Raw genomic sequence first — 72,089 nt, forward strand, 5'->3', positions numbered from 1 at the left:
AAACTCTGCGTCTCTTTTTTTAGGAACTTTTTTCTCCTTTTTTTTCTTTTCTTTTAGAGATGTTTATTCAGGATGGTTTGTGTCGGGTCCAGCCTGAGCGCTTCCTCCTAAACTAGTTTTTTCTGTGTGGCTGAACCGAGACCGACCCAACAAAAAAAAAAAAGTTTTGCAGCTGGAGAGAATATGCGAGGATCGGGATCGAAGGGAATGGACTGTCTGCGGTCCTCCGAGGAGAAGCAGCGTGGATTAAACACGAATTAATGTGGACTTTATCGGACCTGAACGTGGAACCGAAACGGACACAGCGTTTCCTCGTCAGGTAAACAATTTTTTTTTAAAGAAAAAATCTGGTTTTTTTTTTGCTGGTGACAGGACTGACGCGTGTGCGTAAAAAGTGAAGCGCTTTTATTTACACGCTCTTCTCTCTCAGTTCTTTCTGAGTATTTGATGTGTTTTGATGTCTTGTCTCTTGACTACATCTGCTCTCACACGTCAGATCTCACACCTGTGAGAGCCTCTTGAAGTAACTCTAGCCCTTATGATTATCCATGACCGTCAAAGCCTCTGCAAATAGACGCTTGTAGCACCGGCTGACTGCCACTTCTCAACTCTTTTTTTTCTCCCTCTCCCCCCCCCCCCTTGACAACAATCTTTCCTGTGATCCTACAACTCCATTTCTTTTTTATTCTCAGATCAATTATATCTAATTTAAGACCCCGGGTCTACAATTTCAGCCCGCGACTTTCCTTGATTTTAGACCCCCCCCCCCACTACTCTTCTCCCCCTCCTTCTTCTTTCATAACTTTCCCAAAAGTTGTTTCGCTAATTTGACTCTCATCATCTTCAAATATTTCAAAGTGAAGAAGGTGTCTCCTCCTCTTTCTCACTGTAAGTTGAGGGGGGGGGGGACCGGGACGCGTTTTTTTGGGGGAAGCCCCCCCTCAATGCCTCAATACCTGAGCCACCGGTGTATTGACAGAACCCATCTCTTCTTTTCCTCAGGGACTGACTGATCATGGTCGCCGTGGTCAGCTCCCTCATGGTACTGCTGCTCGCTCAGGTGTTGATGGAAGGTGCCAGGGGTCTCATCCCCGAGGAGGGCCGCAGGAAATACAGCGAGTCCGGCAGGCAGACGCCGCAGAGGTCCGAGAGCTTCCTGAGGGACTTCGAGCTGCGGCTCCTCAACATGTTCGGACTGAGGACGAGGCCCACGCCGGGGAGGGACGCCGTGGTGCCCCAGTACATGGTGGACCTGTATCGCATGCACTCGGCCAACGGGGACCACAGCAGCAAGCGGCCCAAGAGCATGGGGAGACACGCAGAGAGAGCCGCCAGCAAGGCCAACACGATTAGAAGCTTTCACCATGAAGGTGCGTATTAGTGACATACCTTTACCTGCCGGGCTCTCAGACAGTCCCGAAACCTATCTTTAAAACGTGAGTCATTGAACTTCAGAAGCCTCTTTTTTTATGGGGGCCTTAGTCATTTTTTTAGTGTGACATGTGGACAATTCAGCTTGAAATGCGAATTTAAAAGAGATTTTTTTTTACAAAAGTATCCCTCAGTGAGCTTTTAACCAAGCATTACAGCTGTCACCGGCCTCAAACACATCAAGTGGTATCCCTTGGTGTAATTTCTTTCCTTAATAATTGATGGTGTTTGCGTGGGGCTCTGAAAACAGTTTTTCCAGACACGCACCACAGGAGCGGGATAAAGGGCGGTGTGCCTGTGCGCGCAGGTGATAGTCATCCACTGTGTTGCTTCAGCAGCACCACGACGATGAGAGAGAGAGAGACACTACACCATGACAAAGATGTCGTGTCAGACGGGATTCTGACTCATTTTTATGACATTAAAATGCTCAGAGGCGCGCGTCTTTTTCTAAATAACCGGTCTGTCCGCGCCGTGCGTCATTACGCACGCTTGAATAATACCGTAATTGCTCACTTAGTTTATAACGCTGGGTACAGACATGGTTGGATTTAGAAGGTCCAGTTCAACTATTTCACTTCATGTGCTGCTCAGATGAATTACACTCATTCAGCTTGGACAAAGTTCACCAAAAGTACAAAGAAAAAAAAAGCAATAAAATACATATCTACTACATCTTAATTATAAATTGGCAATTGTAGTCGTTTTATTTAATATGAGGGTTTTTGCTATAGAGCTCTTAAACAGAGTCCTAAGTGTTTGATGGGGAAGTTTCCATTAAGGGTGAGTCAGAGAGGTGGTTGAGTGGTTGTTTGGGTTCTCTCCAGAGTCCCAGTGCAATGACACCCAGTGGCTACTCTGACACACTACAAACAACCACAGCGCCGTCTGCCAAGCCGACTCACTGCTGGAAACCTCTGCAAGCAGGGCCAGAGCACACCTTGACACCAGCGGCCATTCAGGAGGGTGTTTACATACGCTCCCATAGGTCTTTAAAACACGAAAAGGTGTATCTGACATCCATTAAAGAGGGTTGAAACGACCATCTTTGTAAATACAGATGGAGGATGAGCACATCAAAGCGGACAATATGCTTTCTTGTATTGCACCTGGAGCTACTTTTAAAGCTACAAACTATCATAATAGTTTAAAAAATATATTAAGCAAGAAGAAGTCACGTACACCCATAATTACTCTCTCAATGTAACCCTTTTTTGTGCATGCATTGCTAAACAAAATTTGACTCATAATACAGTCACAATGTGTTTAGCAGCTTTTTGACAAGTCCCTGCTTGTTCTCCTTTCTAAAAGGGGGACGGAGGTTAAGAGAGTAAGAATGCTCCCATAAGACACGGGGAAAGCGTGACAAAGAGGGAAAGAAAAAGAAAAGAGGATTTAAGGATGGAGGGAACCGGGAGAAGAAGGGGATTTGGAAAGGGAGGAATGAGTAGGATTGGGGACACGGACCAGAGAGAGAAAGACACGGGGCTTTCCCACATCACATAAGGAGTGATGTGGCTAATTGAAGTCTTTGTACTTCTGGAGGAAGGTTTAGGATGAGATGGTGGAATTTCCTAAATGTCTCCTTTGAAAATGCACAGGGGTTCACAGAGATTGTGTTTATTTAACCACAACCAACCCTAACTTTGAATGTGATAAAAATGAGTTCAAAGTGCATCAAAGAAAATAAGATATTTCACCTGAACTGTGGATGCTAAACAAAATTCCAATCCTAGTTACACCTTAATTATGCTAACTTTACAGAAGCAAATAACCAAAAAAGCATATGATTAATACTTTATAACGTCCATAAATTGAAGGGTAAATCATTTTTAAAGTAGATAAACTTGATTCTCAGAACATAAGGAAGTTAACCAAAAATCTCGCGAGGCTACTGAGAATCCCTTCGAGTATAAATCGGTTGTTTCCTGCTCTTCCTATAAACCACGTGGCAACTCGGTTGTGATGGATTGTAGGGAAGAAACATTGTGAGAAACCATCTATAGCCCTTGTTCTTTGTCCATGTGGGCACCAACAGTTAAATTATAGACAACCGTTTGCATTCTTGAAACAAGTTTATCTTTGGAGGGAATTTTTATATTACAACTTTCTTTAATGTTATTCCAATGTTCTTTTTCCTCGCAGAGGCCAAGGAGGCCCTGGCCAGCTTGAAGGGCAAAACAACCCAGCAGTTCTACTTCAACCTCTCTTCCATTCCCGAAGAGGAGCTTGTCACTTCTGCAGAGCTCCGCATCTACAGGGATCAGGTCATGGGAACCGCACCTCCCGTCGACAACCATAAAAACAACAGCACTATGAGCGGTGCTACCACCGGCGGTATTCACCGCATCAACATTTTTGAGCTTTTCGGGGACCCGGCGCATCGCGGCGGGGAACCCCTGGCCCGCCTGCTCGACACGCGGCTTGTTAAGGACTCTCTGAGCAGATGGGAGAGCTTCGACGTCAGCCCTGCTGTATCTCAGTGGACCTCGGGGAAAGGCCACAATCACGGCTTCATGGTGGAGGTGCATCACCCGGAGGAGGCCAACGGCGAGCGCGCCCACAAACGCAGCCGGCACGTCCGGGTCAGCAGGTCCCTGCACCGGGACCAGGACTCGTGGCCTCAGGCTCGGCCTCTCCTGGTGACTTACGGACACGACGGCCGCGGCGACTCGGTGCTCCACACGCGGGAAAAACGGCAGGCCGCCCTCCGCAAACAGCGCAGGAAGCACCACCACAAAGCCAGTTGTAAGAGACACGAATTATACGTGGACTTCAGTGACGTGGGCTGGAACGAGTGGATAGTCGCGCCCCCCGGCTACCATGCCTTTTACTGCCAGGGGGAATGTCCGTTCCCCCTGGCGGACCACCTCAACTCTACCAATCACGCCATCGTGCAGACGCTCGTCAACTCGGTGAACTCAAACATCCCGCGAGCCTGCTGTGTGCCCACTGACCTCAGCCCCATCTCCCTACTTTACCTGGATGAATACGAGAAGGTCATCCTCAAAAACTATCAGGACATGGTGGTGGAAGGCTGCGGCTGCCGCTGAGAGACTGAGGCGGGTGTACAAAGACAGAAACGGACACTAAAAAGACATTTTTATGGACACCCGGTTTCCCAATGAAGATGTTTATTTATATAAAAAAGGAGAAACAAAAAGAGCTATTGTGGAAAAAATATATATATGAATATATTTATGTCTACGTTAAAGTTGGGAAAATAAATATTTTAATCAGAGGAATATTCCTTTACTGGTTTTGAAAATGTATTTCTGATGTACATTTTGAAATGGGTGCAATACCACATGAAGTATAATGCTCAGATTTTTATTTTGTATTTATTTCTATTATAACCACTTTATTTGTAAATAAATAATGAGTATTTATCGTGAAAATATGTGGTCACTCCGATTTCCAGAGAGCGTCTGTAGACTGTAGACAAATTCTAACGGTCAAAAACAAGAAGGATTGGTCTCTTTCGTGCAGATGGCGAAACAAGTGTTGAGGTCCTTTGGTTATTGTAATTGGAGACCGGTAACAATGGAAGGGTTGAGAGAAAAGTGACAGGGCAGGGGTCATGGTGCCACTGATGGTAATGAACTGCGGTAGTCGGGTCATGGGACGGGAGTGACAAGTTACAAGGCAACAAATTTCATAGACTCCCTGGGGAGGGTTAGAAAAACACCGGGCTATGTTTTCATGCATTACACATTAGAGCAAAGATCCATGGGAAGACTTGTCAACAAGCCAGTTCCTGTGTTTTCTCTGTCCCTCACCAATATTGTGAAAGAAAAAAAAAACCCTCATCAGTAGATTGCTTAAGCCAAGCTTCCATGGAAGGTTTGACAGGACAGATGGCTTATTTATATTGAGCGCTGACACCGAAATAGAGACGTTAAATTAGCTTAAACAACGTAGTAAAAGTCACCGTTACACGTCTAATTCATATATTAGTAGGTCTCATTCAGAACCGACCACCCCTAACATATCTTGTAGTTCACTACTTTCTATGAAAGTACACAGAAAAAAAAAGCATTATGGCAAGCTGCTTATTAAAAACACACAAACACACACCTGCACCTGGTCACATACTGCACATGCTCAGACAGATTCTTACTCACGTACCCACTTTGGCGTCCTTCCTTTGTCTCCTCCAGGTAATACAGCTCTGATTTGTCATGACACTAAAGGGGAAAAGAAACAGGAATGTTTCTCAACACAATACAACAGCAGCATATATAAGGAATACTACGTAAACAAAGCCACACACAGACACTCTGCAAAAGTAAAAGAGTAGTGATTTATTCACAAAGACATCGGAGAAGGCTGGCAGAAACAAAACATATCATATACTGCAGTTCGAAGCAGGAACACCTGTGTAAATAAAGGCGTACTGCAATTTCTTTTTTTTTTTTTTTTTAGATGAAAACAATGTAATTTCTAGTCCAGACAAAGATATGACTCAAAACTTCACCCCAAAGACCCCGACATTTATCGTGGAGCCACAATAACAGATCAGATAATGAGAGGGGGGAAATGAAAAGAGAGAGCGTTTTGCAGAGTTTGACAGACTGCATTTTCTGCTGTGTTTGCATTAGAAATGGTTTGGATGGATCACAAGGCAGCTCAAAAAAGCTCTAAATAGAATGGGTTTTTTTTAAATGTCAGCGCACATTGGGACCGTGGAATGTTGGTTTTCAATCTCAGACACATGCATGCGCTCACATGGAAAACCAAGTACGGTTGTTTTTTCAATCATCTATTCAAGGGTGTCCTGGTGGGCTTTTTTTTTTCTGCCCCCCAATGAAAATGTGCATTGAAAAAAAAGATACTTTAGCCACATATTAAAATTGAAAAGAATACTTGAGAAATGCTTCAATCAAAGCATTTCATTCCACAGGCAGTAAAGCATAAAGTGACGCACACCTAATGCTTGCAAAGTTTAGTATCAATGTTCCGCATGTGTTACTTTATTCTACCTTACATCCGCCCCCCCCTCGGTCTCATGTGGCGTTCATTTCTCCCCTGTGGACCTCACCACACCACAAGCCTGCACATAGCTCTGCCAGTAGCAGCCATTATTTTTATAGACTTCGCACACACATTTCTTCTCTGGAATGTTAACTAAAAGCGTATTATATGAAAATAAAATCCATTAATACAAAAGACTGGGAATAAAAAACATGTCAAAAACTGTTACGAGCGGGGTTTTTTTTTCTTCTTTATATTTGAAGTCCATAAACCTCTCATTGACTCAGACGGAAATATTGCTCCCAGGGTTCCTGACACATGGGAAGCACTCGCTCCTAAAACTTCCCGCCTGCACCCCAGTTTGGAGTGATAGTTGGTCATTCATTCTAGTACTTCTCCAAAGCCACATTACACTGCTCCTCGGGGACCACTTCTTAACTTCTCACAGAGAACGGGGGTAAAGGTCAAAGTAATGGGGCCAAGTCACCTCCATCACTACCCAAAGTGCCTTCAAGTGAGTAAAGAAAATGGTTAAAAAAAAAAAAAAAGGGGGGTAGGGTAATATCAGTGGGACTCGAATGTCCACGATGTGCTATGAAACAAAAAAAAGAGTAACAGTCCGACCACCGTTGCTGGTTTAATAGTCCGTCTAAGAAATGTTTTATTGGCAGGACTCTCCTCACCTGCTACACAGACTTCTGCAAAGTCCCTCTCCTGAAAAAAAAAAAGTTTTCCCCTTCTGCTACATTGAACATCTGTGAAATCAGTTAAAGGTGTCCTTCACTGACTTTGTTTATCCACAAACACACAACAGAGCAGCCGCGCAACTGATGAGCATAACACTGGAAGCCAGGGCCAGTGAGCATGGCGAGTTTTGTGAGGACGAAAACAAAAAAAAAACATAAAAATTATCTGCAGCTCCAAACAACCCCGATCGTGAGGGTTGTAAACTCCAGATTTTCAGCTGGGCTTAAAAAACTAAAAACCACACGGCATATCTGGTACTTTCGATGGACCTCGGGGTCACGTGAGGGAGCTCTGAACCGAAAATAAGTAAAGACAAATAGTGTGAAAACTCAAAGCTCAACTTGTACGGTCTGCCGTGTCGTGCTCACTTATTGTGGAGGTGGTGCTTTTCCAGGACATGACGTCCAGCACAGCCAGGACCGTGGCATCTGTGCTGCAGCTCTGAACACATCAAACGGAGAAGCAAACAGATTCAGAAGCAGAGCGAATGTGGAAATGACTTTTCCAGAACGCTGATGGATGATAGAAGTCTTACATGTAAACAACCAGGAGCTTCCATTTATACATGCGTAGCAACAGATGCCTGTGTTTTTGAAACACGCAACAATGTATCAAAAGCTACAACCACTTAAGTGACAACGGTGTATTCATAATGTGATCGCTCAGGCTCCTTTAAATTAATTAATCTTATCTTAAAATCCCTCATAATCACCTTGCCAAACCCGTATTAAAGTTACGAGTGCCTATTGTAACATAAAACAAAACACTATTAAACAATGGACAGTAGGGGGTAGCAGAAGGCGAGAAGACATTTTTAAATGTGGGGAAGAGATTTATTTTATTTCAAAAACTCTTATAAACTAGACACTCATTTTCCTACATGCACAAACTCCTCGAAAACCATGAACTTTGAAGGAACTTTCAGTGACAGACATAGGACACCCTTGACAGATTTCCCAGACGACCATTGCTAGATAACTGATGCTTACATTAGGGTTTTTGAAGAAAGAAGGCGGCGAGAAAAAAAAAAAAAAATGGTTCTGGAACTTTGCTCGAGGGCGTCTCCTATATCATGAGCTTGAAAGGAGGCGTGTGGTTTCGGGAGTGGCTTTGGTCTTTGTAGCAGGAAGTAGCGAGATCAATCAAGTGCAAGATGACATCCCCCTGCGCGCCGGGTGGACATCTGTCAGTATAATGTCCTAATTACGATGCATAATTGAAAAAACTCAACTAAATTGTTTAAACGTAGATAAGTACTAAGTCAATGCATACTTCTGCCAAGAAAAAAAAAACACATTGTCTAATCAACAAGAGCTACAAATGATGTCTCTGGAGTCATATGGAAGTTGATTTATTTTAGTGTTTCAATTGTAAGGCTTGTTTAAAAAGTTTATTAGTTTTTTGTGAGTACAAAGAATTACAGCATTTAGAAGCCATACAAGTTAATGTTAAAACTTTCAAACTCTTCCTTAATCCTGAGGGCCCTAAAGAACCACCAAAATTGAATTATTTCTCACATTATTTAACATTAATGTAACAATATGTTAGTACTGTCTACTTTTTATTTGCTGCATAACCTGCTACGAGTCAACCAATCTTGGTAAATGGTAAACCTTAAACCAGACTCTTATACCATATATACTGTATATATTTTTTATATATTTATACAAATTATTTTTCTTTGGGAACAATAGGTGTTTATAAAAGACAGACGGCAGTATTTGATTTATAAAAAAGGTCCACATCACTGTACAAATTGGAAACAATTGTTAAATCCAGATATATTTTATATTATAAGTAAGTAAAACGCAAAAAGATACCTAAAAAAGCATATATAAATAAGTTTCACATGCGCAGCAGAAACCTTGTACACAAGTTTCTTTTTGGCATGTGAAGTTGTTTTTTTGTTTTTTTAATGTGTCCCTTTTTTGGGCTCCGGAACTACCTTTACTTTAAAAATGGCTTCTGTTACAGGAAACTACGACATATTGAGCCTACAGAAGCTTTAACTAAGTTATTGGACTAATTCCAGGATATTAGACCATATTGCCAGGTATCATGACATTGTGAGCGATGAATACAAGGTGCGAGCTGAGACCAAATGTATTTATAGGACCAGCTCTTGAGCTTATGATAACGTCCTTTAAAAATATTGCCATGACTTTTAAAGTGTCGGGGTGGCACCTTACGGACCCTCAAAGCATGGAAAAAAACCCCTCTCCCAAGCATTGGTTGATCCTCCCTTTGAAAGGAGACCTGTTTTAGAGTTTGGGTTCCTACTTGGTGGTCTATGAGAACAAGCTGGTGCTGAACCTTTTGTACTTAGAGCAGATTATCAAGAGGCTGATTCCAGATGCAATGCGCAACGGAGAACAGCCCCGATTCCTTGGGTGGTTTTTTCGGACAAATCCATTCACCATGCTTTTCTGATTAGCATAATAGGCTTTGTATAAACCGATGCCCCGACATTGACATATTCAACGTATCCTTTATGCATCTGTCACCCATCTTGGTTCTGGTCGTTCAAAGTTTGCAATTGTTGTGTAGTTCACACTGTGTACACCTGAATGTGTTCTCACCAGACCTTTCTCTACGTGAAAAGAAGTCATTTTACCCTTTTTTTTAACCACCTGTTATTTAGCAGCAGGAATATGACTTATTGCCTAAATATTGTGTTGAAAGAAGGTTTCTTCAACCTGACCAGAGAGGGTAAACAAACACGACCGTTTATGTCAAGAGCAGATCCGTGACCTTTCGGCTGTAGCCAGCACAGCTACGACACTAATTCCCACTCCTTCGCCGCTGCAGATCCCACAGCCTGACAGTGGCAAACACTGCCTCACCGAACCTTCCTGTGACTCACTTCCTGTCCCGACCCTGCACCTGCAACCCCCGACTGATGTCATGGCAGGTTTTCCTATTAAGAGTCGCAGTGCTCTCAGTCTTGCGTGATGTATGGGTGTGTGTGTGTGTGTGTGTGTGTGTGTGTGTGTCTTTCAGCGTGCCAGCCGGAGACATCCGTCAGTGGAATTGTGGTGAATACAGTCCTTTACAGAGTGATGACCTCTCCTGGTGGCTCAAAGGAGTAAGGAGCTACATCAAAAGGAACTTGGAAGCCAGACTGTGAAGCTCTATTGTGAATCTGCTGAATGGCAGGTTAAATATGATCTTATGTCTCCCCCTCACGCTAATCCGTGGCCTCTACCGTTTCTCTTCATGGTTATAAGAAAAACAACTCTTTACGATGTCATTTACATTTTATGCAAATGACAAAAAGGACTTCTCGGTATCTGTAAAAATGATTACAGTGAGCCATTCAACCACCAGTGACCACAATGAAATGATAGATTGAAAAGAACATATTGCTAGGACAGTCCCATGAGTCTATGGAAATACAGAACCGAATGCGACGTTTTCCCATGTGATGACTTTTAAATGTAACCCCTTTAACTTTTTAGTATAAAAGACTAGTACGGTTTTTTTTTGAGCCACCATAATTATTTCATTAGACGGAGTAACTTTTGCCAGTGGACCATTCATTCATAAAATGTTTAGTGGCGATGCACACATGGGAGCTGTTTTGAAAGACGACAGAATTTATAGCTAACTTAATAAAGTTTCCAATCACTACATTTTGAACCTGGGAAATGCTACAATAGTAAGTAAGTAAGTAAGTCATTTTTATTTGTATAGCGCTTTTCCAGACCAGGGTCACAAAGCGCTTATACAATCAAAACAATATTCAATAAAGTATATACTTTAAAGGGCAGGACAAAACTCAAAACACAACAGGAGTTCCAGAAAATTAAGGAAAAGCCTGAACAAATAAAAACGTCTTAAGATGTTTCTTAAAGGAGTCAGTAGATCATCAAACGCAAAGAGAGAGGAAGATTGTTCCAAAGCTTAGGAGCAACAGCTTGGAAGGATTTCTCTCCTCTGGTCATTCTCTAGAAATACTCCCCAAAATAATGCTATGGCTTTTATCATTGTGGTTTTGTTGCGATGTTTTCTTCTTAATATATTCACTTCATCCATGTATGTGCAATTAATTAAGTATACACAGTGTTTTAAATGTATTAATACATTCTAAAAATTTGATCTGCAAAATTTGATAAACCTCACTGGGCTCCTACCATGATTTCTATATAATAAACATGTTGATATAATGCTAGCAAAATATCTTTATGTTTATCTTCATATTTATGAAACGTATATCCACACAAAATAAACTGTTATTCGACAAACATGTTGGTAAACTAAACAGCATAAACCGTATTTTTAAACGGTTATATATAGTTCCGTTTACCAACATTTATTAGATGACATTGGAATGAATCTCTGTTCTGTCACTGTACAAACAGCGGGTGTTCTGTTGACTGGGGCATAAAATAGTGCTGTTGGGTTTTGGGTTTCCAGAGTGGGATCAGGGCTGCAGTATATTGAGTCCATGTGGGGAGTGCGTTTTTAATCTGAGCCTTAGCCACAGTCCTTCCTGTTTCTAATTTGGCGCTGCAGCGGTTTTGTCCTGAGGCCAACAGCCTCTCTTCCACAGAGTGTCTATTTCCTCTGAAGTGAATAGTAGCAGGTGTGCTGGCCCTGCTTCTCCCCTGCTTATGAATGGCCCACATCTTGCTCTTTCTTGCATCTTTTGTTTTCTTTTTTTTTTTTTCCATTGCTTTCAGTTGTATTTTTCAGTCAGTCTCACGTTCTTTCCATCTTTCTCACTGTTTCCTCTTTTCTTTGTTGTTTTGTCTTCTCCGGAATCCTTTGTGTCTTCCGCCCCCCCCACCCCCCAATCCTTCCTTTAGTCTTGCACTTTATCTTCGTCAGGATGGAGGTCTGAATTAAGATTAGTCATAGAGAAGATTCTTTGTACGTGCCAAGGTATAAAACACGACAATGAGAGCAATGGCTTTGAAAGATAACATAAATCAAACCACTAAAATTTAAAATTACATTTGTTAATTTACCTTATCATTTAAAAGAAAACACATTAATAACAATACTTAAAAAAAGGAATTTTCATACAACAACACATAAGATATTTGGCCAAAGAGACAAGTTCACATTATACTTCAAGAAGGCACTACAATCTCAAATAACCTCAACTGACCTTCACTTTTCCTTTACTCTTTGTTAAAACTCTTTCTAATACGTTGAGTTTTAAGGGAAGTAGCCTAGCTGTAAGTTTGAAGTTAAAATCCCATCCTTAGACGAGTTAACTTGCAAGCCAACTAGTCCTACATTGTGGCATCTGTACCACTGCCAAGTATATTTCCCATCCCTGCGTTTCCGGCGTCTGCACACGCGTGTTGACACAGGATGTTCAAACTTGTCGAAGATTAAACAAATCCAATTTAGAGTTCAATCACCTCCTTTTTTTTTTTGAACATCAAGTACATGTAGCTGGGGTCCAGAAAGCCGCATTTCCTTGAAGAGCTGAGCGAGGGGGGTGGGGGGGGTGGTGGTTGTGATCAAAACTTCAATGCATGCTGTATGTACTTTTGGGATCTTTGAGTACTACGCTCTTGCATGTGGCTGGATTTTTCCTCTCTTGTGAACACCCTCCACATTGGTTCTGTTCCCACTTTTATGGTGTCAACAAAGACATGTCTCTCTGCTCACGTCATGCTCTGAAATAAACATATAGTGGGAAAAAGACAGTGTACGCAAATCTTTCATCTCATCTGCCCAAACTTATCTTATAGAAAAAGGGACCTTCTAGTTCGACATCGGTCAGTCAATAGGATTCTTGGCTCAATTAGATTCATGGGTACATGATCAAGAGTTTAAATTATACCGCTGACCTTTTCTTCATTAGTACAAAAGGGACTTTCTCTCAACGACTATCTGTCCCAACAAGATTTTAATTGCCGTTCACAACAAATAAAGCTAGTGTCTCTCTGCTCACCTGTGTCCTCGTTTCTATTCGGGAGGAGGCGTTGACCTTCCCTGGCACCTGTTTGGCAAGCATCCGACGGCCCATCTGCTCCTTGCTAATGCCGCTCTCCCGCTTCAAACTTCTAAACAACTATTCAGAACGGCTAGCTGTCCGCCTAATTGTATCACATTCTCCAGGCTTTGTCCCGCTATTCTCTTGCCAGCTAAAGGTTGCAAAAATCTCATCCGCCACATCAGAGGGGCCCTATTAACCCGTGACCCCTCGTTGGTGTGTGTGGACAAGGTCGCTCCTCACACCCAACGTTGGGCCCATTAACACGTCGCCCCGCAGTAGAAAAACTATTTTGACGGGCTGTAATTGGCGCTAAGTGACGGTGGACAAAAGCCCCCTCTGTGCTGCATGCTGGACTGAGCGGTACTGACCACTCACCGGGCTTCACGCTTGACTTTTCTTTTCTGAACCCGACGTGAGAGGAGAGGAACTGGGGAAGCCCCTTCCTGCACCACCACCTCCTGTTTCTTCATCTTCTCTGCTATTTGCCACAGCGCTCCTTTGAAAACGTGAGATAATGAGGGCCGGTCGGACAGAAGTGACCAGAGCGGGATTCGAGCGGTCCAGATCTGTGGAGGCTGATTAATTCAATGGTTGGCCGTTCCTTTCAGAGCGAGCCTAATTAGTTTATGTTAGCTGGAGAAGGTCATGGGGTGAGTTTGACTGAGGCATTTTTTTTTCAAATGTCAGTGTGGTGTGATGATCAGTGGAAACAGGTGCAACACTACACAAAGTATGTCTTGAATGTAAGGTTATTTAAAATTAATTTTACTTTTGCGAGTCTTGAAAATAGGCCAAGGAACAAAAAAAACAACTTAATTGTTTGTTGAACCCTTATTAAGATTCTTTCTACTGAAATCATTTTAAAGAGTAAAGTACGCCTCAAAATATCTGGAATAATTTCTCACATTGTTGCGATTTTAATATTATAAATTTTGTCCTGAATAGTTTGACTGTGTTGTTGAGCCCGTCCACACAAAAATGGGGTTTGAATCTGGACAAGTTCTGTGTTGTATTCCACATGAAACTGCCGTTTTTTGTTACCGAAACCGCAATTATTTTGAAATCGAGTGCCGGAATGAATCGATTTAAAAGCACGTATATTGCATCTTTGTCAGTATAATCAAAGCACAACTTTTTCAAAGCGAAGATGTCATATCCCCATCTCTGTAACCTCAGTCTTTCACTCTAAACGTTGGCAGTCTATTAGTATTGCTCACACAGTACTGATCTTATTGGAAATATTAACAAAAGTATTCTCTGTCATTAAAATAAAAAGTAGTCAAATGGTAACCTATGCTTTCTTGGGAGTTTGGAGGCCATTATTAGCATTTGCCAGGTATTTTATTTCTGATTTAGCAAATTAATGTGGACATAGATTTTCATTTTTGTTGTTAAAGAATTTTTTTTTGTTGTTTTTTTTACTGCAGGAAAAACATTGCGATAGTAAAAATGTGGTTTTGTGTTGACAAGGCCTTAGCATCATATTTCACCAGATAACATTTTTGAAAATGTGATGACACAATACAATGAGTCAGTTACAAATTATATTTATGTTGGAAACAAACTCAATCCAGTAAGGTAAAATAAATATACTAAAAGGAAAATGTTGATTTACGGATTAAGTTTTATTGTTATTTTCCGATTTTTAACAGCACTGAATTTTTTTTTCTTACTTCAATTTTTTCTCTTTCAAATCACGTGTTAATAGTTATTTTTCACACGTGCAACATACAAATATTTTCACACAGTGTTCATTTTTTCATTGTATTTAAACTCCTGGCCACTAGATGGCATCATTAATTACATACTAAGCAGTTAAAAGACTATGAAATACTGAACACTAAATCTTGGCCATGACTGAGGACAAGAGGATACAGTCGACCCCAGGAGCTTTTAAAGCTGATGTTTGGACATATTTTGGTTTCAAAACAAATGAAAGCAGTTTTGACTCCGTCAAGAGTCATGTGGTCTGTAAATTCTACAACACCAGAATAAAGTACTTTGGCAATACTACAAATATATCCTTGTTTCTACAGACGGTGTATCCCCGGAAAGTAGTAGCATTAGCATTGTAGCATGGAGTAGGTAGTTGTTATTTTAAAAAGTCTGAAAATCAATAAATTACACAACCTCACCAATATAATGACAGACACACATTAAGAACTTGGACATTTCTCTAGACAAGTTATACAACTAACTAAAAGTTTAAAAGAGGCATAAATAAGACGCTAGCCTGCTGTCAAACCTTTTTTTAATCAAAACAAAACGTCACTACTGCCTTTCTTGTGTTCCTAGCAGCTCACCAAGACAGCCCTGCCACTCACACGGAGCAGTATATTTAAGTCGGGTCTAACTCCCTTCCTCGTACGCCATACCATGCGCTCATCCCCGTATTTAACAGCCTTACGTCAGACAGGAGCAGCGGAGGAGGCGTGGAGCAGACTTTAATACTAAATCTCTCCCCCTGTCATTACAGGCTTGTGTGACCACCTATCAGAGGCCCCTGACTGATGTGGGAAACCATCAGCTCTGTCCTCCCTACCCCTGTAGGCCAGGCCGCCTGTTCAGTCCAAACCAAACTCAAAACTACAGGACAGGAACAGCTAGGGTTGACATCAATGAGCCACTCGGCTCTTTATGCCTACTCTGTGGTCTGCGAGAGAAAAGCATGGATATTAATCTCTCTTTCTCTCCCTCTCTCTCTCGCTTCCATGTTTTCTTCCTCCTTCCCCTCGTCACCAGACAAGTTGTATTTCTGGGTTCCCCCTCCCATTAAGTTGAAATCAAACAGAGACCTTTTAATAGCCGTTCGCGATTGCAGTTGCAGCTGCAGGAAGCATCCCCTCAAACACTGACATTCTGGATGGGAGGCAGGAATAAATTTATGATCCAGCCCAAGTCTGTAGTAAGATGAATGGCCCTGACCGCTCAGACGGTTGTTAATCTGCCCATTCATAATTGCCCGGTACACCCTTCACACTTCAGTAAAGCCAGTTCCTTGTTGAAAATCCAGACACCTGCATCATTTAAAATGTACCAAATAGAAACATTTGGTGAAAAACAGTATTGAAGAAAACAGAGGAAGGTCTGTTGTGTGTTCCAAAATCAATTCGTAGAGAATAAAACCTAAGGATGTCTTTATGTTTAATGTTAAAATAAGAAAATCCACCACTTGAAAAGAATGCATTTTTGTCTGAATTTTTTCGTCCGAAAATAAATGAAAAAAATAGAATGTACCTCAACGAGATGTCCAAGAGAAGATGCCATCAAAACAAGGAATATCAGTTCCTGGATTTAGAAGGTTTTAAGGGCGTCGTCATTTATTGGATGAATTCTCCTCTGTTTTGGTTGCTCTCAGTTTCTTCAAAACTAGGGAAAATCCCTTGATTATGGTTTGTTTATAATGTATGGTTGCTATTTATCGAGTTATGGGAACTCACAAATACTACCCATCAATGGTGGGCTCTCATGCCTTCATCTGAGCCTTCACCAATCCTGAATCATGGAAGTAGTGTGTGGAATTATCTCCTTTGCAGTGGTATGTCCCGTCTCAGTGTTAACTTTCATGGCTATGAATTTGTTGTCGTGGGAGAAGTGGTGAATACCGTGGAAGTCTCTTCAATGTAGAATGCAAATATTAATTATTTAAATGCAAGTGAAAGTATTTTGAAAAGTATCGCACATTCCTACACTCCAAATGATTGTATTGAAACCTGAGTGCACAGATATAGCAATCGTTTTAGTCCTTTTTGCCTTTCAATATAAAAAACTCCTGCATATAAAGAACGATAAAAGAAAAAACTATCAAGTTCCCTAATTCTGTTTTCTAAGAGTGGACACCTGCAGCCCCCAACAGTCCATCTTGGTTCTTAAAAGCCACTGGTTAGGTCAAAAAAGGGGGGACGGAAGGCCAGACCCAGGTTTGGCCCTGAAGGCCTTAACTATCACTCCAGTCCATGGGTTGCCTTTGGCCTTGCTAACTGTTCCATGAAATGGGCCCCAGGAACAGTGCAAACCTCCCAGAAACAGGCCGCTTACTGTTAGCCAACAGTGCTCCCTTTGTGTGAAAATTGTCAAAGCTGGCCCTTTTCTGCACCAGTCCTGCCTTTCTTTTGAGCCTCAGCTGTGAACAAACAAAGTTGGCTTAAAGGTTTGGATGATGGTTAGCTAGGTGGCTGGCCAGTAGCCTCGGTGCTTGTGTCAATGAAAGCAATGGTGTTTGTGTGTTCTGCAGGTGGAGCATCAATGGCGACTGAGAGGAGAACCAGTCAATGCCCGCACTAATGAGGCTGGAATAAGAGGCTATAAACCAATGTTTGTGTGCTTAATGCAGAAAGGACTCCAGCATTTAATAGACCATAAATGATTCAACTTGATGCTTTACTTGATGAGGGAATGTGTAGCCTCCCATGCCAATTCCAATTTATGCATATGAACATTTTGCCGACAAACCGTCTTTTGACTGGTCGCTTGTTAATTCTGGATTGGTTGGGCAGGCATTCTTGGATGAGTATTTACTGTATGTAACACACAGTATAAACTAAAAGATTATTCTCAATAACATTTATAAAATTTAACAATTGTTAAAATGTCTATAATATAGACCTCAAGACCGTTTTTTTTTTTGTCACTTTGTGTCTTTTCTTGTGTGTTCTCTTGAGAGGTTTATACAACCTCAGTTACAGCAGTTACTACATGAGCTTTCTGGTTCCAGTCCATGGTGTCAGGTGGTCCCATCTCCTGCATTTTGCATTTTTCCTTGCTGCCTTTGAGCTTTTTGTAGATTTATTGGTGAGTGAAACTCCACTTGCTTCCAGTTTCCTCTTCTGTTATCTTCTTTATTTCTGTACGCTTGTGTTGACAGCCATTTTATTTTTTGGTTTATGTTAATATACTGTAGATTATTTGCTTGTGTTTCATGCCACTGGGTGACCTGTCTGGATTTTTCTATCCTGATTTCCGAAACTGGTCTGTTACAGGTTTATACGTAGGTTTTCATTCATGCGTTTAGTGACGCTTGTATACAAATAAAACATTATTGTTGTTATTATTCGTAGTGAACATCGGTTACCATGGAAACCCTAGCCTGGGGATCCAGAGCCTCATAATCACTGTTCTCCAAATCCATGTGTGCCCACCAATACCATCTACTGGATCAGTAGTTTTACAAAAAGTGAATTTGCCAAAACTACCCATTCTGTTCATTCCATTCTTGGGCCATCATTGGCTTGAACTTCCCACTTCCCAATTGGTAACACACCTTGGCAGCTGCATTATATTGAATAGTGAACAGAGAGTCCCAATAAATACTTTCTTACATGTATTGGGGTCGATAAAACCAGTTAATGAGCATATTTCCTTTTGGATTTAACCAAAAATCAGTAGCACAGGGTTTTACCACACTTTTACTTAGTATAATTGTTCCCAAGGTTGCTGTTTTTATTTCAAGACTTTTCTGTGCCAATATAACTCTTTTCAAGAGCCAAGTCAAATATTTGCAGCGTGGCTTACACTTCTAAACTCAGCTGTATTCTGGGCAGGTTTGTCCTGCCAGCAATACAGAACTGACATGTCCATAAACAAATTCACTGCTCATCTGCAACCACTCTGCTCAAAACCATACTCAAGTCTCTAAATATCAGAGAGTTCATTGTAAACAAACTGCCTTGCGGGGTATTTAATTATATTCACACTGCTCTGCACCTGCTACAGTTTGATGGCAAACCTGTGTTTACAACTTGTCTGGAACAGATGACACGAACTGCACTCTGAATCATTTACAGTTAGCAAAATTCCCCACTGAGAGGCCCCACTAAATACTTCTTCCACAGAACCTTGCTGGGAAATATTTGCAATGGTTTCCATCCAGATCTGGGTCACTTGGTTCCAAATTCACTGCACAGGTGAGCTGGACCAGGTTTGTTTGACGTTGGCCATTGGCTGTCCTTTTTCCTTTCCACAGCACTTGGAACGCATTCCGACAAACATCGGGCAACAACAAGAGATTCTTTTGTCGCTAATTGACCACATTGAAATGACACCTCGAAACATGGTGGCTGCCAATGGTTGCCCAGGTCTCCCAGGACTGTCCCCAGGGGAAGAAGACCTGCTGCAGTGCCGTCCAATAGATGCAGATGTGAAGTCAGAGACCTCGAGAGAATACATAGTTCTGTCAGCCAGCTGCGCTGCTGCTGCTGAAAGCGGATGAAAACAACCTCTTTTCACATCGTGTATTTTGGCTTCCAGGGCTGTAATCATGGATGATTAGCCTAAGAACTCAATTCCGAGTCAGAACGATTTCTTATTCCTGTCACGGTGACAGAAAATATATTTGCCTTCCACCTTTCTGGGCCGTCCAACAGTAAAGAGGTAGCGTGACTGGCGTACACAAATCAAACAGGAAAGTTGTGATTAAAATATTAAATTGTGATCCGAAGCGTACGGAAGAGCAATCATCGTATTTGTCTTAAGCACTTTTCAAGTGTCGTGATCACATCCCGTTTGAAGCCTGGGCTGTTGTTGTTGGCAACAGCTTGTCCCGAAATACAACAGAAAATGTGGCATGAGTCATTTGCAGCCACTGATGTGGCTTTCCAGGCCCACTGTGGACTTGCCACCCATGACTCCGGCCTGCTGTGATGGTTCCGAAGCATAAAATATCGTCAGTAAAATGACGTCTTCTCTGGCTTGTAACTTAGCAACGTTTTTTTAGGAATCCAAAATACTCCTATGGAAATAGAGATCAAAAGAAAAACGAGAAGCTGAGTTGTTTACAAACAAGATGCTGCAAAATCAATATGTCAATCCAAGTATCGATATTATGTTTTACATTTATATTTATTATGATATTTGTACTGGTATTGAAAAGTCATAATTTGTGCAGCAGAACTCTTTGGCTGTGGTTGTTTTTGACTAATAACTCTGCCTGCGCTACCACTTGACCAACAAGGAGGGAGATGAAAGTTGCATTTGGTGCCTTCATTAGTACTTTCTGAAGCTTCCGGAAAGAAACGACGACCACAACAACAAGGACATTTCCTTGATTCATTTAAACTAAGCAGGCTGTTTAAACAGGGCTAGAGACACTTATGTTTTCCTTACAATGCAATTATACTCTTCTTACAGTGGAGGGAGCCAGTAACAAATACGTTCAGTCTTCTACTACAACGGCAGCATTATTTTTATTGACACAATTTGATCATTACAATGTAACATAATGAAAACTGAAAGGTCTTAAGCACAACATTATTTAAATAAAAAAAATAGTTTTTGTGGAATAACGTTTGGCACAAATGTACTATGGTAATCTTGAGCCATGTTTTTCTCAGCATTAAGCCTTGTGTTATCTCAGGGTCAAGGTGACCCAGATACCTGAAACACAATTGGTTTCGGGCCATTGGGTCACCTTGACCCTGAGTTAACACAAGTGTTAAAAAAATAGGGAAGAAATACAAGGGTCAAGGTGACCCAGATACCTCAAACACAATTGGTTTCGGGCCTTCGGGTCACCTTGACCCTGAGATAACACAAGTGTTAAAAAAATAGGGAAGAAATACAAGGGGGAAATAGGGAAACCAAATAACGTATTAGTTTTCTTCTAGAAAAGGTACAGCATCATTCTAAATAGATAATAAAGTAAATCTATAAATTCATTAATCAATACTATATACAGAACCATGTATATGATGTATAGTATATATACATATATTGAGCAAGATGTCTGTGTTAGAGTTTTTTGTAATTTACATTTACATTTATTTTTAACTAAAATATTGAGCCTGAACATCTAAATACATTTAAACAATTGAGAATAATAATCTAACAAGCTAAAGGCCTGCTTTACCTCCAGTTGTTTAATGACTCATGCAACATGAAACATCACAAGGACCGGTATCCCTCTGGGCCAGATATCAGCCCACAACAGGTGCAGCCTTCCCTTTTTTTTTGCCTCCTCCTTTTTGAAGCTTGTTTTTCTTATACATGTGGAAAACATCTGCATAGGTGGTCCTTCTACTGACTCCGGCCACCCCTCCTCTCTTTCCACCCTCATTTGTAACTTCCACTCCTTATTTCATCCTCATCATTTACCTTTTTCTAGAACATAAAAGCGCTGACAAACAAATAGGATGAGGGGTCAGCCTCGTACAGAAACACGTCTATGCATCTTCATCCGGGGCTGTGAGGTTGACCAGAACATATTTTTATCACGAAAAGCCAACACAGACTTGCCCAGCTGCTGGTCTAATTTGCTCCAAGCATGTACAAATAGGACGTCCCACACATACCATGAGAGTGGAGTAGAGGTTTTGCTCAAGGCGGCACTTTTGTCTCACCAGAGGGACTTCTTTAAAAGAACAAACAAAAAAACAGATAGGAGAAGAAAGTCAGACGCTTAAGAGGTTGCACTCATGCTGCTTGCTACCCAACTTTATTTGTCTTGGTTTATGGTTCCTGTTTCTAAAAACCACCCCGGGACAATAAGTAACACCCTAGCTAACACAGGCACCTACCTTTAAATGAGCAAAATAGATACCTAAACAAAGACCTTTTATGACCCCTTCATTCCTTCAACAGATTTCCTCACATTTATTTATTTGCAAACAAACTCTACCCATTTGAGAGGCTTTTAGTGTGAGAATTCCATTGGTTTCCTGATGAGAAAAACACTATAGCCTCAGAGTTATGGCATGTTTCCACTGCGCACTTCCAAGCCAACTCTATCCAGTCCTACTTGGCTGTAGTACTGTGTCATTGTGTCATTCCCTGAATTAGGGTGACGTCTTTAGCGGGACACTAGCTCACCACAATGGCTCTAGATAGCCATGCCATTGTTTAGGATCCCATTTTAATTGAAGGGAAAGAGGCTCGGTGAGTAATTTACCATCCAAGTGTCTTCACTTTTTTTTTTTAAATGATTCCATCTCCAACATTAACCCGCAGCTATGGTTAGATCATCAGGTAGTCTTTTCAGGAATGTTTCCTCACAATTATGGGCTGCAATATAATATTGTTTACTTGTGAATTAGCTTGAGTACATTCTAGATGCTATAACAGCTGGTTGTGTGTTGGTAAGACGAAAGTAAGATGAATTATATGAGAGAGACATGACGGCCAGACTCATTAGTAGTTTGATAAATGTCAGTCGATTTTCCAAATACTTTCCAGTAAAACTTGATGATCTCACTTATATCACATTGATTTTATGACTTAAGAATGCAGTTATAAACTAGAATAGCACTTAAATGGTACACAAATTAGCCAATTTTCACATCTATTAATGAAAAACACAAAAGCAGCATACATATTTTTACTTCATGTCTTTCTTTATCATTTTGGTGCTTATTTACTGTGTTTTCAATGCTCGGCATTGGTTTTAAGCTTTAACACAAGTTCCAGTTTCACGCAACCAAAACTTAGGAGGCTGGGAAAAGTTAGTTACTTTAATTTTGGCAGTGGAAAGGAAAACCCCAAACAGGTCACCACTCATACTTTTGGTTCACAAGATTGCTTTGCCATTAATCGAGCGTGACCTTTTCCCACTTCCTTCTTCGACTACTACTGAATTTTCCACATCCAGAAAATACATTTGGCCCTCGCCGATCACACCCCCGGGCATCCCTTGGGGGTATTTGCCAAGGTTAAAAGTGGATCTGAAGTTACCCGATCATAGAGGGACGCCTCATTGTTCCTGGAGACGATTTTCGTCAATTTGTTTTGCCACATTAACCGACTCATTATGACTTAATGGAACCTTTAACTGACATGAATTAGGTTTCCCTTCATACTGGTAGAATAACTTACTTCAAACAGTAAACTAGGTGTTAATGAACTAGTTCCTGACAGGTTTTTCTTTCCGCCAACCGAGACCCAGCCCACAATGGATTCATTCACAAGATCTCAGCCATGGAAAGTGTTGGAAAACTAATCCCGCCAAAGTTTATGCAACTCTTTCTCGCTCTCAGTGTGTCTTACTACTGACCTCAGGACTTAAAGCTCCAGGCCAAGACAAACTAGCATCAACTGATATAGGGAAAGGCTTTCCACATTTGCATGTTTGAAAATGGCACCCATTCACGGCCAGTTTGGGTCGACCAGTGCGGGAAGGAAAGCAACACAACACCCCGTTTCCGTTTACCCTGTACCTGTAAGATCTGCCGTGGGGACCGCGGTGGGTAGAGCAGGACGTGGTGGGATGACACCCCGGTGCTTCCGTGCGAAGGGTTCACCCCAAAAATACTCCCGATGTGGAACCTGAAAGAAAAGGTGTTATTTAATCTTGGACCAAATGTGGGCAGTGTTCCCACCCTGTCTGCACTGACAGACCTAATAAAAGTCATAGTAGGGCATGTGGCTGTATTCAGCTCTGCTGATGGTCACAGAGCTGCATTATTCTTACGCACATTAGCAGATACCGACAGGGAAATTGAGTGACAATAACTCATCAGAAGGTGGTTACCTCATACATGTACATTATTGTATCTGTGGAGTACTTCTCAAATTTAAAGTGTAGATATTTTCGCTGTATTTCCTTTATTGGTTAATACATTTCCCAAAAACTAGCTGCACCCCACCATGTAAAAATTCAGCTGTGTTTTTATTACGAAAAACCAAAACATTTTCTCAGACGTATCTCCCACTGGTGCAGCGTTATGGTCAGTTGTGTTTTGGATGCACTGATGCCAGCGGACTTATTTTGTTTTTGCTGTATAAACTGCCACACGATAAAGGTCAGTCTGTTAAATAAAGACTTTATTAAACCATGGGGGGGGAAAGGGTTGGGAGCCCAAGCATTCAGATCTAAGCAAGAGTCTAGATAAGAAGGAATTTGATTTGTATTAACTTGTGTTTGATGTTTTAAAAAAAAGTAGATAGTACTAGACTGTATACTTAAAGCAGCATTTGTTTCTGCTCCCTTCCCCAGACTTTCGGAAAAGGGAAACAGTGTAGACAGTCTTGAAAACTGAAAAGTCGCCACATCAGTTGCAATTGTAACAGCTCATTTAGGGTTGATCGAATATTATACTTGGTAAATCGGCGAGGGCAGTTTGATAGTTGCTTAGTGAAGAGAAAATTGCATAAGACTAATCATTACAAAAATATAAAATCAATGTTAAAATGTTATAATAATAATAATAATAATAATAATAGTGCTTTTTAGGTAATCCATATTTCAAATCTATTTTTATTAAAGTGAATTCCATTATTCTGATTCTTTTTTAAACGTTTCTATTAACATACTTTCACTAGAGACGAAGAGAGAATTACAGGATATAATAGTAATTATTGTCCAACAACAATTTTTAGTCAATGAGAACTGAACACATACATTTTTACTTGTTTAAGTGAGAAATCTTTGAATTATCTTAAAACGATTTAACGTGAGGATTCATTATTTAATATTATACATATCCTATTATTGGTTTATTTCAGTCTTTATCCTGCCTGTTTTTTGTTATATGTCATTGTATTTTTTCTGTACATTCCCAGAAGCACAACATTGCATTCTTGATTTTATTATTTTAAGACATGTTTATCTGTAACCGGTGCTGCAAGAATTGTGTTCACCTCTCTATGGAAATAAATAAAAGTATCTATTTATCCATCTATCATTTACTTTGTAAGTTTAAACTAAATATATACTAGCGGTGCAGCTCTAGTTCCCTGCCTAGATCACGCAATAACACAACTGTGGCAAGGAAAAACTGTTTCTTGGAAGCAGAAACCTTCTTTATCATCTTACAAATATTCTGATTCAATAACCACGGCATGATACCTACTGGGGGGGGTTCTAGCTAAAGCTTAAGAGTTTGTTTGCCTTGCTTGGGTTTTTTTGTGATTCCTCCTGAGGTCAAAGGGTGCAGAAACCGGTTTCTATTAAGATGCTTTAAAAGGGGGGTAACGGAGAGGTAAATAAGTGCGAGTTGTAACATTTAGCAGGCAGTAAACCTGGCTAGGGTTTTGGTCCTGTGGGGTTTTCTGCTGTCAAGAGCTTCTCTCCTAGCACCATTTCTCAGGCCTCCTGACCCCTTCACTTCTGGTCCCACAGGATACGAGCGGCGGTTGCGTTGGGTTGCCGAGGTCGTGTATGCAAAGGGGATGCGGGGTCCGACGTGAGGGGGTGATGCGGAGCGCCAAGGTGAGCCGGTGGTTGGTAACCTTATGAAAACAACACCTTTTGAACACTGTTTGCTTCCCTGTCCGTCCTAACTCATGAATTAGGGTCTCCACTGACACATGAAAGGGCTCCGGCCGAGGTAAGTTAGTTTCTTGTTGCATTCATTGCTCCTTCGCACTGATCCCGCCGCCCCTGGTTGGATCCCTGGAGGAGCGACCCCCACCGCACCTCATCCCCAAAAAGCACGAGCCTTGGCGCAATGAATGGGTCATTGTGATGCGTCTCCATCATGGCAGTGAATGTTTTCACTTCCATTTGATCCATCTGCAAGGCTGCTAATTGAGTAAGCGTGTTCTCAGGTCACCGGGAGGTTTCTCTTTCCATAAATACAGAAAAGCCTACGAAAGGCTTCTACAGATGTTGTTTCCTTATTGCTTCCAAGTCGTTGCAGACCAGCTTCAGGCAATAGATGTAATTTATTAAGTCGAAAAACCCACAAATATGTCGCTTTCTCTGCCGTTCATACAAATGGCAATTAATCAAACACGCCTGGGAAGTTTAATAGTCGCTCCTTTTGACTCACAGGTGTCACGATGACAACCTGGAGGTTCGCATTTCTTTGCCCGTTTTACTTCAGGTCCGCCAGCTGCAAATTATGTTATTTTCCATGCGTCTGTCCACAAGTGACAGTTTATGAGGCTCTGGGTTTATTTGTTTGTTTTTGTCATGGAATTCACATTTCCTGTCTCACAAAAGGACTCGGGGACAATGTTGTGTGCCAGCGCTACACACTTTTTCTGGAACAGAAAAGCCTACATAGACTCATAAGTTTGTTTCCTTTAATGTGCAGGGTGTGGTCAAAATGGTCAAGCGGTCAGGGGGAAACTGTCCTTCAGCTGCAGCACCCAAGTGCTGGCGAGTCTAAACCGAGGAGTTCTTGAAAACGTACCAGTTCTGCGGTCGTGCTCTCGCAGCTTTGACGTGTGTCCTCCCTGGATGGAATCAATTAAAAGACAATTACTCAACTTTACCAATAAATCACGACACCACAAGATGCAAACCCCTCCAAATACTTTCAGACTCTTTCACCGTGGCTCACTCATTCCTACATGCTGCAAAGGGCAATGTGTGATATGACACTGAATGAGAGTGGCTGTGGTCAAATAAAGGGCTACTTCATGTTTGAAGCCAAAGTATAATGCAATAAAAAATAAATGGTCCTGTCCGTGTCTATATAAATCCCTGAATAGGATGGTAGTGGTCATAAGTGATCTGATTCATACACATTAAAAGGGGCTTTGTCGTGACAGCCTGCTGTTGTGTTATGGCGCCACCATGTGGCTATTTTGTCCCTTCTCAAGCGGTCACAATTTGCAACTATTCCTATAAACAATTTTAATTTGAGTTATTATTCACCTCGTATGACCTCTCCTAGAAGACACATTTTTATTTAGAGTCCACTTCTTCTGTACTTCTGTAGTGTGTAGTAATGTTTATTGTTGTTGATATATTTATCATCCTCTTATTACGCATGTTGTATATTTTATCCTGTGCTTTTTGTTTTTTTATAATTATTATTGTTTAATTCATACTGTATGTCTTAATTTAATGTTATGTATCTTTAATCATTTATTTGTGAACTGCTAAAACAACTTCCATTTTCCAGATTTGGGAAGAATAAAGGCATTTTGTGTTTTTAGTCTTCTATTTTACTATCGCTTATTTTGTGTTATCTTATTTAATTATTTTATTAATCTGTACTGACACAAAAAAAATCCTATGTTGTGTTTACAACACCAGCAATAAAAGCTTCTGATTCTCTTAAACTATAAATAACTAATAAAAAACATTTTCATAACCATCATTTTTAGGTAAATTCAGTCTAAAGAGTAGAGGGAGTTGAAGTTATTATCGTCACGTCTGACCTGGTCACACAGCAGCTGCAAACAAAATAAGAGAAATAAGCATCTCGACGTTAAAAACCTGCACATTTTGAAAACATAATTAATCAGCCCAAATGTGAGCCATACTTCTTAATCATCTCGGAGCTACAGTGCCATATGCTGGAAATGAGATCATGTGGAGAGAAGGTATTTTGGTGATTTATCTTAATTAACTCTTGAGCCTACAAGTGAACTGATTAATACAATATGTGCTTGACATGCATCAGGTTGTATTCTCTTTTATAACGTCTTGTTTTACTTTAAATTACGCCTTCTGTTATATATATTATTAGATACCTGTTGAATGTTACTTACTTTCAATATTACATGTTTTTCTTTTACTATAATCTGCAATGAAACATATGTTACATGAATCCACTCTTGTTTATTAGATGCATTCAAACTTGGAAAAATACCCGTTGGATATTAAATACCTTTTTTTAACTATAATCTGCCATGAAACATATGTTAAATTTATCCAACCTTGTTTATTAGATTTACTTATAAATGGGAAAAAAAAAAGTTGAATATTACAGACTTTCAATATTACATGTTTCTTTGTTGAACTATATTACAATTATCCACTCAAGCTGGTTTATTAGATGTATTTACACTTTATATAATCCTTCTGGTCTCGAAAAGCGCTATATAAATGAATATTACTTACTTACTTACTTACTTACTTTTAAAACTGCCAATGTTTTTAAGTGCCTTCCCAATTTCAACCTCAATGTATTTACATGGGTTTATTGAACACAAGTGAAAAAATAGGATTGATAAACTGGATTGACAGAATGCCTCAAATATATGAATGTTTTTGTAGACATTAGTGAGACAATATTATTGACAAAATTGCTCAAATATATGAATGTTTTTGTAGACATTAGTGAGACAATATTATTGACAAAATTGCTCAAATATATGAATGTTTTTGTAGACATTAGTGAGACAATATTATTGACAAAATGGCTCAAATATATCAAAGTTTTTGTAGACATTAGTGAGACAATATGATTGACAAAATGGCTCAAATATATGAATGCTTTCGCAGACTTAAGTGAGACAATAGGGTTGACAAAATGGTTTAAATATATTAATGCTTTTTTAGATATAAATGATACAATATGATTGATAAAATGGCTCAAATATATGAATGTTTTTAAACATATAAATGATACAATATGATTGATAAAATGGCTCAAATATATGAATGTTTGTATACATATAAAAATTACAATATGATTGATGAAAGGGCTCAAATATACTAATGTTTTGTACACATAAATGATACAATATGATTGATAAAATGTCTAAAATATATGAATGTTTTGTTTACATATAAATGATACAATATAATTGACAAAATAGCTCAAATATATGAATATTTTTGTACACATAAATTATACAATATAATTGACAAAATGGCTCAAATATATGAATATTTTTGTACACATAAATTATACAATATGATTGATAAAATGGCTCAAATATATGAATGCTTTTTTAGATATAAATGATACAATATGATTGATAAAATGTCTAAAATATATGAATGTTTTTGTACACACAAATAATACAATATTATTGATAAAATGGCTCAATATATGTATCTTTTTTTTAAATATAAATGATACAATATAATTGACAAAATGGCTCAAATATATGAATATTTTTGTACACATAAATTATACAATATGATTGATAAAATGGCTCAAATATATGAATGCTTTTTTAGATATAAATGATACAATATGATTGATAAAATGTCTAAAATATATGAATGTTTTTGTACACACAAATAATACAATATTATTGATAAAATTGCTTGAACAAACTTGTAACTCTGACATAGGACTGGCTCACACTGAACAAAAGATAATAAATTCATATCAAGATTATAATTGTTTTTCATGAATGAATCACTGCCAGCTCAGTGTTTTTAAAGGTAACAGTCATGTTTTCTCCCTGTACTCACTCATGACGAATATCTCAGCAGTGACTCAACACCTCAGGGTTAGCTAACGTTTCTAGCTAAACACTGATGCTAACCAAACTTATTCAGTCAGCAGCGTCTTAGACATTTAAACAAACATGTCATAAAAACCTCTTATAAACCCTGTATTCGATATGTTTGAATGGTGTGAATGATTCTTATTATATTGTTGTACAAACCGAAGACGCTGTTAGCAAACGGTCAAGCAGTAAATCTGGTCACTTCCGCTGACGTCACGGTCGCACCTCTACCTGTGCGGGTGTTGAGTCTCAGGATTTTCCCACTAGTTCACGGATCACTTTGAACACGAATCTACGCACAGGTGAGAAACTCCCTCAATTGAAGATTTTTAACTCTTTGTGTATGTGACAAAGTTTCCATTTTTTTATATCATGATCGCGTCTCTTGTTTCAACGCAGTTTAAAAGTTTGATGACAATAGTTTTCTGACTATAAAAATAACAACGATCGCTAAAGTCAACTGTATATTATTATGTTATAATACAGATTATTGTTAATAGGATGTGAGGATTATTTATACACAATTTAGTCTTTTGAGAAACCTGGTTGTATCACCTTGAGGTGTGACTAAAACAAATCGTATATTATGCATTATTGTGGTGTTTTATAAGTACAAAAAGTATCAATGTATACTCATAATAATCTGATTAATTTGTACTTATACTACAACTATTATTGGCTGCTTTAGTTGGATAAAGTCAGTTTTTGTTTATTATTGTTTAATTGTCTGAAGATACCACATTAAATATAGAAGATTGATTAAAACAGATGGAAGTATTTTCATTCAAATAACTGTTTGGGGGGAAGATTGGTGTCTTTCCTGGGTATTTTGTCTGCACCGAATTCGTGCCCATGCTCGTCATTGCATTCCACAGCCTCCCACGCCCCTCCTCCCCTCACCACCTACCATCTCAGATAATCCATCCACACCATGCTTTGTTCATTTTCACATTTCATTCTATCATCTGGACAGTTTTAAAATATCTACTTAAAACCAGAAGGAGGAGGAAAGTACAGATGTGTTTGACTTCATAACTTGATTGTTCGTTTCATATTTACGTTTGTTTATATTTATTGTATCATTTGACAACGTTATTGTAGTCAATATGTTCACAAGTGGTGAATGTATCCCAGCCTTATTAAATGAAGTCACATCATTTCGCCTCTAAATAGTTTCTCCATCCAAATATACACAAAGTGTTTATGCGTTGCTCGCCAAGTTATGTTCAAACAGGATGTTGAGAAACACTTAATCCACCGATTCACATGTATCCCTCTCTAATTCCCTCTTCTCTAATTTCTCAATAAGGTCTTGTTATTTCTGTTTTCAATAACCCACCCATGTCCTCTATTTAATTAGAAAGAAGGGCCATGATCACGGCAGCCGAGTATGGAGAGACGTCTTGGGAATTACAAGTCCATGTGGATCAGAAATATGGAGATGAATCGATGAGATTTAAACTGAGAGTCAAAGGAGACTTGCACATTGGAGGCCTCATGCTGAAGCTGGTGGAGAAGATCAGTGAGTATATGTTTTTAAATGCAAGTTTGGATCGAGAAAAAGCTGTTCCTTGACTTTTTATTTTATTGTTTGCTTCTGTCTCACACACGCCGCCGCCTCACTCTGGCCACACCCTATTTGCCCTGCATTTTTGTTCACTGCAGCGCAATTGTTAACCACAGCTTTTGTTGCCTGAGGGGCCGAAGTTCAGCGTTTGTCGGATCCAACACACGTGTCAGGACGAAGAAGCTGAAAAAAAAAAACATGCTTGGAGTTTGTTGTTGTTGATTATAGTTGAGTTAAACTTCAACGGCTCTCAAGATCTTGATTTAATGTTTACCAACAACCAAAAAAAACAAAGTTGTTTTTCTTGTATTAGCTAGCTGGACAGACAGATAGATTTACGTTTTTTTTTATCAGAATTAGAAAAGATTTATTCACAGTATTGTAAAACAACAAAGAAAGGTGTGGAATAGATGTTTTAAGTATGTATGTTAACTGTGTATTGTTTTTGATTGTTAAAGCACTTTGTGACCCTGATCTAGAAAGAAACTTTACAAAAAAGTAATTAAGTAAGTAAGTAATTTGTATTTTTATAGCGCTTTTCCAGACCAGGGTCACAAAGCGCTTAAACAATCAAAACAATATTCAATAAAATATATACTTTAAAGTTCAAGATCATACTGAGAACACAGGAGTTCCAGAAAATCCCATTACTTACTTACTTACTTATAGATCAGAAAACCAAATTAAATAAATTAGATGAATAATGAACTAAAATTAATAGTAAATTGTACATTAAAATGTGATAATATAATTATACAAATATTAAATAATGTAAACATACTTATTTGGCATATTTTATAGTTAATTAAGTTTACTGTTCTTTTCTTAATATAAGAATTACCATTAGAAGTAGTAGATGCTGTTTTCAAATAATCATAAATAGTGAAGTAAATGTGTATTATTTAAATTGAAACTTGCCATTTGTATTACTTTTTGATAAAATGTTTACATATGCGTTTTTTTTAATAATTATTTTTAATGAGATTATTATGTTCTGAGTTCTGAAACTGTTAGTAAGTAAGTAAGTAATGGTTATTTCTAAAGCGCCTTTCTTGACCAGGTATTTCAACATAATCTCCGACTTTAAATATCCATTAGAAAAATATTACTTCTGTTTTATAAATTACTTTATTCTAGAAAGAAACATGTCGACACTTCCATGTGTCACTGTGACCCATTTATTAGTACCTTTGCTTGACATTGGATATTGCTTGACGTTACATTTTTGTATCATTACTCTTATAAATGTTTAATTTATTTATTGATTGATCCACAGAGGCACCTCAGGACTGGTCGGATCATGCTCTGTGGTGGGAGCAGAGGAAATGCTGGCTACTCAAGACTCACTGGACCTTGGACAAATATGGGATTCAGGTATTGTAGCACATGCTATATGCTAAAAAGAATGGGCCTTTAGATTCATCATTCATTAGGTCAGAGGACAAAAATGCAAAATAAGGAATTTTGGTCAATAAAGGCCCAGTTGGTGGGTTTATAAAATAATGCTTCTGGCTCCCTCTACTGTCAGACTGTTTACTGCGGTACACTCTCAGTAAAATGACTATATTACTGGTTGTAGTGGATTTTAAGTAAGATGGTGCATTGACTTTGTTATCAGAAAGAAAAATATAATGAAATTAAAATGACTCTTTGAACCAATTGTGCGGTTTTGCCACACAGGCGGACGCAGACCTGCGCTACACACCTCAACACAAAAACCTGTTGGTTCAACTTCCCAACATGAAAACCATTCAGATTAAAGTCAGCTTCTCCTGCGTCATCTTCAAAGCGGTGGCAGAACTCTGTCAAAGTCTCAGTGGGTGTCTTTTTATATCACGTAGTCAACCTGAAATCATCTACAACCAGCTTCTTCGTTTGCTTCCTAATAGACATCCGTCGAGCTGAAGAGCTGTCGTTGCTAAAGCCTCCAGATGATCCGAAGAAAAAGAAGAAGAAAGACAAGAACTCTGGGATGGAGGATCTCTGGGACATTGATTTACTCAGTGGACCAGGAGGATCAGGTAATCTGGTTGGCTACTTTTTGTGTGACAATGAAATAATGTTATTGTTATAAAATGTTATTTAGTTTTTAAAATCATTTAGAAAACCTTATAGAAATAACAACATTACTACTTGTATGACTAAACCGTTATTATTTACGACTTCTTCTGAAGGCCCAATGTTCAGCAAGACCATGACGGCGACCTATGACCCAGAGAACGGGATGCCAGTATCGGCCACCAGCGTGTGGTTCGGGGAAAACCCCCTCGCGGAATCTCAGCCCAGCCTGCCCCCCGCTGAGCTGGCCAAGATCTACCAGCCGCTCTCTCTGGTGGACAAAGCGATACTCCACGCAGGGTGAAGAATCCAAATCCATAATCATGTCTTTGTGATGAATTTAGACCAAATCTAATCTGGTCGGATTCGACCCACAGGTGGTTGAATTCCTCTCGATCGCTGATGGAGCAAGACATCCAAGAGGACGACAAGTTGCTGCTGAGGTTCAAGTACAACGTCTTCTTTGACCTCAATCCCAAAGTAAGGTGCTAGTCGGAGTCATTTTTTAGTATTAAAAGTTAAATATTTTTCAAGTGATGATTTGGAAATGTGTTTCAGTATGATGCCGTGAGGATAACGCAGCTGTACGAGCAGGCGCGCTGGTCCATCCTGCTGGAGGAGATCGACTGCACCGAGGAAGAAATGCTGATGTTCGCTTCACTGCAGGTTATTGCTTCCATCAGTAACACGGATACCTGCACAGGAATTTACTGTAACTCAATAGCCACTCACTCTGCTGAAGATCTAAGCTCTGTCTAATGTTCTGGTGAACCGTTGGAAGAATGTGTTCTGGAGTTTCTTTTAGATCTAGGAAGGTTTGACGCATACTGTTTTTTAAAGGTAAACTAATGTCAAAATGTTAAACGTCTTCCTCTCCAAGATGCAGTAAGTCCCTCATCATGACCATGTTTTGAACTTATTACTTTATAAAGTAATAAATATATCGTCTAAAATCTCGGCGAACAAGAAGTTACTAGAGTGAAGCCCATTATTACGTAATAATGCCTATACTCCTCCAGCCAGCTCTAATCACGCGCCCCCATGTTTATACAACGAGTCCCTTGGAGGTGGAGACCTCTGGCATTAATGGCGCGCAGTGACAAACATCAACGTTTGACCAATCACAGCAGAGTGGGCGTGGTTATTGTAAAAAACAGAAAAACAGTTACGTGAAAACAAGAGTTTTTAGTGGGCGGGACTTAAGCGAGAGTTTTGTACAAACAGACACATACAGATGAGTACAATAGAGGTCAAAGATCAATTTAAGACACGATTAAACCAACACATAAGTTGACTTTAAGAACTAAAAGGTGTACAAAAGTGAAACAAAAAGTGTTGTATGTGCTCATTGGAGATTGATTTAGGGTTGCTAGACCTTGTGGCTGGCTAATTACTGGTCAAAATCCTTGTTTTCTAAGGTCAGGGTTTTTCGTTTAAAAAGATAATTGAATCTGTGGCTTTCTTTATTCAGTCGAACAATTTTTTATTTTTTTTAATATTCTATCCTTACATTTATTTGATTACAATTAATCAGATGGTGTTTGGAAATTTCATTCAATCTCAATGGGACAGCAGGTGTGATCTCACATATAATATCCCATTACACTATGAATCATGGGATAGATTGGAGGAGCCTCAGGCTCAGACCTTATAAAAGACATACAAACACGCCTTATTTGTTCTCGTGGCAACAGAAATGTAGAAATACGGACTGATTCACGCCGAAATGAGTACTCTTCATCATGGTGTTGATTCAAACCTTCTTCTGACTCAACCTTTTAGTCATTACACTCCTGTTTAATCACAGTCTGGAAGGATCGTGACGTTTCCCCTCGTGTTTATTCCAGTATCACATCTGTAAACTGACCATGTCCAACGAGCCGCTGCATCACGCCAACGAGCCCGAAATAGATGAAGTAGAGGCCGCCCTGTCAAACCTGGAGGTGACACTTGAAGGAGGAATCGCAGACAGGATTCTGGTAAACACGCCGAAAAGTGCAAATATTTACTGTAATTTCAGTGTTTTTCCCTGAGGTTCGCTAGGGTTTAACACCTGTTTTTTCGGAGCAAAAAGCAGATAGCGCCGCTGATTGCATGTCTCAACGTGATGATGTCACCAGAGGACATGTGATAATTGACAGTGAGTTTATTTTGGCCTCCAGGAAGACATTACCGACATTCCGGAACTTGCGGATACCCTCCGGCTCCTCAGGTAAATCCTCCTTCATCAGCTTTATTGAAACTATTTAGTTGATTACCACAAACTGCTATTGTGTATTTCTTCATTCATCATTTAAAAAAAGTGACAAATACTTAAAAAAAATGTATTTTCTGTTTGCTACATGTGTTATCAGAGCATATTTGTAGATGAAACTGAGATTAAATTAAGTGTTTCGATGTTATAAAGACACATAAAATTGACTATAATGAGATTTGTGTTGTGAAGGATCAAAATATTTGATGTATTAAATATATCATGTTCACTCCGGTGAAGTTTCTCAGTCGTAATTCATCAGATGAATGAAAAAACGTAAAAGATAAATGGGTGTTTTTTCAGCTGTATGAACCGGAACAAGTGATACAAGAAACATCATTAACCACCTATTACTAAATTTACAAAACAGCGACGTTAATTCCAAAGTAAAACAGAGACAACTTGTCTTATATTGATCATTAAAAAGTCATTTAAATAATCTGTGAAGTGAAGGTGGTGAAACTTAACCACCTGAACATCTGGTTTAAACGTGTGATGAAATACAGTATTTTATTTTATCGTAACTCGTAATCCTCTTCCTCCTCAGACCCAAAAGACTGACGCTGAGGCCGTACAAGGAATACTGGTTCGTGTTCAAGGACACCACCATCTCCTACTATAAGAACAAGGAGGCATCGACTGGAGAGCCGATCGAGCAGTTCCACCTCAGAGGTCAGAGAAAGTGGGAACATGTGCAGACATTAATGGCCACATTAGCGGTTGTTGTAATTACATCTGTGATTCCCAGGAAAAGACGGGAACACAATGTTCTTAATCAACTGAATTAGATTGAAATGAATGCTGCTAATAAGGGGATTTTTGATTCGTTTTTTTTTTTAGAAAAGGTAATGAACTTTACTCACATTACCACTTACATCAGGGGCGTCAAACCTAACCACACATGGGGAACAACATCTTTCTGCAGTCTTGTTTGCAGAGTATACAAAAGGTGTTTTCACCAAACTAGCTGTAAACAGGAAGTATATCAAACTGATATTACCTTTCCATACTTAGGACGCTTCAGTTTTACTCTTATTGTAAGTGTGTATAATTGTTAATATTAACAATCTGTGTTGCTGAACTTAAATATTTTGAATATTAATCTACTTTGATTTTCACCATTTATCTTGTCGGGCCACATAAATTGCCCAGGAGGGCCAGATTTGGCCCCTGCACCACATTTGATCCATAATGACTTAATTTCATATATATGTAATAAATAAATATTATAACGTGGATTTATTTTTTAGGATCATTCCTATAAAAACCAATTTCAATTAATTAAATTTAATTATATTATGAATTATAAAAGTCATGTTTTTGAAACTTTTCTGAACATTGAATATTTTTTATATGAAGGTCTAAAGTAGGAAGTACTGGCCGATGCTTTCGTGGCAGTGTCTGCCAAACATCTATCTAGAAGTGCTACTGTAAGAAGGTATAGCTATACATATCAAAGTCAAGGCTAACTAAATTTCAGATGCATTTTTAATGCCATAAAGCAATGTTTAATTCAATTTTGGTAGGTGCGGGGCAGTAATCCAACAATTGCATTTTGTCTATATTTTACAACCCGAAATGTTTTTGCTGGATTTCTTTTTTTGGCCAAAATATGACATCAAAAGATTTGGTAAATATGGATAGTTGTGTCTTAATCTTCATTTTCAGTCTGTTGTCCTGTCAAACAATGTTCTGAAGACTTTTTACTTTTACTTTTACTTTACTACTTTACTACATTTTTCTTCCGATTTACTCTTGGGGAGAAAATAAACTCAAAAAACACAAACGAAAATAATGGGGGAAAAAAAGAAAAAACTAAGCCCGAAAAAGCAGTCTCTCCCTCTCAAGTTGGCTTCACTATCGCTTACTTTGAACTTGAAAGGTGATTTGACCTCTGACTTTTTTTTGTAGACCTGTGACCTTTTGACCTGTGAAAAAAAGAGTTTCAAAAGCTCTTACAGGTTGAGTGTTTAAGTTGGGTGGTGTGGTGTTTTTCAGACTTACCCAGGTGCTGAAAAAAGGAGGAATTTAATGCCAAAAAAAAGAGAAGAAACCAACACACAATCAGATAAAGAAACAACTCTTTGAACTAGAAATGGTCTGGGTCGTCTTCACCAAAAATGACGAACATACAAGAGTAAAATGTTTTCTCTACAGTTACGCAATACGCCTAAATCAACAGACACATCATTAAATTCTTGGCAGACATTACTACCTCATACTCTTTTGTTTAATTTCAATCTATTTTTTTCATAATTCCATTCATTTGAACAGGATGTGAGGTCGTTCCCGACGTCAATGTCACGGACAAGAAGTTTGGCATCAAGCTGTTGCTCCCTGTTGCCGACGGGATGAATGAAGTGTACATCCGATGTGACAACGTAGGGTCAACGTCCTCATTTACATCTTTTATCTCCATGTTTTCTCACCGCGAGCGCGAGTGAGTAAGTGTTGGACACGTTATGAAAAAATGTCTCACCGTTCCGCTGCAGGAAACACAATATGCAAAGTGGAAAGCGGCGTGTATTCTGGCCTCCAAAGGCAAGACTATGGCGTACAGCTCCTACAAGTCAGAAGTGAAGAGCATCCAGTCCTTTTTACAAATGAAGAGTCTGGCGCCTCCCCCTGGTCAGGCTGCCCCCGACCTTGACGCGATGGAGATGAATGCTGAGTGTTTTGTCTCCCCGCGCTATGCCAAAAAGCAGAAAACAAGACAGGTCAGGACAAACATGGAATTGACTGAAAGCTATTAGTGTTGCGTCACATTCACTTGTTGACTTTGGTTTGATGTTTGCAGCTGACAGCACGAATCCTGGAGGCCCATCAGAACATAGCAGCTTTGTCCTTGATGGACGCCAAGATGCGCTTCATCCAGGCCTGGCAGTCGCTCCCAGAGTTTGGTATCAACTACTACATAGTCAGGTACAGTAAGAGAGAGTAATGTTTTTAAACTAGAAAATGAGTAGTATGAATGAAAGTATTGAATTAGTATTCAAAGTAAAAATGTGTGGAAACAGTTTAAATGATGGCATAAACAAAAAATGCTGATGTAAAGACGTTGAAATAAACTGAAAAAGGTTGCGAAGGAAAAAAAACAATACAAAGGTGAAGAAATAATAGGAAAGAGACAAAAAGAAACAAAAGTAGTAGAAGTAGAAGAAGTAGTAGAATTTGTAGTAGCAGTAGAATTTGTAGTAGTAGAAGAAGTAGATCTACAATTAGTTGTAAAAGTAGAAGTACAATTAGTTATAAAAGTAGAAGTACAATTAGTTGTAAAAGTAGAACTACAATTAGTTGTACAAATTGAACTACAATTAGTTGTAAAAGTAGAACTACAATTAGTTGTAAAAGTAGAACTACAATTAGTTATACAAGTAGAACTACAGTTAGTTGTAAAAAGTAGAACTACAATTAGTTTTAAAAGTAGAACTACAATTAATTATACAAGTAGAACTACAGTTAGTTGTAAAAAGTAGAACTACAATTAGTTGTAAAAGTGAACTACAATTAGTTGTAAAAGTGAACTACAATTAGTTGTACAAGGAGAACTACAATTTGTTGTAGAATTAGTTGTAGAATTAGTAGCAGAATTGCTAATACATATAATATAAGTTGTAGAAGCATTAATAGAATTAGTAGAAACAATTAATAGTATTACTAGTAAGTATAAGTAGAATTGTCGAAGTAGTACTAAAATAATAAGTAGTAGAATTAGTAGTAATAGTAGTTGAATTAGTAGTTGAAGTAGAAGTAGTAAAATCAGTGGTAGAATTAGTAGTGAGAGTAGAAGAAGTAGTAGTGGGAGTAGAAGAAGAATGAAAATTAGTTGTAAAAGTAGAACTACAATTAGTTGTAGAATTAGTAGTAGAATTACTAATACAAGTATAAATAGTAGAAGCAGTAGTAGAATTACTAGTAAAACTATAAGTAGAATTAATAGTAGCATTACTAGTAAATATAAGTAGTAAAAGCAGTAGTAGAATTATTTGTAGAATTAAAAGGAGTATTAGTAGGAGTAGAAGTAATAGTGGGAGTAGAAAAAGTAGCCAAGGAATTAGTAGTAAAATAAGAAGTAGAAGTTGTAGTAGAATTAGTAGTAGAATTAATTAGTTGAAGAGTTTCCCATTCAAGTAAATGGGGGAATAAAGGGTAGAAAAAGAGGAATAGAAGAAAGAGTTGAAGAGATAAAAGAGCGCTAGAAAATAGCCTGCATTTCTTGAATGAGCCGAATTGATAACATGTTTGAATGGTTGAAATCACATTCAGCATTCACACTTTTTCTTTTTTAATCTAATTATATTTTCACGTGAATCCAGGTTCAAGGGATGCAAGAAAGATGAAATCCTCGGGATCTCTTACAACCGCCTCATCCGACTTGACATGTCCTCCGGGCTGCCGGTGACCACGTGGAGGTTCGCCAACATGAAGCAGTGGAACGTCAACTGGGAGATCCGACAGGTACGATATGTCATGTCAACCATCCGTTAGTCTGGTCTCTCATCTCTCCTCTGTGTTCTCAGGTGACCATAGACTTCGATCATAACGTGAGAATAGCCTTCTGCTGCGTGAGCTGCGACTGTAAGGTGGTCCACGAGTTCATCGGGGGTTACATCTTCCTCTCCACCAGATCCAAAGACCAGAACGAGACACTAGATGCTGAACTGTTCCATAAACTCACTGGTGGTCAAGAATAAGTGGGAAAAAGCGGAATATTCCGTCTGTTGTTTCTTCCATATTTGATTCTGAGAGAAGCAGCAAGAACACATGTCACAACTTTAGGTTTCCATATTAATGTATCTGTAAGACTTTTCAGTGTTTTTGCTCTCAAATCATTTGTCTTGTGAATATGTTTTCGAGATTTATTTTTCACTGATGCCATGTTTGGTGCGTACCCTTGAATAAAATAAACATTTTTTTTTTTAAGTTTGCCAAGTTCTTTAAACACCTAAACCTTCTTTGAATACATACATTTATCATTTAAATTTTAAAACAGCAGCACTAGTTGCAGACTTAATTATAAGCTTTATACCAATATGATCATTTCTGACTGTTCTGTTGAGAAAAATAAACAGAGAAACCTTTTTGTTAAGTTGAAAAAGGAAGGAAATACACTTTTATTCGTCCCACATTAGGGAAACTTAAGTACTCACAGAACCTCTATTGAAGTTGTAGATTGAACAAAAAACTTCATTATAATAAACAATAATATAAACGAATAAAATAATGATAATCGAATGACAGTCATAAAACAATAATATGTAAAAAATAATGATAAACATATCAACCCCTTTGTTAGTTTAAAAATAAAAGGAACTATTAAAACATAATGTAATGTAAGTGATCGATTTAATAAAGTTAATTAAAAAAAATGTAACTTCTCAAAAAGCTGCAGAATTTTCATTATTTGTTATTATATTTGTTATCATCATTGTTGTTTTAGATATTTAAAAAACTTTCAATTACATTTTACCTATAAAAAAACGTTCTTTAATTCCATTTGTTTTTATTGTTGTATTTTTTACTTTTAATTGATTTTATTTTAAACGTATGTATTTATATATGTATTTCCAATTAACTATTGCACCGATTATTTAACTTGTTTTTCATTGGATGTATTTTATTTTTAATTGCAATTAAAATTTAAATAATTTGATTTTATCCCGTCTTTTGTCTGGACATCCTCGTAAAAAACAGTATATAATGTGTTAAACGGTGCAGTGATCGACAATTCTGAACTCGACGCGTCGCCCTTGCACCTCGCCGCCATTGGACGCCTAACAGAGTCACGCGTGTGTTTTAAACCAATCACAGGTTCTGATTGTCACGCACTTCCGCATTCGCTCGGCGCTCCTCTTGCTGTCCTGCGAAGGCAAAACTGAAAGCTAACACACATGTGCATGTCATTGATACTCCCATGTGCTGTGTATTTGTTTTCAAGAGAGAATTAATATCAAAGTATTTCCTTCAACGGTCTCGTCTGCCCTGAAATGGCGGACAACGGAGACGAGGAGTCTCTCTACCGCATGAAAGAAGGCGACTGCGTTGTGTTGAAACGAGGCGACATTTTTAAAGCTTTACAAATTCAAACTAGAAAGTAAGTGGATTAAAAGTGACCTTGAACCCGTACATTTTTGGTATTTTATGTGTTTATAACAAACTTTTATTTGTATTGTATTTTTTGTTTGTTGTTTAACCCAGAAAGGTGAATTTTGAAAGGCAATGGTTCTACTTGGACAACGCAGTTGGACAACTATATAGCACAGTATTTGAAATAGAATCTGGAGGATCTTTACAACCGAAGCGTCCCGCTCAAACACAGAGTTCTGCAGGTATTCATGAAACAAAAGTCTTTTATTTTGTGTGTGTTAGATTCATGACCAAGTATTTTGTTGACTTTAGATGCTGCTGAAGCCGGCACAGACAACCGCAACATCCAGGATGATGGGAAGTCCCAGAAGCTGACCAGAGACGACATTGAGACACTGAAAGAACAGGGACTGAAGGGTCAGGTGAGTTACACCTTTACAAAGGATACATGTAGAAGCTAAAACCTTCCACGTTTAATTTCAGATTCAAAAGTTTTTACTATGACATTTAATATCGAATATTGAAAGCCAATAAAAGTATTGATGTAAAATGAATAGTTTTTTATAATAAATACTAAACTAAAACGGATAAGATAATATTCAAATGAACAATATAATACATAACTCTTGTCTACTGACTCCTTTAAGAAACATCTTAAGATGTTTCTATTTGTTCAGGCTTTTCCTTGATTTTCTGGAACTCCTGTTGTGTTATCAGTTTTATCTTGATCTTTAAAGTATATACTTTATTGAATATTGTTTTGATTGTTTAAGCGCTTTGTGACCCTGGTCTAGAAAAGCGCTATACAAATAAGAATGACTTACTTACTTACTTACATATATCATAGAAATCTGTGCACAACTGTTTGTTCTTCTCCCAAGCAAAATGTACTTTTCTCTTCCTATAATCTACTGTAATCCCTGATAACTACTATATAGCTATTCCTCAAGACAAAAATGGTATTTTCTAAACTATTGCTTTAATTTCCAGAAATTTGGTTTGGGGAATAAAAATATGATCTCTTTTTTTTTTTAAATTTGTTCCAACACACAGTTATACTTGTTTGTGTAATGGTTCGCTTTGGAAAGCTTGGGATTACTTAAACATGCAGGGCTACCAAGTGTCACACTTTTGGGGTGACAGTCAAGCAATTTGAACAATTCTCACAGCAAACTTGACATTAACATAAGCTACATTTTGCTGATAAAATAACGGATTTGCGGTTTGAAAAATAGCCAAAATTTGGCGGCTCCATGGGGTTCCGCTCACTTGCAATTTTCTTGCAGTGTCTTTCAATTCATTCGTTCGTCTTCTATAACGCTTAATCCCTTATGGGTGTCGAGGGGCCTATCAAAGCGCTATATAAATAAATATTACTTACTTACTTACTTACTTACTTGTCCCAGGGCACACAAAGACACACAACCATTCACACACACACTCATACCAACAGACTATTTTCTCAAATTCAACCTCTGTATGTTTTTGGTCTGTGGGAGGAAACCAGAGTACCCAGAGTAAACCCACGTAACATGGGGAGAAAACAAAGCTTTTTGTAGTTCTCACTCAGACGATATGCTCTCACTGTTAATATATACTCACATTCAGACATTCGTAAATATGTATTACTCAAGAGTGTTTGTTTAACTCTGGTTGTGATATGACGGACAATATATTATTATGTTATAACAACAACTTACTACAATAAAAGGGCTTTTTAAACGTATTACAGATTCAAGGTTACAGGTTTTCCCCTCGCTGTGAAACATGGCAATTTTTTATGAGTAATGAAACATTTTTGTTTCTTTTTTCAATATATTTTGTTATTCAACCATTGTGTTATCTCAGGGTCAAGGTGTATTCCAGTGAAAGGCAAACTTCCTGTAATGCATTACTGTTCCCTCCCTTATATTTTGTATTCATCAGTTGCAAATAAGATATAAAAGTGAAAAACAATACAAAAAAATGTAATGCTGAACATTCAAAATGAGACCATAATGTAAATATTTATTTAAATAAAAAGATACAAGCAAATGGTAATGGATGTTTGACTTGTGAGACAAATATGTTTATCCTTATGTTGTAAACTAACCTTGGTAAAATAAAATACACAGAAAAATCTATGAACCAAAAGGATATATAGTATTTTTATGAAATCTTTGTTTGATGGCCAATTTTTCTAACAATCCTGATTATATTAGCGTCATATTCAGTGCTCTCCATCCTAATCTACTCCTAAAACGCTAAATTTAACGCTGATTAAGTTAAGAGTGTGTCAAGGATGATGGGTCTTATTCTCTCTCTGTGATAATGAGATGCATACGAGAGCGTTAATCAATTCCACTCACATCAAAGTGTGTTTTTGCCTTGAAGGAAATAATCCAGCAGCTCATAGATAACAGCTCAACTTTCCGCGATAAGACCGGATATGCTCAGGACAAATACATCAAAAAGAAAAAGAAGAAGTGAGTAGAAGAGAGTGATGTAGTTAAATCTGACTGACAGGGCGGACAATTTTTAATTATTTGTTTTATGAAGGTACGAAAACACCGTGACCATTTTGAAACCCTCCTGCCGCATCCTGGCACTGATGTACCACGGCCGGGAGCCCGGGAAGATCTGGTGAGTCAGCACAAGGTGGCGTTGTGTAGGGTGGTTTCTCCGGCTGCAGTAATGTGTGACTCTTAAAAAGCTTGTTTTTGTGTGTGTGATTTCAGCCACCTGCGGTATGACACACTCGCCCAGATGTTAACTTTGGCCAACGTACACGCTGGCAGCAAAGTGTTGGTGTTTGACACTTGTGCCGGACTGGTGCTGGGAGCTGTCATGGAACGAATGGGAGGTGTGTTTCCCCCTGCTGTGCAAACATCGTGCGCCGATGCTGTTTTTGCCTCAATTTCAACTGTGTAATTACTCTCACTAGGATTTGGCTCCGTGATCCAAATGTACCCGGGATCCGGGCCAGTCCGGGCCGGCATTGAGAACTTCGGTTTCCCTAAACATTTTCTCGACACGCTGCACGATTTTCCCATCTGCCACGTCAACGCTCTCCTGGCGGGAACGTTGGACACCAAAGAACCAAGCAGTGGTAGGAACTGGATCTTTAAACACACTGACAGTTCAAACAATTGATGAATAGTTTACTGACTGAATTTTGTATTATTCCATTTTAATTGTTGCTGCTCTGCCTATGAATGACATATTTGAGACGTGGTTATCATAAAACTCGTATTGCTCTAATAATTAACGAACAATATCTGGTTAAAGATCAAACAAGGGGCCATAATAAGGCATTTAAACTTTCTCTGTTAACACACGAGACATTCCAGAAAAATAGGTCCACTGGTCCACTGGGTCCACTGGATTGTTTTACTCACTTCTGCAAAATTAGAAGGGGGGGAAAACAAACTCTGGGATCACAATACCAACATGTATAGTATTGTCTGCTTGTTTTTGTTTCACTTTAAATTACAATCAAGTTTAATTTTGCGTTGACAAAACACATTTCAAGCTTCTGTGGGTCACAGAAAATCCCTTGGAAGGACCCCAGTTCTCAGGTTCGACATATGCTTTTAAGTAATGACCACAGCTGTAAGGGCCTTTGAGGAAACGATAAAATCATAATATTTAAGAACCAGTGAAAACTTTAAAATAATTTTTGCCTCATATCAAAAAAGTTGTTCATCAACATGGAGCGGCTTGATTCAAGTCCTATTAATCCGACTCCAACATCGTAAAATATACTTAGTTAAACATATGTTCGACCTGCATTTAAATGTAGTCTAAAACCATCATGATATGAATAATAAACAAGTGTTTTTTCGCCTCTTTGAAAATGTTTATAGTTATTTAATGCATGTTTTACTCCTCCAGCTTCATCCGAGTCCAAGGCTGCTGAGGAGAAGACACCGGCAGAGACGGAGCTGCAGGGCAGTCCAGAAGACATGAGTGTGGACCAAAATGCTGACGATGAAAGAAGGAAATTGGAGCAACTTAAAGAAGCCAAAGTATGCAGACAGTCTTGTATTGAAGCTGAGTCAATACTACGAACACAATGGGCTTTGTTTTTGTTTTTTTACGTAATCCTGCTGAACACAAAAAACATAATTATTCTTGAATATTCATACACATCCAGAACCCAGAAAAGGCCTTGTTAATTATTTGTAAACAAAGCCTCAGGCTGGTATGTCAAGTTAAAAAGAAAACCAGAAACCTTTACCTGGTTGCTTTCTGACTTCATAATCTAAGATAAATGTAGATTAAAACCTTCAGTATTTAAAGCAAAAAATAATCACATAATACAAAAGTTTTGTGATATTATGCGCATAAACAGCTACAGTAAATTGTTACTAATAGTTCACAGTACGACAGAGACATTAAAAACAAACTTGGTCAATAACTCCAAAGATTTACTAAAAATGTTCCTGTCTTGTTCTTTGTTTTTCTGACCAAAAATGCATTTTTGAAAACAAGAACTTAACTGCACCTGAACTAAAGAAACTCTGTGTTCCATCAAATATACCTGTATGTGTCTTATGGAATCCTTTGAAGAAGAGGGGAAAAAAAGGGTCATTGAATTGAAAAAGTATCTTCTACATCGAATACATTCTTGTAATTTAAATCTAGGACGGATGTAATGTCAACGGTCTTTGTCAAAATGGCAATATGTGAGGTTTGACAGATTTGTGTATGGCTCCCCCCAGTGGAAGAACAGTCTAACTGTAATGTCAAGGAGAACCCCCAGTGTGCAGTTGCCACATACCACATGTGGATTTGTTTACAGGAAAAATATGCAAACTAAAGCGCAACTGGCTACTAACTAAATGATCCATCCAGTGCTCTTAAAAACAATGTGTTTCTAGTTCAGCAACTGTCATACTGTTGTAATTGTGAAAAAACTACCCTAAACTATTCTATATTATCCTATATTATATGTTTTCCCTCATGGGGTTTTCCTTCCTAAAGACTCTTAATTTAGCAGTTTTGCCCTCAACATCATCTGTCAGTCATTTTCATATGAGTTGCTAAAAAAAATTTCCCCACATGTTCTAGGTTCAGGAAAGGAAGCAGAGGCAGGAGGAGAAGCGAAGGAAGTTGGCGGCGGTCGCTGCTCTGCTGGAGGGCAGAAATGCAGACGGGTCAGTTTGAAATTCCTCATCTCTGTGGGTCAGTTCTATATATAACCAACAGGGCATCGATGAACCATAGCTCGGTCATAGCTCGCCGATTACACAACATCCAAACAAAGTGATAACCTTGCAGTTTCCCATCATACGAAAAGCCATGAACGGCTGTTTATGATTGAGGAAAAGCTGCTCACGATCGGACCCAGATCATTGATCCGGTCGGCTTATTGATCTTGTTTGTTCTGATCGCGCAGAACCTCAATCATCCTTTTTTACCGTCCCTCAGCCAGATTTATCAAATTGGAAATAATTGTCTACGAGGGTGGTTAACGTCGGAACCCTCTGGCCCTGAAACTGAATTACGATGCCGCAGCTGCACTTTTCCAATAAATGAATGCGCCGTCGACTTTATATTTCAAAGAGACAAGTTTGCCTCATCATCCCTTTTTTCTTTTGTCCTCCGCAGGTTGGTCATAGCCAGCCGCTTCCACCCGGCCTCGGTGCTGTTGGGTCTGCTGAAGTTCCTCGCCCCCTCCAGGCCGTTTGTAGTTTACTCTCAGTACAAAGAGGCAAGTTTCAATTGAGTTATCCATAAAAACATAATAATAATGTTGATGTAGATGCGGACATAAAAGATATGAGAGCGGGTTTTATGATGATGGTTTCTCTTGCCTTTCTCTTTTTCCTGCAGCCTCTTATCGAGTGTTTCACGAAACTCAAGGAACAAAACGGCACCGTCAGCCTTCGGCTCACGGACACCTGGCTCAGGCACTATCAGGTAAATGTTTATATTGAACCTCCTGTAACTTCTGTGCATGCAGGGTGGAAGAGAAATGATTGAACTATTTTCAATCCCCTTTACCTCACTTAAAAATCACTAACATAAGCTTAAATCTTATCTTAAAAAGTCCTATCATGAGATGTCATCGTAGTCAGACATTATGGTATTGAAATCGAATAGATATTTAATGAAGTCAAATTTAAATTATAATTGTAATATTACATGATGCATTAATTGATTAAAAAATGTATTTTTTGTGATATTGCATTTATTGGAAATAAATTATTTCAAGGACTTTGGCAGCTTTTCTACAAATGTTTAAAAGTTGAAGTCTTCTTCCCAAAGATGCAGTAAGTCTCATCATGACCATGTTTTGAGCTTATTACTTAAAGTTCTCCCCAATCTCGACGAACGAGAGGTTACAAGAGCGGAGTCCATAATGACGTAATAATGGCTTCACTCCTCCTCCAGCCAGCTGTAATCATGCCCTGCTTTGTTTATATTACGAGTCCCTTGAAGGTTGGTGTGATTATTGTAAGATAATTTTTTAATGTAAATACAGTATGTTTAGTATTTAAAGAGTTTACGCCAAGGTGAGCCCTGAACTCACGTTTCATTTAATTAGTTGTGAATTCAGTTTCACAACTAGTTTCTTTCAATTCCTGAATTTAGAAGTTGCTGGTTAAATCCCGTGTCTGGATGAGTTTCTGCCAACATGTCTTAGAACAAGACACTTAAGACTCCTATTTCTCTTTAGGTGCATCATATGGGAAAAGACAGAATATGAAATGATATAAAAATGCTATTAATTTTCTTGTCTATAATGTTAACGATTTAAACACAACTGGTTGTTCAATGGAGTCAAATTTTGTTGTTGAAAATGTCAGTTTTGTGGTACAAACATGAGCTGAAAATGAAACCTGTATAGTTCTAAATTGCTGATTTAACAGAAAATGTATGTACATTTTCTTATATGTTCCTTCCTAAATTAAACAAAACCACTCAAAGCCTATTTTCTTGACCTTAAAACAGAAGTCTCACTCTGCAGTAATTGTTCCTCTGGTAATGTCTTTGAAAACAGGAGCCAAGAGAACAGAGACAATGGGATCTTAAATTAAGGGCGGCAACAGTGCTTGACGTAATGTATGTAAAATAAAGACGAACACGCTGAGTGAGGTGATTTTGAAACTATCAAAACGTGCTGAGCTGTGGAAAAGGCAAATTGCACTTTGAAAGGAGGCGACGGTTTATTCAAGCATGGAGGCAGGAGGAGGAGAGATGTAGCTGCAGCGACTGTTCACTCCTTGTTTTACTTTCGATCAACGATTTAAACTAGTCCTGCACATGTAGAAACAAAGCTGCTGTTTCTGATCTGGATTCATCCTCAAGAGTGTAAAAGTTTACACACACACAAACGGGCCCAGAGCCACTCGAGTCGAACAAGTGTTGTTTCTGCCTCCCCGGTCGTCCAGAATTAATGTGTCCTGACTCCACTTGTGTGTTCTGTCTGGAGGTGTTGCCTAACCGGACTCATCCTCTGCTGCTAATGAATGCGGGCGGCGGCTACCTCCTCTCCGGGACTACAGTTGCCACGGACAGCCCCAAACCACGACCACCACCACCAGCAGTACCATCAGCAGCAACATCAACAGCCTCCTCCCAGCAGGCCCTGGAACCGGCGCCAAAGAGACTGAAACTATCCGAAGCAGACTTGTAAAGCCAGATTGCATTTCGGGGGCAAATCACCCGTCGCCCTCTGTTGAAGCCTCCAGCCTCGTGAGGGTAGACTACGTCTGCATTTGTGTTCATCGGAAGATTCTTTTTTTTAATTCAGCTTCACGTCGTCGATGCAGGCGTGTTTCTTAAGAGCTCGATTCACGAGCGTCTGTCGTGCCTTAAAATGTTTCTTTTTAATGGTGTTTTTCTTTTACTACGATTGCATTAGAATATTTTTTAAATAAACAAAACTGAAGCTGTTTGGTCCCAGAATATTTATTTTTATTTAAGCGCAAGACAGTGATCAGAACTATATATATATCTATAAACATCAAAACCATTCCCATGCATGGAACAATGAAATGTCACAAATACATAGAAGATCAGAGAAGGTTTGTTTGTTTTTTTTGTTTTTTTGGCAAGGCTTATGTTTTAACAACTATCCAATGACTGTAGACACAGAAAGACGGCAAAGTAAACACTAGACGGCTTTCATTCTTTGTTGTCGTGCAACAGGGCGGCCATTTCCTGCAACTCCAGCTTCATCTCTGCCAGATTCTTTACATCTTGTCCCTGGAAAGATAAAAGACACAAGTCATTATTTGACAAACAATCCTGTCATGAGATGGAAAAAGCTTAGTTTTGAGGGGAAAACTCTTCAATTTAATCGATCAAACTAATGTATTTCCCTTCGTCTATGGAGGCTAAATGTCCCGTCAGTTTTATTTTTCCAACCTTCTCAAGCTCTAGGGTTGCTCCAGTCGTAAACAATCTCAGCCTGACAGAAGAACATTGACATGACGATGTAGATGTGAGATTTCTATAATGAGCTGAGGTTACGTCCGAACCCATTCGTTGATGATCCGCTGCCAAAAACGAACACGTCTGCTCTAAATCTAGAATAAATAATTAGTTTCTTCTTCTTAATGCCATATTTGACCTTTAAAAAAGTCATTACAATTTCACCTTTACGTGAAGTTACATAATCGTTTATCAGCCTACAGTTACTCTTCAGGGCTCCATACAACATAAATGTCATTCACGCTTCAGTTCATCCGTCCTACAAATCTAATAAGAACAATGCTCTCTGGTCGCTGCCCTCATGCTCTTTCACTCCCTAGTTTGCCTGGCTTGACCTCATGTTCAAAAAAGGTTGGTTTTTTTATGAGTTTTAATAGAAATATCAACGTTTAAATCTTGCACTCCCACCTTGTTATGATCTGCTGAATCCCTTTTAAACCACACAGGGCTGTAGTTAATCCAAGGAGTGCGCTTTTTGGCAAAATATCTGGCAAGTACAAGAACAAATTATATAGTATAGCTCTTGATATTTGGCTCCATGGATTCAGATTTAATGATATATATTTGTTACAATATTTGTCCTCAGAGGAGCTTTAGGGTCAAATGCTCGTGGGTACATTTAAAGGGTCCACGGGGGGATAAATATAGCGACCGTGTCTTTAAAAAAAAAATCAATGTCATCATGGAGTCGGTATTTAAAAAAGTCAATATAGGTCATGTCACTCCGAGCTACATCTATTGCTAAATGCACTACAGTTAAAGCTATTTTTCAAAGAATGTGTATTTCGTTGGACACCATTGGCCAACATCATCATCATTGTAATTCATCGTACTTACAAAAAGTATAATTTATTAACATCTACTCATCCGTATCATCTCTCCTCTCTCTTCCTTTCTACGGTTAACAACTTCCTTTATTTAGTAAGTGATACTGAGCTGCAGCCATGAATGTGATTACTTTCATTTTAAATCATCCCTCCCGACTTCAAGTTCTTCACTTCCTCATCTTATTACTTTCTATTCTTTTTTCTTTTTTTTTCATATCCTGTCCTGCGTGTGCAACGATCTTTAAGCTGTTCATGATGTCGACCATTAGCATCATGGTTAAACATTACGTGATTAGCTGAACGTCTCAGTAGGTGGCGCCCTTCATCGTAATAGGTGTATAAAGCCACAGATCAGAAACCAACAGTTGCCATCTAGTAGTAAAGACATTGTTTCACGAAACCTCATCCTGCACTTCCACAGCTGGCTCACATTAGATACACTTGAGCTCCACACATACAGAAGTAATACCTCAAGACATCGTCTGCGTTCTGGTCGTCTTCAGCGCCTCCCGTCTCCTCCCCGTCTTCTTCCAAGGAACTCACTCCACGCCTGTATATGCGATACTTCTTCTTGTGGTGGTATCGGTGAGTTGGTTTCCAGTAGCGTTTGTCTACCTCCTGATCGTCCTGTCCTTTCTCGAAATCCCAGTACTCTTGACTTCTCTCTTCATCGGGGTCTTCTCTCGGTTCCTCAACGAGCTCTTCGTCACGCTTGTGTCTCGTCTGGTGAATCCTCCCCGGCCGCCATTTCCTCTTGTCGACGTCCCACGATTCCTGGCTGCGGTCTTCATTCGCGTCTTGGGATATTTCTTCGTCCTTCTTGTTCCTCATCCTGTAAACGCCCCTTGGTCTCCATTTCCTCTTGTCGACGTCCCATGATTCCTGGCTGCGATCATCGCTAGGGTCTTCGGATATTTCTTCGTCCTTCTTGTTCCTCATCCTGTAAACGCCCCTTGGTCGCCATTTCCTCTTGTCGACGTCCCAGGACTCTTGGCTTCGTTCGTCCTCTGGCTCTTCCCTCGCTTCCTCAGAGGTTTCCCCATCTCGTTTATGTACCCTGGTAGTGTATTTTGGTCTCCAGCTGCGTCCCCTCTTCGCCCACAAGATCCCCTCGCTCTCCGATCGTTTACCATCCCAACTCTCCTGACTGCGGTCTTCATTTGCGTCTTGAGATATTTCTTCGTCCTTCTTGTGTCTCAGCTTGTAGAAGCCGCTTGGTTTCCAACCCCTCTTGTCCAAGTCCCACCATTCCAGGCTGCGGTCGTCGTTCGGATCTTCGGTGAATTCCTCGTCTTTCTTGTGTCTCGTCTGGTGAACTCTTCCTGGACGCCATTTCCTCTTGTCGACGTCCCAGGACTCTTGGCTTCGTTCGTCCTCTGGCTCTTCCCTTGCTTCCTCAGAGGTTTCCTCATCTCGTTTATGTACCCTCGTAGTGTATTTTGGTCTCCAGCTGCGTCCCCTCTTGGCCCACAAGATCCCCTCACTCTCTGATCGTTTACCATCCCAACTCTCCTGGCTGCGGTCTTCATTTGCGTCTTGAGATATTTCTTCGTCCTTCTTGTGTCTCAGCTTGTAGAAGCCGCTTGGTTTCCAGGCCCTCTTGTCCAAGTCCCACCATTCCAGGCTGCGGTCGTCATTCGGATCTTCGGTGAATTCCTCGTCTTTCTTGTGTCTCGTCTGGTGAACTCTTCCTGGACGCCATTTCCTCTTGTCGATGTCCCAGGACTCTTGGCTTCGTTCGTCCTCTGGCTCTTCCCTCGCTTCCTCAGAGGTTTCCTCATCTCGTTTATGTACCCTCGAAGTGTATTTTGGTCTCCAGCTGCGTCCCCTCTTGGCCCACAAGATCCCCTCGCTCTCCGATCGTTTACCATCCCAACTCTCCTGACTGCGATCGTAGTCCTCTTCGTCGCCACGTTTTGGCTTTTGATGGTATCTGCCAGGCCTCCAGTTGCTCCTCTTCTCTCGCACTTCATCCATTTCATTCTCCGGTCTTTTGTCCTTCTCGTCACCCAGACTCCAGGACTCCTGGCTACGCTCATTCTCGGGATTTTCCTTCTTGGTTTTCACAGTTTTCAGCAGTTCTTCGATGTCCTTAACGTCGGATTCCTTTGCTTTCTCATCAGCGGAGATGTTGTCACCCTCCCCATTTTGCTGTTCCATTGCGGCTTGTTTCATCCCTACGACAGAACAAACGCCTCCTTAGAACCGACAGAATTCATTGAAGAAATGGTTTTCATTTGTAATTAAAAACAGTCGAATGAAGGTTTTTTCGGATATTCTTATATGCATAATCTGAATAAAAAGCCCTCAAATGGTCCATTCTGAGGGAGTTATGGGCTGTTTTATGAGGCTCCGGATCTGAACTCTAACTAAAAATCTCCCTAATTCTGTTTTATGAACGTCATAAACAGCAGAAACAAACACAAACATCAATAATATGAACAGCATTTATACCAACAAAGATGGTTACATCAACAAAAACATCAATTAACGATGAGGAAAACTGATTTATTTTTTATTATGTAAAAGGGAAGGAAAATGTTCTTCGCTCTGCTCTTGTTCAATTTAAAAAAAATTGTGTATTATCTCAGTAGAAAATTGTTTACAAATGTATATAATCCACATATACATGTAAACTGATGTCAACTGAGACGATGAGATTGAAATAAACTAATGCTTTTCATATAAATTGCCAAAGAGGAAAACGTGAGAGCTTTAAACTGCTTTGACTGAACCTAAATGACTATTCTAATTCTATAAATGCAGAAGCTAGAGAAACAAAACAACCAGAATTGATCAATGAGACTTTGGGAGGATTTTTAAAGTAAAAATGTGATGTTTGTAATAGAAAAAGAAGTGTAAACTACAAGCAATGTTATTGTCACATATTTTTAGATATTATACGTGTTTTACAGGATAATAATATTGTACGTGTCACTAAATGAATGATTGTTCCTTTATCACTAAAAACAGATTATTATGGGTGGATTTTAGTAGGCATAAAAATGACCATATTTAACAACAAACATGTGTTGTAACGATCACACCAATAAAAAAAGAATCCATCTAAAATAGACGACAAACCTGTTCTGAGGATTTCCTTGCATCTCTGCTCCAGCTCGGAGTCCACGGTGCTGAAGGATTTGGTGAGAGCGGCGACTAAACAGCGTGCAACCTGGAGAGAAAGAGACAACAAAAAAAGTTGTAAAAGCAGGTTTTTTCCTCTTGAGAATTTGTTAAAACACACACCAGCTCTCCCTTCTGGTCTTCTTTCCCCAACGGAAGCGCATGATTTTCTGTCACAAACAAGAAGAACTTTTTAGTTTAGACTCAAGTAGATGAGATGTTGGACTCTGTCCGTGGTGCTGAAAACTTTTTTACCCACCAGTCAGAAGAGCGGCGACGAACACCAGGAGCAGCTTCATCTTGAGGAGGCGCAGGATCATCCGTGCGACTGGAGGGAGCTGCGCTGACTGAGGCGCTCGCTGCTCTGAGGACTGGAGGATACAGGCTCCTCTTAATAAAGAGCGAGGGGTGGGCTGGGAGTCGCGTGGGAGGGTTGCCTTCAGGCTCACTTCGTGTCATGAATCATTAGTCCCGCCGAAGAAGTGCTCTTTGAAAAATCCAATGCGTGGAAAGTGTCAACAATTAGCAATCTGGTTAGTGTCACGATTGTTTTGAACGGATTGGATGCAGTTATCGTCGTGTGGTGGGCATTTAATGCCACCCCGCCCCTGAGGGTTTGCTAGAAAATCCAATATTTTTTTGGGAGAGTTTCTTGTATTTTAAATATATCTTGAAGATGTAAACATAGATGTTAAAAACAATATATTCACCTGCACTTGTGTCTGGTATATACAAAGGCCAACAACTTGTTGCAAAAAAAAAAACTGCAGTTCATCGACCGTCCACTTGAGGCTTGCTACTATTATAATCTTTATGTCACTTACTAAAATCCATCAACATGTGATAATAGAATCTTTTAACCTAGGGTTTTGTGTGCTTTAGAAGTTTTTCGCTGACATTCCTGACCTTGTATTTTGAATGAAATTGGTAAAGTCGTCATACTACAAGATGGATGTTGTAAAATAGGTTTCGGGTGGGGAAAAAATAATTGTTATGTGAAAAAGGGGATTCTTTAATTTAATATGGATATATACTGCATGTTATCATGCTAGTTTAAAACCTTTGAAGACTTAAAGTAGTAGTTTTCTTTATGTGTAAGACATAACGAGTCGAGGTCAGATTTATTTTTACGTTAACATTTGTCTCGTAGCGTCTGAAACTTGTAGCATTCGCATTTTCCTGTGTACAGATCAGACCAATAGCATTGAAAAACAGTCACAGATACAGCACCGTAGAATAAATAAATTCGCCTTATGATGCTACGACCAATGCTGTCTTTGTGTTTCATATAATTATATATTATTATATTGTCTGAACAAGAAGGATCTGTCTCGCCTGCAGTTGATACAAAACTCTGCAGAGAGAATTCTGAGCTGCTCTAGTAGAAGAACTCACATTTCTCCGATCCTTAAAACTCTTCACTATCTGCCAGTTTCTTTCAGGATCAATCTTAAAATTCTGGTTCTTACTTTCAGATCTATTCATGGTCAGGCTCCTCCTTACATCAGTGATCTGATCCAGACTTACACCCCAACTTGGGCTCTGAGGTCTGTGGATCAGAATCTACTGATGGTTCCTGAACACGCTTCCGGACCAGAGGATAGAAATTCCGTCCAGGCTCATCTCCCTCTGCGTTTAATGGAGTCTACTGACTCCTTTCAAAAACATCTTAAGACCTTTTCATTTGTGCTTTTTCCTATTGTTCTGGGACGACTGTGTTTGTCTCTATCTTGGGCTTTTGTAGGTATTTTGTGTATTGTTTTGATCGTTAAAACGCTTTGTGACCCTGGTCTAGAAAGACGCTTTACAAATAACCATTACTTACTTACTTACTATGTTGGAGACACATACAGTATGAGCTCCTGAAGGTTAAAAACCGGTAGGATAAAAATGCGTTTCATATAGATTGTTCTTTATGGAATATTTACGGACTGACCTTTATAAAAGCACGATCATGGCAAAAGGAATCATGTCTTGGAAACCATAGGCCCAGAAAAAAAAAGCAACAGCTGGGAGCAAAATGTGCATATTTCGCTCCACAATAGTGCTTTTGGCTTGTTCTGTGCTCGCCTGCATCACTGACATCTCTCTTGGTCTCCACTAGCGGCTACAGTCTGAACTGTAACAAACAGCGAAACCATTGACAGTGTGAATGAGTTTTTTTTTTCAATCCCCCCCGTTTTCTGCTGGTTGCTGCAGTGTTTCTCATCAATCCAACAGGAGCCATTCAGCCACTGGATATCAAAAGCGCTGAGCCGGTAAATTACACATCCTCCAACATGGAGTGTTCTCTCATACGTGACGCTGCAGTGTTGTGTCGTCGCTCTCCTTTCTGTTCCCCACTGTTTAATAATTGAAGGATATTTTTTGACTAATCTAAGAAAGATAGCCGGGTCATTGAGGTCCACTCACTTCGGATCGTCGACGTGCATCAACAGAGTCGCACAAAGGGAAGGAGGAGCGAACATGAAAAGCCTCGTCTGGCCTTTTCATCCTCAGATGGAATACTTTGACGCACCTGCTTCTTGTTGACATGAATATTGTTTATTTTTTTATTAAGAATATTAACTTTTCAATGTCAGCTTATAGATGTCTCATCTCATGTTTTGATGTTTGTTGTGAAATATTAATAACAACAAATCTTTTTTTTTTGGTAATAATTATTCTCTTGCAAAGATTTGCTGTTAAGGGGAAAAACATAATTATTATTATTTTTATGAACGTAATCTTTTCATTTAATTAAACAAATAAACATTTCACACTCATCAGTCCTGCAACAGTATGTTTCAATGTTTTTTTGTTTATTGTTAAGGGATTGCCTACATTTCTCCATCCTAAATCCCTTAATATCAGAAGAATATCTTTAAAAACATTTGTAATTATTTTCGTTGAATTAAACAAATAAACATTTATATCAGTCAAGCTACAGTATGTTTCCCTCTTTTATAAAACATTTTTTCAATACATTTTAATACTTACTCCAATCGATCGATTACATTTGTCGGTCCCAAATCACTTGAAATCAGAATAATTTCTTTAAAAACATTTGTAATAATTTCCATTTACTTAAACAAATAAACATGTATATCAGTGGTACCACAGGGTGTTTTACTGTTTTTTACAAACATTTTTTAAATACTTTGTATTACTTTCTCCAAGGATGTTAAGGGATCGATTACATTTGTCTGTCCCAAATCACTTAGAATCAGAAGAATATCTTTGAATACATTTGGAATTATTTCAATTTAATTAAACAAATAAACATTTATATCAGTCAAGCTACAGTATGTTTTTTAAAACATTTTTTAAATACTTTTTATTACTTACTCCAAGGAAGTTAAGGGATCGATTACATTTGTCTGTCCCAAATCACTTGAAATCAGAAGAATATCTTTAAAAACATTTGTATTTATTTTCAATTAATAAAACAAATAGAAATGTATATCAGTCAAGCTACAGTATGTTTTTCTGTTTTTTAAAACATTTTTTAAATACTTTTTACTACTTACTCCAAGGACATTAAGGGATCAATTACATTTGTCCATCCAAAATCACTTGAAATCAGAAGAATATCTTTAAAAACATTTGTATTTATTTTCAATTAATAAAACAAATAGAAATGTATATCAGTCAAGCTACAGTATGTTTTTCTGTTTTTTAAAACATTTTTTAAATACTTTTTACTACTTACTCCAAGGACGTTAAGGGATCAATTACATTTGTCCATCCAAAATCACTTGAAATCAGAAGAATATCTTTTAAAACATTTGTATTTATTTTCAATTAATAAAACAAATAAAAATGTATATCAGTCAAGCTACAGTATGTTTTTCTGTTTCTTAAAACATTTTTTAAATACTTTTTATTACTTACTCCAAGGACGTTAAGGGATCGATTACATTTGTCTGTCCCAAATCACTTAGAACATATGTGTCAAACTCAAGTTACATTTATAAGTTACATCTGGCCCTTTGAGGGGAGCCATTATGATGATGTCCCCCCTGGTGAAAACCAGTTTGACACCCCTGACTTAGAATCAGAAGAATATCTTTAAAAACATTTGTAATAATTTCCATTTACTTAAACAAATAAACATGTATATCAGTCGTACTACAATGTGTTTTACTGTTTTTTTAAAACATTTTTTAAATACCTTTTATTACTTCCTCCAAGGAGGTTAAGGGATCAACTAAATTTGTCGGTCCTAAATCGCTTGATTTCAAAAGAATATCTTCAAACACATTTTTAATTATTTCCATTTAATTAAACAAATAAACATTTATATCAGTCCTGCTACAGTGTGTTTTTCTGTTTTTTAAAACATTTTTTAAATACTTTTTACTACTTACTCCAAGGACATTAAGGGATCAATTACATTTGTCCATCCATCCATTTTTTTAATACTTTTTATTACTTTCCCCAAGGATGTTAAGGGATCGACTACATTTGTCCGTTCCAAATCAGTTGAAATCAGAAGAACATCTTTAAAATAACATTTGTAATAATTTCCATTTAATTAAACAAATACACATTTATATCAGTCAAGCTACAGTATGTTTCCCTGTTTGATGGTTTTTAATGTTTTACTTTTTTATTACTTGCTCCAAGTAGGTTAAGGGACCGACTACATTTGTCCGTCCCAAATCACTTGAAATCAGAAGAATATCTTTAAAAAACATTTTTAACAGAAGTGGAAAATAAAAGGAAGCTTTTCTGTTTATTGGTGTTTTCTTTAACTCTTTTAAAGTATATATAAAATAAAGATATATTTAATGTGTTCATTTCATCCAAACTAAAGTAAATACCCTTCGACTAGTTCTCAACTAAAATACTTTTTCATTATATAAGGCTTTAATGCAGAAACAATTTCTTAAAGTAAAAGAATTTTGTTTTAAAAGTCTAAAAAATGTGTTTTTACAGAAGTAGGTGAAAGAATAAACTAGTCAACAATTGATTTCAACAAATAACCATTTTTTATACTTTTTACAGAGTAATTCATCAAGTGTAACGTAAATTAGAAAAGTATAAATAAAAGAGCAGAGAGTGAGCTTGACTAATGTGGACAATCATGCTCATTTTGGTGTTGAAGTGGCGTAACCAGCTATTTATGTGTCTCCGGACGCCAAGAGAAGAGTGACAGTGTTTCAGATTTCCCATCTTTTATTGAGTAAATATATCAAACCGAACATGAAAACGTAATAAAAAATGATTGTTTTATGATCACGATACTCACTGAAACACTCACCATGACACCAGCTATCCAACTCAGCCTGGAGAGAACCCTCTGGAAACAACAGGAAAGACCTTGACAAATGTTTTCTCTGCTCCGTGTTTAAATGTGAGTCATATTGTGTTTCAATATGACAACAGTAAACAACAGTTTTCAAGGAAGCAAATGTGCATATATATATATATATATATATATATGCACATTTGTATGATTCTGCACTATTTTTACCATCTTTTTGTCATTTCTTGGTTTAGAAAACAACCAAGAAACAGTTTAATAAAGAAAAATGATATGGGGTCCAGTGTGAAAAATAACAATCTCCAATACACATTTGCAATCACCTGATCACATTAACAGCTTGTGATACACATTTACAATTTGCTGAACACATATAAAATGTGTGATACACATTTGTAATTCACTGAAAACATGAGTTTCTGATGTATATTCACACTTTGCTGAACACATCGACAGTTTGTGATCAATTTTAACGAGTTAACAGTTTTTGCTCTACATCTACAATTTGCTGAACACATCAACTGTTTTTGATACACATTTACAATTTGATCGTAACACCTCACTCGACGAACGCGAGCTGACGACCCTTTCAAGGTGCTCACCGACCTAAAGAGGTGAATCACCCTCAAGGGGGTTCTACCACTCACACCTACTCGTCCTCACAGCAGTTTTCTCGGAAACTTGAGAATGGTAAAAAAAAGGTCTTCGCAAAATTCCTCAGTCTCATTGTAAGTAAGTAAGTAATTTTTATTTGTATAGCGCTTTTCCAGACCAGGGTCACAAAGCGCTTAAACAATCAAAACAATATTCAATAAAGTATATACTTTAAAGGTCAAGATAACACTGATAACACAACAGGAGTTCCATAAAATCAAGGAAAAGCCTGAACAAATAGAAATGTCTTTAGATGTTTCTTGAAGGAGTCAGTAGATCCATTAAACACAAAGAGAGAGGAAGATCGTTCCAAAGCTTAGGAGCAACAGCTTGGAAGGATTTCTCTCCTCTGGTCCTGAACCGTGTGCGGAAAGAAACTGGAAGCCAGTGAAGAGTTTTAAGGATCGGAGAAATGTGAGTTCTTCTACTAAAGCGGGTCAGAATTCTCGCTGCAGAGTTCTGAATCAACTGCAGGCGAGACAGATCCTTCTTGTTAAGACATGAAAACAAACTGTTGCAGTAGACCAGGCGAGAAGACACAAACGCATGGATTACAAGCTCCAGATCAACATTTGAGTTAAGAGATTTTTCTCTTTCTTGAAAATTGTCGCTTTCTACCTACTGGAGGTCTTTTCCATGGTTGTTCAGGCACAGCAGTACTAATCTGAGGGACAAACATGATTATTTCAGCTTCATGCCAGCATGTGCAGACAAGCTTATGACTGTTCAAATCCTAAAACTGCATTTTAAAATCTTCCCTCAATGGAAAATCACCACGACATTGATTTTTTTTTATTTTTATTTCCTGACTAATTGCCTCTTAGGACAGACACACAAGGTTAATGTCGGTTCAATGTGCGGCGATTATTCCTGGTTGTTTATGGCCGGAGAACACATTGACCCTCCTGTAATGAGCTCTATAAATATGCGGGAAAGAAAGGGTGTTAAAATGGCCGAGCTGATGTACTCGTGTAATTTCTTTGAATGTTTTGTTTCAACAACTCTTTCCTTGACTTTCATCAGAACATATTATCATAACATTACAGTAAATATGGAAAACTGAATTTATTTTATGATTTACAGTTTTATAATAATCGCATTAAATATTCAGAGGCTTTGTTTAAAACTTTATCTTGAACAGGAAGTTGCTTTAAAATATCATCCTTAATTCCCAGAACCATGTTTCCTGCTGAGACTCGAGCGACGCTAATGTTAAGCGTATCCTACTGAGGTGACATCAAGTGTCGACGAGACGTTGAAACGCAGATTCGATTTCGATCTTTAACACGATCAAAGGTTGTCGATAAGAAAGGCCACTTCGGCGAGTGAGAGGAAGCCTGGATCAGACCCGCGGGCGACAAACTGCTGACATTTACTGAGTTTGTTTGAATGTTGACATTTTGATAGTGAATCAATCAAGGAGTCGTTTGACATATACTCTCCAGAGGTTCTCATAAATAGTCGATACTTTTCAAACGTCCAATGTGGGGTTTGGCTTTGTGATACACATTTACAAATTCACATTTGTAGTTCAATAAACACATTAACTGTTTGTGATACACATTTGTAATTTGATGAACACATTAACTATTTGTGATACACATTTGTAATTTGCTGAACACATTAACCTTTTTGTGATACACATTTACAATTTGCTGAACACGAACTGTTTGTGATACACATTTTTAATTTGATGAACACATTAACTGTTTGTGATACACTTTTACAATTCTATGAACACATTGACTGTTTGTGATACACATTTACAAATTGCTTAACACATAAACTTTTTGTGATACACATTTGTAATTGGATGAATACATTAACTGTTTGTGAAACATATTTACAATTAAATGAATACATTAACTGTTTGTGATACACATTTTTAATTTGATGTACACATTAACTGTTTGTGATACACTTTTACAATTCTATGAACACATTGACTGTTTGTGATACACATTTACAAATTGCTGAACACATAAACCTTTTGTGATACACATTTGTAATTGGATGAATACATTAGCTGTTTGTGGCACATATTTACAATTTGATGAACACATTAACGGTTTGTGATACACATTTGTAATTTGATGAACTCATTAACTGTTTGTGATACACTTTTACAATTATATGAACACATTAACTGTTTGTGATACACATTTGCAATTCGATGAACACATTAACTGTTTGTGATACACATTTGTAAGTCGATGAACACATTAACTATTTGTGATACAAATTTGTAATTCGCTGAACACATTAACTATTTGTGAGACACATTTACAATTCACTGAACATGTTAACTGTTTGTGATACACATTTACAATTTGATGAACACATTAACTGTGTGTGATACAAATTTACAATTCGATGAACTGTTTGTGATAGAGATTTACGATTCAATAAACAAATATTAAACAATTTGTGATTATTAATTACAAATTTCTCAACACATTTACTATTTGTGATACACATTTACAATTCCATTAATACATTCACAATTTGTAATACACAAATACAATTCACAGAAAACATTACCAATTTTAAACAACTATATCCCAGGTGAACATGTTTTCTTTTGTTCATTATGATGTTTAAAGATATATGTAATATATTGGTCTCAAAGTTTGATTCTGACAAATCTTTCAATGAAATTGAAAGTATATTAAGTACATTTAAATACACATGCACACACACATCAATGTTTTCATAAGCTTCAGCTACCAAAATAAATACCCCAACAGTATTTTTACAAGTAAACATTATCCTAGTTTCTCACTTTCCATGAGCGACCTCATCTCAGAGTGACACCTTTTCATGTTTTCTTGGACGTGAGTGGAAATGGAGGTTATCCTCATGACTGCACACCTTTGACAAAATCTGATGACAATGTTCTGCTATAAATGTATCTTTTGTTTCCCCTTCAATCATGTTGTTCTCTCCATTTTATTACTCACAAATTTACTGGAGGAAACTTTTGCTTCTTATCAATGTTTTGCAGCTTTTTTCTTAGCAGTTGTTTTCCTTTTTAAATGATATAAATCAAATAATTGAAACATAAAGTCATTGAAAATAAGGACAATTCTGAGCAGAAAAGGTACATGCTGTTGATAATTGTCATATAGAAATGTTCATTTGACATAAAAATTATCTGTTTTGAGGCATTGATGACTCATTTGTAAAGGAACATTTTTGGTGTTATTTATAATCATTTAAATTTTTCATTAAATACACATAGTATTATATCTAAGGTGTAACAATTTGCTTAACATTATTTTGCTTTTTACATTTACAATTAATGTTGCACATTTACAACTTTCCGAACGAATTTTTAATCCACTGAGAACATTTGAATTTAACTGGAAACAATAAGAGTTCATGATAACCATTTACAATCCACAATAAACAATATACTGAACACATTTTCAATTCTCTAAAACCATTTACAATTAATGATGCACATTTACAACTCGTCGAATACATTTACAACTCTCTTAACCCATTTAAAATTCTTGATGCACATTTACAAGTTACTTAACACGTTCATAATTCCCTGAACACATTTCAAGTTCGTCATACACATTTACAATTCACTGAAGATATTTAAATTGTTTAAAAGGTAAGGTAAGGTATGGTAATTGTTTTTTTTCCAATAGTCAAAGAAAATACAGCAATTTTTCATAAAAGATAAATAAAAAACAAATAAGAAGAAGAACATAAAGAGAAAGAACAAGACGATACAATCTAAGTCTAAAGATAAAGATAAAGAACATAGATCAAAGAAAAATAACAAAGACAAAGGATACAAAGACTAACATAGAACAGAACATTCAGATACTTTCACTCCACTCCTGCCCCCGAACTCAGAATTGTACAATTGAATAGCCCGAGTTATGAATGAGTCCTTGAGTCTATTTGTTTTGCACCTGGGTAGGAGCATCCGTGCACTCATTCTGCTTCTCTGTTCACTGATGACAGTGTTCAGAGGATGACTGTCATCATCCATGATGGACAGTAGTTTGTTCAATGATATCCTCTCAGCAACTGTCACCAGTGAGTCCAGCTTCATTCCAACCACAGAGCCAGCCCTCCTGATCAACCTGTCCAACCTGTTGACACTCCTCTTGGACACATTTCCGACCCAACACACAACAGCATAGAACATGACACTGGCCACCACAGACTGGTAGAACGTGCAGAGGAGCTTCCTGCAGATGTTAAATGATCGAAGCCTCCTCAGAAAGTACAGTCTACTCTGAACTTTCTTATATACATGGTCTGTGTTGCAGGACCAGTTTACTGTCCAGCCACACACCGAGGTACTTATAGTTGTCAACTATCTCCACCTCGTCGCCTCTGATGGACACTGGACGTGGCTTTGTGGACCTCCCGAAGTCCAAGACCAACTCCTTGGTCTTTGAGGTGTTCAGCTGCAAGTGGTTCCTCTCGCTCCAGTCCACAAAGTCAAGTATCAGACTCCTATACTCGTCTTCGCTGTTGTCCCTGATGCATCCAACAATGGCAGTGTCGTCAGCATACTTCTGGACGAGACTCAGCTCTGAGTTGCTCTGAGTCTGAAGTGTAGATGGTGAAGAGCGACAATAAGTCACTTTTCAATCCAAATCATCAAAGATCAGACCCTCAAATTGTGGCAGGATGCTGTCAAAAATGGTTAAGGGGTTCAGTATATATATATTTTTCTAATAACTCTTATGTTCTACAGTTCAATAAAGTGTGTTTAAAATAAAACATAACTTTTTTAAATAAAGAAAACCCATGCAAATATTTACTGCCTCGTTAATTTCCGTGTTAATTGAACTTTAGGCCTCTAGATGGCAGCAGTCATTACGCCCTCTGCAGCTAAAGTATTAATGATATCCGGGTGTGACTGAGGACAAGAGGATACAGTCCATTCCAGATACTTTTAAAGATGATGTTTAGACATATTTTTCTTTCAAAACAAACAAATTGTGCAACCCCAGATTCAAGTATTCGACTACAGATATATCCTTGTTTCTACTTGTTTCCTGTTCTATGCTGTGGTATAATGGGTTGAGAATGTGTCCAGGAGGAGTGTCAACAGGTTGATCAGGAGGGCTGGCTCTGTGGTTGGCATGAAGCTGGACTCACTGGTGACAGTTGCTGAGAGGAGATCATTGAACAAACTACTGTCCATCATGGATGATGACAGTCATCCTCTGAACACTGTCATCAGTGAACAGAGAAGCAGAATGAGTGCACGAATGCTCCTACCCAGGTGCAAAACAAATAGACTCAGGGACTCATTCATTCCTCGAGCTATTCAATTGTACAATTCTGAGTTCGGGGGCAGGAGTGGAGTGAAAGTATCTGGATGTTCTGTTCTATGTTAGTCTTTGTATCCTTTGTCTTTGTTGTTTTCTTTGATCTATGTTCTTTGTCTTTATCTTTAGACTTAGATTGTTTCATCTTGTTCTTTCTCTTTATTTCTCTTTGTTCTTGTTCTTATTTTATTTCGATTATTTTTTATGAAAAATTGCTGTATTTGCTGTGGATAATTTGGAAAAAAACAATTTCCAGACGGAGACCTCCTGAGGGATCAATAAAGTTCTACCTAACCTAACCTACAGTATCTTAATATTTTCTACCGTTGCCCCTGTATTGTGATACATATCAATACCGGTGTTTAAATGTATGTGGCCCTTATAAAGGTAAAACTACAAAATGGAAAATGATCTAAAACTACAAAACTGATCATGTAGAAATGTTTTGTCAATAATATTTTAAATTTAAATTTATATTACATTCATGCAACATGTATGCTCCCCAGAACAGTCACCGCACGTCATGAAATAGGAAATTTATGATTTGAGTCTCCTGAAATGGCACTTTAAATCAAATGTATTATTATTATTTATAATCTTTATCATATATAATTACTATATGAAGGTTATGTGTGATTTGTCTTTACTACAAAGTTTCTATGATACTCACTAAATTATTTTTTAACTACCCTCGTCTTCTTAAATCTACCTTCAGCGTGAGCAGTGTCAACACGTCGACCCGATAGTTGAGCCTCAAAGACCTTCTCAGAAGACCTTCAGCACAGATTCCCTTCAGGCTTCACACTGCTCCGGGTTTGAACAAATGTGTTGTGACAGCTGTTGGTTGAATATTCCTCACTGTTTTCAGCCTCCGTGATTACAATTACACTTCCTACCTTTCCCTGTCTGCTTGTGTCAGACTCAGCATGAGCCACTTTGTAGGAAAAATGCATATTTACTGATCCGACTTCACAGACGTCACGCTCACGCGCCGGGACTTGAACATTTGCATTAACACGTCCATTAAATGAATATTGTTACGAGGTTGTCTGGAGGACATTTGACATTTAGTACAAGTCTGTTTCATTCGCAAGACAAATTAATGTTAAAATAATTTAACCTCAAGGAATTTTGAACCCTTTCAACCTTTTTTTTCAAGTGTCAGAGTTTATATAAGAATAATAAACCACATTTATTTTACTTGTTTAACTTGTACACGTATCTTATTAAAAAGTACCTTAAAATAGAACTTACATTAAAAACCTAGAGCCTGAACATTTTTGGAGGATTTTCTTGTAATAAAAGCGAGAGATTGTGAAATAAGACTTGAATCTTTTTCATTGTAGCTGATTTTAAAGTTTTAGGTTAGGTTAGGTAGAACTTTATTGATCCCTCAGGAGGTCTCCTTCGGGAAATTGGGTTTTTTTTTCCAAATTATCCACAGCAAATACAGCAATTTTTCATTAAAAAATAATCAAAATAAAATAAGAACAAGAACAAAGAGAAATAAAGAGAAAGAACAAGATGATACACTCTAAGTCTAAAGACAAAGACAAAGAACATAGATCAAAGAAAAATAACAAAGACAAAGGAAACAAAGATTAACATAGAACAGAACATCATGATACTTTTACTCCACTCCTGCCCCCGAACTCAGAATTGTATTATATATATTATTTTATTATATTGTTATTATTATTATTATTATTATTATTATTATTAGTAGTAGTAGTAGTAGTAGTAGTAGTAGTAGTATTATTAGTATTAGTATTAGTATTAGTATTATTAGTATTATTAGTATTATTATTATTACATTATATATTATTATATATGTATTGTATTTTATCTTATATAAGTATTAATTTTGGGCTAAAATGTGTGTACTTGCGCCATCCATCCATCCATCCATCCATCCATCCATCCATCCATCCATCCATCCATCCATCCATCCATCCATCCATCCATCCATCCATCCATCCATCCATCCATCCATCCATCCATCCATTCATCCATCCATCCATCCATCCATCCATTCATAAATCCACCATCCAGTACCAATCAATTCATCCATCCATCTATCAGCCAAACCATCCAGTCATTTATCCAGCATCCATCCATTGATCCATGTATGCATCCATCTATTCATCCAACCATCCCTCTGTCTATCAATCAACCAAACCATCCATTAATCCAATCAATCAACTAACCGACGAAGTAATGTGTTTATCCATCCATCCGTCAATCCAGATGATTACTTTCACTCTGTGTACTTACAGTATTCATCCGTCTGTGTAGCAGAAATGTTTTTTTTTGTGTTTTTTTTCCTTTCTTATGTTGGACTTCCTGCTCTTCCAAAACTCTCGTTCATCCAAGTAAATTGGAAATCCAGGTTTGCCCATGGGAGGTGTGAGTGATCACCTGTCTCTGTGTGTGCAATGGACTAGATACCTGCTTCAGGGTTGATCCCCAACTGCATGCTGGGATTCAACATTAAGGATCACATTGAATGTTCCGGGGGGCCTTGTTCAAAAGAGATCCAAAGTTTTTCTGCTCCTGCCCACCTCCTACCGCAGCTCGGGCCAATATCACATCATCGCTTTCACACACGGCTGCTGAAGAGGATGAAAGATCCCATTTGGGAGGAAATGAAATCTAGCCGGTGGAAGCGTTATCACGCCTCTATCTCCTCAGTGATGCAGGCAGCTGTTCAAACCCGGCCAGCAGCCGCCCCTCCAGCTGATTTGTGTTTGTGTTGGCGAAAGCAGGAAGAGATAAGACATCTTTTTCAGCCTCTTTATATCCTCTTTTTTTTTCACCTCCATTTCTTTCCAGGTCTGACTGACAGGTGGGACGATGATTGAATCTGTTTCTAGAGGCGGTTGTTGACCAGCCACGCTGTCATTAGAGGGGCATAAATAAGACTTCTTTATGATGGGAGGCAATAAGATGTAACTCCAAAATATCCGCCAGGCATCGACGTGATTGTTTTCCATTTTGAGCTCAAGACTTTAGAGAAGATTAGATTCATTTCCTCTTGTACCAATTCATCCAAAACTACACACCCACTGAGCAGTAATGTACATTATAATGGCCACGGTTAGCTTGTTTTAAACTCTCTTTCCAGCACAGACACTGTTCATTATCAGTGAATGGGATCATTCTGCCGGAAATGCATTCACATTCACTGATGTATTGATACAAAGATAAGTGAATCTTGGAAGTTTAAATGTGCGGCCACTTTCTTCTTCACCCCTGTGTTGTGCGAGCCAATATGCTACTGCCACCTGCTGTCCCCCTAGCTCATTGCAATCTGTCATGTTTTTAATGACACTAATAGTAATAATAATAATAATAATGATAATAATTAGAATTATTATAATAATTTGTCAATTTTATATGTATTACACTTTACATTTGGACAACGAATGTACATCTTAGATTTCTTGTTAAAACAAGATAAAGACATTAAAACTAAGAATATAAAACAAAAGCAATATTGTTTTTTTTAAACAAAAATGAGCTATATGCTTTTCTAAAAAGCTAGGTTTTGACTATTTAATATTTTTGGTATTATTAGTAATAATGAATATAATTATACATTTTATTCAAAGGCGGTTTTCTGGACACTTGATGGATGTGGATGAATGTATGGTATTTATATATGATGAGATGGATGGATGGATGGATGGATGGATGGATGGATGGATGGATGGATGGATGGATGGATGGATGGATGGATGGATGGATGGATGGATGGATGGAAGGAAGGAAGGATGGATGGATGGATGGATGGATGGATGGATGGATGGATGGATGGATGGATGGATGGATGGATGGATGGATGGATGGATGGATGGATGGATGGATGGATGGAAGGAAGGAAGGATGGATGGATGGATGGATGGATGGATGGATGGATGGATGGATGGATGGATGGATGGATGGATGGATGGATGGATGGATGGATGGATGGATGGATGGATGGATGGATGGATGGATGGATGGATGGATGGATGGATGGATGGATGGATGGATAAATCAATTTCCATTTTGTTGAGGCTGAGGCTGATTTCAGCCATTCAATTTCACAGTTTTAATGACTTTAATTGATACCAAGTATTGCTTGTTATTCTAGTAAAACATGATGAATGATGAGCATTTTAGGTCAAACAAATATATATATATATATATATATATAAATATATATATATATATATATATATATATATATATATATATATACACTGTATAAAAAGACACATACACATTGAAACCACATGAAATCAAAATAAACGTTTCCTGTTTTAGGTCAGTTAACCAAAATGATGTTGAACTATATACACAAAACTGTTTATAAACATATTACTTTCAAGGCAATTATACAAAATTGTCTAAACAATTTTATTTGTCATTGTTCTTGCATTTAGCAAATAGAAATCATTTTTGTTATCCTAATGGACCTAAAACAGGAAACGTTTACTTTGATTTCACATAAAACAATGACAAAAAATGTGTATGTGTCTTTTTATAAAGTGTATGTAAACTTTATATATTAGTGGGTGTAATAATAGAATAAAAGATTGTGGATCTCAATAAGTCTTGGGAGGAAGGGTGTGGAGTTACTTGAAAAATAATGAACGTCTTGGTAGATTCACATACTGCAGTACCATCATTAGGACACTAGAGGGAATACATGTTTTAAATTGTAAAGATGTCATGTGTCTTTTGGGAACGTCCTGTTTTATTCAACTCATCCAAACAATTCCTGAACCTTTATCGCAAAAAAAACAAAAACTCCTGGAAAACTTACAAACTTCCCATCACCAAAAGAAAATATTTACTCTTGCATAATCTGGACGTTTTCGTGGAACTGAACAGAGAGAGCACGTTGTTATGAAAGTTCACACCACGTGACTGTTTATGTGGCAATCTTTGTGACGTCTTCACCACGAATAAATACAAATGTCGAGACGTTATGATGATGATGATGTCTTTTGATGAAGCGTATCATGAAAAAATATGAAGGAAAAACAATCGTTGCTCAAATTTTTCAACGGATGAAATGTACATTGACATGTAAACAAAGCCAGCTGTTGCTGCGTTTGGAACACGTGGGAGAGAAGAACACACGTGCGTTCTTTGGGAACTTTCAGATCAGGAAAAAATATTGTGAACGTTAAAATAAATAGAAAGTTGTCGATTGTGTGATTGTGTGTTCGATTTTGTAAAAAAAAAAAATCCAATTTATAAAGACAACAAAGAACAACGATCGCCACTATAGTTTAAAAGATAAAATGACTATAATATTTATATGGATTCTAACCGTGTGTTCTGAGTAAACGACACAAAGTCGCATCACATTCCCCGTGACTTTGATGTTGTTTTACGTACGTATTTTAAACTTAAAAGGGCCAATTTCAGAACCGGAACGTGGCGCATTGGCGCAGAATCTGTCGTTCCGTAAACGCAACACGGCTCGCCAGCCGATCCGGCGCAGGGCGGTATGAACCAGCATGCTCAAGCTGCTGCGAAAGACCGGAAGTATGTCTACAAATTACAAAGTAACACTAAATCTTAGAAAGCGTCGTCATATTTATTGTAAATTTAAAGGTCATTTAAATGTTTTAAATCATGATTTTTACAAAATATGCTTACATTTAAGTTAAGCGGACTCATAATGCAACTTAACCGCCAGCAACGGCGCGTTAAGCTTTTACTTTGGAAACGTCTACAGGAAGTCAGCAGGGACAACACAAGTGAACGCCATTAGCATAAAGTGCGGCTTGACGAGCTCAATCTTTGTTTACGCCCTGTTGATGCAGCTCAGTCCCGCCGCGTAGAACTTGACTTCCATTCTCGGGTCGTTTTGTGGAGGTTTCTTGGAAGAAAAAAAAAAAGGCAGATGATGGCGGAGGGAAGCTCGGAGTCGAAGCTGAGATCTCACCGACAGATGCTCGGATGGTTGTGACCCCGCTGTGAGTCTGGAGTCCACACGACGACAGGTCGATCCACATCTGCCAAAGACAAGGTATTTCAAACTCAACAAATAATGTTGAATTCTGGGTTTTTTCTGCACCTGTAGATGTTTTGGAAATTATCCAACGCTGATGTATATAAATTCAAGACAATAACATGTGTAGTCATGGCGGGTAAACTGTTTTTTTTAATGTTTATTGTTTGTTTTTTTCAGCATTCAGTGTCTGTTAACTTCGTCCAATATGGAGACTTCCTCGGTGACCCTGACTGTGCGAGGAGAAACTCAACCAGGCACGACTTTATCTTTTTATATTCCCTTTATTTGTATGATTATATTATACCTTTTTATATTATTTGCATTATCATTTTTTAGTTTTTCTTGTTAATGCTTAATAATATTAAAATGTCATCATAGAATCCCACATTAAGTGGTTTATTTTTATGCAATATAATGGTTATGGTCTCTTATATAATTTGTACTGTATTTTGTTTAAACAATTTATTTATTTTTATATTTTATATTCTGAATTCTGATTCTGAATCCCACTTTAAGTTCTTTGTTCTGTTCTTTCATTGACCCAACTTGATCAATACTCGCCTGTATTTTATAAGGGTGTGTATCGGCAACAATCTGATACATAATACAATACATGAGAATTAAATGATATATTGCGATACTGTAGGAACAATGATATATTTGTAGAATTGTCCTGGAGTACTTGACTCTGTTGTTGCACAATTTTTTGTTGCCAAAATACGTTAAAAAAAAAACGGTTTTAAAAGCTGATGGAGTCAAATGTATCCTCTCGTCCCCAGTCATTACCGGGATCTCGCTGGATTTCATTATATAGACAGACAAACAGACTTTATTGAAATTGTTTTCCCAGCACACAGCAACACAGACGATAGATTCATAAAAGAAGAACAAGAACAAAGTGCAATAAAGAGAAAGAACAAGATGACACAATCTAAATCTAAAGATAAAGAACATAGATCAAAGAAAAATAAAGAAAAAGGATATAAAGATTAACATGGAATAGAATTATCTTTAAACTGTTCCCCCCAAACTCAGAATTAAACAGCCTAATAGTACGAGGAATGAATGAGTCCCTGAGTCTATTAGTGTTGCATCATGGGAGGAGCATTCGTGCTCCATCTGCTTCTCTGCTCACTGATGACAGTGTTCAGAGGATGACTGTCATCATCCATGATGGACAGTAGTTTTTTCGACTGATCTTTAGCCGAGAAGGACATAATGATTGCGGTCAATTAGTCGCAGGAAGAAAACAACACAAACATGAACAAATGCATAAGAATATTTCCTTTTTTTTAAATTGTATTTTATGCTATTATTTGGTTCTCATTATTATGAACTCCCAACAT

At 38.1% G+C, this 72,089-nt stretch overlaps 5 protein-coding genes across 6 annotated transcripts in view; 4 read left to right on the plus strand and 1 right to left on the minus strand.

Annotated features, from left to right (window-relative positions):
* The window catches only part of bmp2b (bone morphogenetic protein 2b), a 4,999-nt gene extending 170 nt beyond the window's left edge, over positions 1-4,829 (plus strand). Inside the window, exons 1-3 of the mRNA XM_087812597.1 lie at positions 1-319; positions 1,003-1,370; positions 3,577-4,829. The exon at positions 1-319 is cut by the window's left edge and continues 170 nt beyond it. Of these exons, the coding sequence (XP_087668723.1) occupies positions 1,016-1,370; positions 3,577-4,484 (1,263 nt within the window). The 5' untranslated portion in view covers positions 1-319; positions 1,003-1,015 and the 3' untranslated portion in view covers positions 4,485-4,829. The remainder of the gene's footprint in view (positions 320-1,002; positions 1,371-3,576) is intronic.
* Positions 4,830-29,426: 24,597 nt separating this feature from the next.
* Positions 29,427-39,949, plus strand: fermt1 (FERM domain containing kindlin 1). The gene is made up of 16 exons (XM_087813073.1): positions 29,427-29,481; positions 30,540-30,701; positions 32,023-32,120; positions 32,427-32,562; positions 32,636-32,767; positions 32,921-33,104; positions 33,182-33,284; positions 33,363-33,470; positions 34,652-34,783; positions 34,967-35,016; positions 35,606-35,730; positions 37,333-37,439; positions 37,551-37,775; positions 37,856-37,980; positions 39,375-39,516; positions 39,579-39,949. Exons 2-16 carry the CDS (start codon positions 30,551-30,553, stop codon positions 39,750-39,752), a joined length of 1,992 nt encoding a protein of 663 aa, XP_087669199.1. The 5' UTR covers positions 29,427-29,481; positions 30,540-30,550; the 3' UTR covers positions 39,753-39,949.
* Positions 39,950-40,932: 983 nt separating this feature from the next.
* trmt6 (tRNA methyltransferase 6 non-catalytic subunit) lies at positions 40,933-49,028 on the plus strand. Its single transcript, XM_087813156.1, has 12 exons — positions 40,933-41,152; positions 41,257-41,387; positions 41,458-41,567; positions 43,519-43,610; positions 43,684-43,767; positions 43,863-43,987; positions 44,069-44,233; positions 45,019-45,152; positions 46,198-46,283; positions 46,738-46,840; positions 46,963-47,049; positions 48,566-49,028. Exons 1-12 carry the CDS (start codon positions 41,046-41,048, stop codon positions 48,767-48,769), a joined length of 1,428 nt encoding a protein of 475 aa, XP_087669282.1. The 5' UTR covers positions 40,933-41,045; the 3' UTR covers positions 48,770-49,028.
* Positions 49,029-49,161: 133 nt separating this feature from the next.
* On the minus strand, positions 49,162-53,859 carry chgb (chromogranin B). Of its 2 annotated transcripts, XM_087813157.1 has the most exons (6): positions 53,782-53,859; positions 53,646-53,692; positions 53,481-53,571; positions 50,866-52,573; positions 49,978-50,056; positions 49,162-49,341 (listed from the first exon to the last, which is right to left on the minus strand). In XM_087813157.1, exons 1-6 carry the CDS (start codon positions 53,840-53,842, stop codon positions 49,261-49,263), a joined length of 2,067 nt encoding a protein of 688 aa, XP_087669283.1. In that variant the 5' UTR covers positions 53,843-53,859; the 3' UTR covers positions 49,162-49,260. The 2 variants fall into 2 exon arrangements, with proteins under 2 accessions (XP_087669283.1, XP_087669284.1); XM_087813158.1 differs by lacking the exon at positions 49,978-50,056.
* A 16,650-nt stretch (positions 53,860-70,509) lies between these two features.
* Positions 70,510-72,089, plus strand: part of gpcpd1 (glycerophosphocholine phosphodiesterase 1) — a 15,099-nt gene continuing 13,519 nt past the window's right edge. The window contains exons 1-2 of the mRNA XM_087813071.1: positions 70,510-70,758; positions 70,921-70,997. Coding sequence (XP_087669197.1) covers positions 70,949-70,997 — 49 coding nt within the window. The 5' untranslated portion in view covers positions 70,510-70,758; positions 70,921-70,948. The remainder of the gene's footprint in view (positions 70,759-70,920; positions 70,998-72,089) is intronic.

This window comes from Callionymus lyra, chromosome 17, assembly GCF_982586985.1.
Source record: "Callionymus lyra chromosome 17, fCalLyr1.hap1.1, whole genome shotgun sequence".
NCBI lineage: Eukaryota > Metazoa > Chordata > Actinopteri > Syngnathiformes > Callionymidae > Callionymus > Callionymus lyra.

Coding starts and splice junctions, on each gene's coding strand:
- fermt1 (XM_087813073.1), top strand. CDS start 30,551: ATGATCACGGCAGCCGAGTATGGAGAGACGTCTTGGGAATTACAAGTC. Junction 32,121..32,426: donor TGGACAAATATGGGATTCAG/GTATTGTAGCAC, acceptor TTTGCCACACAG/GCGGACGCAGACCTGCGCTA. Junction 35,731..37,332: donor CGAGCAGTTCCACCTCAGAG/GTCAGAGAAAGT, acceptor TCATTTGAACAG/GATGTGAGGTCGTTCCCGAC.
- trmt6 (XM_087813156.1), top strand. CDS start 41,046: ATGGCGGACAACGGAGACGAGGAGTCTCTCTACCGCATGAAAGAAGGC. Junction 41,388..41,457: donor TCAAACACAGAGTTCTGCAG/GTATTCATGAAA, acceptor TGTTGACTTTAG/ATGCTGCTGAAGCCGGCACA. Junction 44,234..45,018: donor CACCAAAGAACCAAGCAGTG/GTAGGAACTGGA, acceptor TTACTCCTCCAG/CTTCATCCGAGTCCAAGGCT.
- chgb (XM_087813157.1), bottom strand. CDS start 53,842: ATGATCCTGCGCCTCCTCAAGATGAAGCTGCTCCTGGTGTTCGTCGCC. Junction 52,574..53,480: donor CAAGGAAATCCTCAGAACAG/GTTTGTCGTCTA, acceptor GTTCTGTCGTAG/GGATGAAACAAGCCGCAATG. Junction 49,342..49,977: donor ATTCAGCAGATCATAACAAG/GTGGGAGTGCAA, acceptor TTATCTTTCCAG/GGACAAGATGTAAAGAATCT.